The 71,562-nt window shown below is 48.1% G+C and overlaps 1 protein-coding gene and 1 long non-coding RNA gene across 4 annotated transcripts; one reads left to right on the forward strand and one right to left on the reverse strand.

Annotated features, from left to right (window-relative positions):
- Positions 1–19,789: 19,789 nt before the first annotated feature.
- On the reverse strand, positions 19,790–42,817 carry LOC122230135. Of its 3 annotated transcripts, XR_006207296.1 has the most exons (6): positions 42,766–42,798; positions 36,022–36,075; positions 22,654–23,105; positions 21,032–21,150; positions 20,073–20,190; positions 19,790–19,991 (listed from the first exon to the last, which is right to left on the reverse strand). It is a non-coding gene; the product is annotated as an uncharacterized LOC122230135 (long non-coding RNA). The 3 variants fall into 3 exon arrangements; XR_006207295.1 differs by lacking the exon at positions 36,022–36,075 and having other exon boundaries at positions 42,766–42,817; XR_006207297.1 differs by lacking the exons at positions 36,022–36,075; positions 42,766–42,798 and adding an exon at positions 24,239–24,330.
- A 3,500-nt stretch (positions 42,818–46,317) lies between these two features.
- On the forward strand, positions 46,318–48,021 carry MAGEF1 (MAGE family member F1). The gene has a single exon (XM_042955373.1). It carries the CDS (start codon positions 46,577–46,579, stop codon positions 47,528–47,530), a length of 954 nt encoding a protein of 317 aa, XP_042811307.1. The 5' UTR covers positions 46,318–46,576; the 3' UTR covers positions 47,531–48,021.
- Positions 48,022–71,562: the final 23,541 nt, after the last annotated feature.

Genomic DNA, 71,562 nt, shown 5'->3' on the forward strand with positions numbered 1-71,562 from the left:
AATCTGACTCTCAAAACTACACATCTACAAAATGGGGGGCAATAATCCCTACCCCTCAGAGCTATTGTGAGGGTTAAATGAGCTCATTGTTCACATGACATTTCCTCTCTAACATAGTGCCTGGAATATAGTGAATGATCCATATACACTTACTCACTTCCTTCCTCTCTCTATTCTTTCTTCCTCCAAGTGTGTTTATAAGTTTTATAATGAGTGTTCTCTCTCTCCTCTGAGGGAGACATCTGGCTCTCTGTTCATTGGTAGGGCAGAAGTGATTGACATATTCCACACCCAGTAAATGCCCAATCCCTTCTTTGTGTTCAGGTGTTCTGCATAGCTGTGCTCACCCCTCATACCAAAACATACACACACATGCACACACACACAACATTGTGGAATTCTGCAATCTTTGGAGTTTTACAAACATCCAAAGCTTTACACCATCACCACAGCACACACAATCCAAGAATTGCTTGTGTAGAGACGTATATAAACAAGTCAGACATCCCAGGAAGGAAAGATCATTTCCTGGTGGTGGAATCAAGGAGGTCCTCATGAAGGAAGTTGCATTTGTCATAGATTTTGAAGGATGAATAAAAATCCAGCAGGCAAAGAGGGTGGGAGTAGATTTCTAGGCCAAAGGAATGATATGGAGGTCAACTGTGGAGTTGGGAAAACACAAAGCATGCCCAGACAAGTCCTACAATCTTGGCTCAAGACAGGATTTTGCAGAGGAGGACGAGGGGAGGGGCCAAGCCTGGGAAGACAGTTTGGGACCTGATTGGGTGGGGCCCTGAATGTCAAGCTGAGGCTGGAAGTAATGGGGTTCCACTGACTATTTATGAGAGGTGAGAAGAGCTTTAGGAAAATCAGTCATGGAGAGAATTGAATGAGAATGACACCAGAGGTCAAGAAATCAGTGCAGAGGCTGTGCTAATAGACAGGGCAAGAGAGGACACCACTATCTGGCAGGGGCATTGCTGGGTCAGGAGAGCAGGAGTAAGAGGGTAAGAGTGCTGACTTCTTTTTCAGATCACCACTATTAAAACCTTCAGGGGCAACTGTGCAAATAACTCATCTCCTGATCTTGGGATGGGCAACAAGTGAGCTCGCTCCCCAACTATAGTTTGGGGAAATGAAAGAGGAAACCAGCCTCAACATAGTGTGCCTGACTCACTGTTTCTGAGTGACCTTGTACACAACTCTCTGAGCCTGCTGCCAGTCACCTCCTCTGTGCACACCTTACCTCATAGGAATGTAGACACCAAAAAGGAGTCCCATGCATGAAACACCTAGAGAAACTTCTCAAAATAGGACAGACCAAGCCTTATCCCTCACTTGGCCTTGGGCAAATCACTTAACACCTTTCTGGGCCTCAGTTTCCTCATCTATAAAATGAATAGTAACTATCACCATCCATTTGTGGGACTTTTATGAGATAAAATAGCCTAATAAACCTGAAGGTACTTAAAGCTCTTTGGAAGCAGGTGCTAAAGAAAGACAAGATGTAATTGTTGATGCTGTTGTGTAATTGGTATTACAATTGCCACCACCCCTGTAGCCTTGTCTTTCTTTTCCCTGAAGAGCCCAAATACCGTTCATGGTGTTCTGTTCTTCATGAATAATTCTCAAATGCCTCCTCTTGTTTAGATGTGGACGTATACCAGAAGGCTCCACAGATACTGCCTACCTGAAATGGACCTTGAGTCAGATCCTGTGAAAGCCAGGAGGAGGGCCTGGCTGAGAGTACCTTGGGGAGGTGGCAAAGGGAGATGAGTCACCACCGCTCAGCAGGGAGGCTGCTGGTGTGTTGGTCAGGGAAAGGCAGGTGACTCAAGGTGGGACTTTCTGGGCACAGAGGACCTATGATCACTCACCCCTCTAATTCTTCCATCTCCTTCCATCTACCTCGATCCAGAGGCCACCCCTAGCCCATGTGTGGTCCCACAGCCTAGAAATCTAACAGCGTAGTCAGTGTGACTCAGCAACCATGTGACCTAATTTTCCTCATCTGTAAAATGGGTCTGATCTTCTCTGAGCTATCTGCCTTACAGGGCTGATGTGAAGAGGGTCCCCTGGGCTGAGGATGCAAGAATGCTTGGTGACAATAACGTGTTGTACCAACGTAAAGGGCTATTTAAGTGGATTTTTCAAGGCTATGTTATAAGATTATCTGTTGCCGGGGGGGGTTGGTGGTGATTTTGGCTAGAGGCCATGAGGAAAGCTGTGGGGATCCCAGAGTGTCAGTTCCCTCCAGACTCAAAGTTCCACACTTGATCTTAGCCAAAAGGCCAAGAAGCGATCAGACTCAAAGTTCCAAAGCTGGGTAGAAGGTGTCTCTTGAAGGTGGTGCCCAAGAGAATCTCTCTTGGTGTTCTGATATAAAGCAACCCCCCCCCCCCAAAATCCCCAAAACCCAACCATAAGACCAGGACAGTATGGGAGTCATCACCTTCCATCAGCCCATGGCTTGGCTGTTCTCAAGTGTCTTTGAACTCTGTGCCCAGAGGCATAGAGCTGGCCGGGTACAGTGACATCCACCCACCCAGACCACAAAGGAGCACGGCTGGGAGATGGCAGTCTCCATTTAACTAGGGAGAAGTCAGAGCTGAGCTACCAAGAGGCTTTAAGTCCCTTTTCTGTGTTGGGGGGCCTGCCCTGAATGGAGAAAGGAAGATGTCCCCAGCAGCAAAGCACCCAGTCCTCCCAGGACAGCAAACATCCAGCAGGAACAAGGGCAAGGCCAAGGGCAGAGCCTGCTTGCTGTCTCTGGCTTGGATCCCCTCCTTACAGGTGGGCTGGGAAGGGAGAGGAAATAGGTTAGTGTTCTCTAGGAGAAGTAGCCTAGGAAGAACCCTTTGGGACCTCCTCATGGGGGTAGGACAGGGTTGATGGATTGGTGAACCCCCAAGTCCCTGAAACACAGACAAATTCTCCAATGCACAGAGAAGTTTTGGACTATAAAGACTCTGCCCCTGCCCCTGACTTCTAAGGATTCCCCAGTCTCAAATGATTCCCTAACCTATCAGACTGGGGTTTAAGTCTTTAATTTGATGGCTCCTATCCCTTAAACCAGATCTGATCATACTCCTAGACTGCCAGTCTGACCCTCCATGTTAAGGACCCTCCATAACCATGCTCTCCTTCCTTGGTGTAGTGGCCATGAGAATGGGCTTGGGAATCAGACTGTCTGGGTTCAAATCCCAGGTCTATCGCTAACCAGCTATGGGAACTTAGGCAGCTTATTTAACCTTTCTGGGCCACCACTAACTCATCAATATTTGGGGATAATAGTGGGACGCACCTCAAAGCTTTGTTATAAGAATTAAATGTATTAAATGGCTCAGCATAGGGCTTGCCACCCAGTAAGCACTCTTGTCTTGGCTCCTTTGGAAAATCACCTTCCATTGCCTTTTCAAGATGGGGCTTCTGATCTATCTTTTACAGGCCGTCTTTTCTCTCTGTCCAGCACCTTCCTCCACAGTGACACTGTCCCTTGTCATATTGGTTTTCTCCTGACTTCCTGGTCACATAGTAGCTTATGTAAGCTCATGGGACAAGCTAGCCACCATTCATCCTTCTTGGAAACCCTCAGTTCTTCACCTGCCTGGGCTTGAGATCCTTCTCTATGAATCTGTGTCCCTCTCATCTTTTATAAGCTCGAAATTCATGACTTTCATAAAACATGGCATAGTGTTTCAGAGAAGCATAACCTCTGGGCTGAGACAAACGAGCTTAACTTATTATCAGCTGTGTGACCTTGGGCAGGTTACCTAACCTTCCTTAGTCTCAGTTTCCTGATATGTTAGATGATATAGGTACCCCTCCGTCACAGGGTGAAGGAGAGAATAATGTAAAATAACACACCCCCACTCCGAGGCCTGGGGCAGTGCTGGGGGCCTTCTCTCCTCTCCACCCTGCTCTGATAGCACCTTCTCTTTGTCCTCCAGCCCTCAACAATCTTTCCAGCCAAGATTAGCTTACTCTGTGCATGTTCCTGGGGATTTATCATGTGGTGGTTACTCTTTCGTTCATTCAAAATTTATTGGGCATTTACTATTTGTCCTACACTGTGTAGGCTCTAGAGATGACTATGACCTAACTCCTGTCCTGGAGAACTCACGGAAAATTGAGAGGCTCAATATATGTGCAGCTAATCTTGTGGGAAGTATTACATGGGGGCCTGTATACAAGGTACTCTAGATCACAGCCTATGGAGTGACTAACACTGATTTCAGCAGTCAAGGGCTTAAACCCAATTCGGCAAGCATTGACTAAGCCCATGCTGTGTGCCAGGCACAGTACTAGTCACCAGGGATTCAGGATGAAGAAGACAATGTCTCTATCCTCAGGGAATATAGGGTCCAGTGGGAAAGTCGGACAAGAAGATGTAAGGATTATATCATATGAAAAGTACCTGTGTGCCCAGGGTGCTATTATGTAAGAGGGGGACAACTAAGTTATGTAGCAAGGAAGACTTCCTGGATGAGGTGACATCAAGATTTGAAGGACAAGTAGGAATCTGCTAAACAAAGGAAAGATAGGAAGGTCTGCCCAGAGGGAGGGAAACAGCCTATACAAAGTCCAGGAGGAGTGAGGCCAGGTAAAGGGTTCAGAAACTTCGAAAGTGTTCTGTAATTCTGGATGCATATGCATGAGGCTCTGAGCTTCTGGCAAGCTCTTCTTTCTCTTTCTCTCTCCAACATCCTATCTCTGGTCAAATCCTTAAACCCCAGCTCCAGCTCCACTGTTTCCCAGAGGCTTCAGCCCCTCTGGTGCCCTAGTTTGGAGTCATGCAATCCAGACTCCTAGAAAGCTGCCAAAGGAATAAGGGGGAGACCCATGGTGGGTGCTTAGGCTGAGCTGGAAAGGGAAAAACTTCCCACCCCCTGCTCCCTATGAAAGGACACTGACCAATGGCCAGGGTTAGCCTTGGGTTGTGGTCAGTCCATGGTAACAGCTGCTAGATAGCAGGAAAAAACCTGCTTCCTCAGTCTAAGCCTCCCCACCCCCAAGCCCTCGGCCTCCCTGCTCTATGTTTGGTCCCCTAGGGCTCCGCTCCTGCCAAATCATTTCCTGCTAATTTGGTCAAGGTGAAGGTCCCCTCACCTTCCTGGAGTTTTACCATGCAGCCAGCAGGCTGCAGAGACTCCCAGCATACCCCACACCTGCTGTTGGGGCACAGTCACCGCATACACACGCTCACATATGTGCACACACTCCTCTCCCACATGCAGACTCACAGAACTCACAGTCACACACAGCCTCTCACCCCCCTTAGCCATGCATCTGCTCATAGACACACACACACACACACACACACACACACACACACACACACACACTCGAGCACTAGGAGGGCACAGCTTGCCTCTGTTCTGTGAGTCCCCCCTGGGGAGGATCAGCCCCTCAGAAGGTTTTGGGCCTCCAGCCGAGGGACGGACATCAAGCCCTGCTCCAGAAAGCCCCAGGATCTCTCACTGAAAAGGTACCAAAGGGTTAAGAAAGAACATTTCCAGGGAGTTTGCCTCTTAATCAACACAGTTAATTCTTTTCCTTTTACAAACATAAATTCTTGGCAGTCACTAACCAAGAAAGAAAGGGGTAAGAAAAAAAACCTTAACCCAACATTAGTCAAATCTTTGCCTCTTCCCATTTTTTTTTTTTCAAGTTAAAACCCAGGGGAATTCAAAGCAATGAGAGAAATCCCAACCCAGATGGAATGTTTTTGCTAATATACGTCTGCAAGTTATTTAAATGTATGTTTAAGTGTGCATGCGTGGATGTGGGGGGGGAGGGTGTAGGGAATGTGAGAGCGAGCAAGTATGGCTGAGTGGGTGTGTGTGCATGCGCACGTGTGACTGGAGCAGACCCTGGCTGTCCTCCGGCCCCAGCTCTCCCGTCTAGACCTGAAGCGGGACAAGGCCATTGTCCAGGACTGTCCTTGTCCTGCCACCTAGGGTCTCCTGGGACCCCAGCCCCAGGATGGCCTGGGGGACATCTTCTGCCAACAGTAACCCAACCACCATACACTTTCTTGCCCTTCTTTCCTGCATAGTCAGAAGAGCTAGGGCGGGAAAGGGACATTTTAGAGGACCAAGCGCTCACCACAGAGCTGCCCCCACAGTGGCCCTGCTTGGACTGGAGGTCCGACTTGGGCTCTGTTCCTGACCTCTTGCTACCCCCTCTCAGAGCTCTCGTATGATCTTCAGACCCCTGTCATAGTCCTTGTCTACTTTTTCCCTCACCCCCTCGGAACCCCCCCAGATGACAGGCCTGACCCTCCCATACACCCCACCCCAGCAAGGGTCCCCACCTCCTCCCCAGAAGCCCCTCCCAGCTGGGCTGAGGGTGCAGGGGCTTCACGGACCACCCCCTCAGCCCCTACCTGCCCCAGGCGCCCTCTCTTCTACTCCCCCCCATGAGCCAACTTTAATTCTGTTAATCTTTTTTCTGAAATTGCTCCTCTGGCCCCCTAATCAGCTGTGTGGGTTCCAACTTCCTGATTTCCAGGGGAAGATTAAGCAGCTTTCTCCATCTAAAGGCTTTTTGGATGCCTGGGCCACCCCACAGGCTGGCTAGACCCCCTCGGTGAGAGGCCTGCCCTCACTCTTCTGAGCCTCGGCCCACCCTGAGTCCTGGGCCTTCCATGAGGAACTTCCCATGCCCCTACCCTGCCCTGGCCCCCCAGAGACTCCAGCCCTCCTGTCATTTCCCCTCCACACAAAGGCCTCTCAGCTCCTTCTGCCTGGGCCCAAGGCCTGGAGCCCACCACCTACTCTCACCAGCTCTTGGGAAAGGAGTACAGCAGCAGGGGTGGGGGGCAGTGCTCAGGGGCTGGAATTTGCAGAGACTCCTCACTCAGTAGCTCCCCTCCTCCACCCAGTTTCTCCTCTGGCTTCTCTGCTCTTCCCACCCACTCTTGCCCTCGGAGGCCCTTTTTCTGAGAACGTGGCCATCCATGGTCTCCTATGGCTGAGGAGGGGACACGATGTACCAGCTCTCAGCTCTGCACATGAGTCACCTACACTGCTCATCTCCTTGAGCCATGTCAGGATCTGGTGCTCATCTGAGTCCCGGCAAAACGGAGTCGGGATCACAGACTGAGTGAGGAAGGGCCATTGGGAGGGGAGATGGAGAGAGAGACAGAGTCCAAGGGAAAGTAGCAATGAGTTTTGGACTATGTGTCATCGGAGCTTGTCTGACATGTAGCTAGGGGATAGTGTAGCTTACATCTGACTTTTGACATGGAAGAAATAGTTGCCTGGAGAGGAATCTCTGAGACAGAAAGAGGAAAAGAAGACATTGGTAGAAAGTGTCCAAGAATGCCCCCTTATCAGGGCTACAGCTTCCTTCTGAAATGGGTGGGGTCTTAGGACCTCCACCCCTGGAACTGGCTTCCTAAGGCCTGAAGATGTCAGGACTCTTCAGCCAGTCTTCAGAGAGTCCATGAATCCCCTGACACCATGCAACATCTTTGTGAATATGGGCATTATTATAAGAACCTCCACGACCTTAACCATGTTCTCAAAAAGATTCCTCACTCCATGAGGCTAACAACCCATGAACTAGAGATTAACATGAAGGTGACACTTGAAGCTGGCCAGGGTGACCCAAAGAACTGGGCCAGAGTGGCTGAACCAAGTGGACTGGATCAGGCTCAGGCGGTAATGTGAGTCTGAGGAGCTGACCTTTGCTTCTAGGTGAGTGCCTGGGGACAGGGCTCAGGGGGTCCCCAGAGATGAGCTGGGATCGTGGAGACCGCATAAAAAAGCTGATCTCTGCCAGGTGAAATCCTGGGGTGCACGTGACGCGCTTTCCCTGGGCTGAGCTAGTTTTTGGCTTTGTCTACTGCAGCCCTAACAAGTATTGCTCGTACTAAAGCAAGCCCTTAGGTCTTCCTGGGGCTTCAGTGAAAAGTGCACAGGAGGGTCTGCACACAGAACTTTCACAACATGTACAAAGTTCATCTGTCTCAGAATAAAAGCAGCATCCACTCAGGGTGCCTGGGTGACTCAGTCGGTTAAGCGTCCGACTCTTGATTTTGGCTCAGGTCATGACCTCACCGTTGGTGAGTCTGAGGCCCGTGTCAGGCTCTGTGCTGACAGTGCAGAGCCTGCTTGGGATTCTCTCTCTCTGTCTCTCTCTCTCTCTCTCTCTCAAAATAAATAAAATAAACTTAAAACAAATAGTGTCCTGTCTTCCAAGAGCTGTGAGCACACGTGTTCAGCACTGATGTGGGTGAGTCAGAGCCATTACAGAAAAAGAGAGGGGAAGGTCATCAATACCAAGGGACTGTTTGGAGGAAATGATAGCTGCTTGGCAAAAGGCCCCTTGCCTACCTCTGCGCTGACCAAGCTGTAGGACCTTTCTGGGTCACAGCTCCCTCTCCCGGAAATGACGATGTGGGGCGGTTGGGTCTTTGAGCACACCTTCAGCGCTGCCATCTTGGAAATTTAAGTACCCTCTCCTGTCCCCTTACTGGAGCTCTTGTGTGGGGCAAGTGGAGATTATCTAAGAGCCACAGGGCGCCTTCCCAGCCTTCTCCCATGTGCCTCAAGACCACCCACCCAGGGTCCACACACAGCCCTCTTCTCTTACAAAGTCAATTTCCCTACAAAACGGGCTGTGGGAACAAGGTTTTCCTCTTTCTTTTTTGACCTGGCCACTCTTTTGCTTGCTTTCATACTCAGATTGAGCACATTCAAACAAAGGACAGAGCTGCGGAGCCAGGCTCAGACAGGTGCAGAAGGAGCATTCTGGCACCAGGGGTACTGGCCGCCACAGAGGACAGCTGGGAGGTGGGGGGCGTGAACTTTCCCCTGGCCCTCTGATGAAGCGATAACCTTCCTCTGTTCTAGGACTGTGTGCTGCTGTCCTAGATAACCTCCCAATCTGGCTGGAGCCTGATGGATCCAGAATGCACGCTAGCCCATGCGTGCCTGTGTGGTTTAGATCCGTATGTGTCTATAGCTATGTGTATAAATATAGATAGGTGGGTACAAACCAAGGGTTTACGAGGTGGCAGCGATGCTTTCTGCCAGGCTGCTGCCAGTGCCTCTAAGAGGGGAGCTCCGGTGTCTCTCCCCGCAGGTCTTTCCTGTCACTTCCGCCCGTGACTCCTTTCCCCATTTCCCCACCTCAAGCTGTCACACCACCATCTCCTCCCTCGCTTTTCCTCCCCAAAGCCAGGCTCCTGCTATATCTTCACTTTTTCCTCCACAGCAACTCCAAAATCTGTTCCTTTCTTGGTCTCCGCCCCCACCCCCCATTGGCATCCCCCTCCTTGTCTCTCCTGTCTCCCCTGCCTCCCCCATCTCTCCTCTCTTGTCTCTGCTTCTCCTTGGTTGTCACCCTCCCTGATTCTGTGCCACCTCTGTCTGCTCTTTGTCCATCTGTCTGTCCCTCTCTGTGCCTGTTTTACATGCAGCTCTGTCTCCCAGCCCCTCCGAGTCCCTGTCTGCCTCTCTCTGTTTTGTGCGTCTCTCCATCTCTCAACAAGGAACTCAGCCAGGAACTCCTCTGGGAAGCAGTGTTTCTAGCCTCCTCCTTCTAACCTCGCCGTCAAGCTGACTTTTCATCTGGCCTGGGCTGGGAGCAGAGCAGAGGCTGCCCAGAGTGGGATGGACCTCTTTGGCCTGTGAGAACCAGTGGGCCATGGGAAGAACAGCTGGGCTGGGGACCAGTGATGCAGGCCTGCCTGGTTACTAAAACAGTGGCAGCTCTGGCTCATTTGCATGTCAGGACTCTTTTACATAAATCTGCATGTCAAGCTAGAGGCCCTGGAGCCAGGTAATGCAAAATGATGCAAAATAAATTAATCAGTGTGCCCTGCTGCAGGTGTAAGCCAGCCCTGTCTTCCAACTGCCAGCGCAAATCCCTTTGGGCTGATTTCCTTACAGGGTAGGGGGTGGAGAGTGGGGCATGGGCAGGGTGCTGGCCCACAGTGGGCAGGCAGTGTTTCCCCAGGCTGTGGAAGGCCCCAGGGGCCGCCTGTTGTCCAGCCTGGTTCCAGAATGGCCCTGAGAGAGGATGGACCCTGACGGCTGGAGATGGCTGTGAAGCCAGCCAGCCTGGACCACGGCCTCATCCAGGCCCTGGATACTCAGACTCCAGAGCTGGGGAAAAGGTGGGTGCAGGCTATACCTCATCCAGGGGGAAAATTGAGGTGCAGGGAGTGGAGGAGGGATTATTCCAAGGCTGCCCGGCTCCTCTTGGTGGGTCTGGCTCAGAAGCTTGCACTTCAAGCCCTCAGTAAGCAGCCTCCCTGCTCCTCACCACTGGCCAGAAGTGGGTGAATTTTACTGCTCCATTTGAGGGCTCAGAGGTGACAGTCTGACCTTCTTCTCCAGCCCAGCCTTTGGGAGCACTGCCCTGTTCTAACCACCTCGGGAGACCCCTCAGGCCTCCCTGACCCAGACATGGAGTCCTGCTCCTCCTTTAGGAAGAGGCAGCACGTGAAAGAGATGGTGGCCATTCTCCCTCTGTGTTCTCCAGGCTCTGGGAAGCGTGACTTCTTGGCTCCCCTCTGGACTGGGAAATGACACAGAAGCCCCAAGGCTTCTGAGAGGAGACCCCTTCATATGAAAGGGGGATGAAGGGCAGGGTCACTAGCACCAGAGCCTGACCCATCCTCAGCTCTGTTTCTCCTCCAAAGGCCAAGGTGAACTAGCCTTGGGAGCCCCAACACTCCCAGAGACCTCGCACCCTCTCCAGACATAACCTGCAGGTTGGTCAAAGGAGAGCCACGGCAAATCATATTTGTACCAACTATGGCTGCTCTCCTTCTCCTCTGCTGCAGGAATCTGGCCAATAGGGCTCCATCCCACCATTGGAGAGTGCAGACCAACTGCGCCATGACGGCCACCTCAGGGGGCAGGGCATCCAGTGGTTAAAAGCAGGATCTTTGGAATGAGCCACATCTCTGTCTGTGTTCTGCTGCTACGATTACCAGCTGTGTGACCCAGGGCAAGGCACCTGGCCTTTCTGAGCCTAGTTTTCTCATCTGTAAAATACGGGTGGTTTTACTTCCTACCTCATAGGGTTATTAGGAGGCTTAAAGGAGACAAAGCGTGCACAGCACCTGGGGCAGAGTAAGCATCTATCTATAAATGCTGGCCATTACTACCACAGGCAAATACAAGCAGTCCAGTCTAGGGCAGAGGAAAGGGGAGGGGAAGCAGAAGAAAGTCCACCTGGAGCCCTTTGTCTGCCTTGGCTTTCCCTGTGCTCTCCCTTCAATTTATTCTCCACATTTGCACCAGAGGCAACATTCTGAGACACAAATGCTGTCATGCCACTTCCTGGCGTTAGACCTTTTCTGACTCCCTATTGCTTTTCGGATAGAGCCCAAGTTCCCTGACTTGGTTTTATAAGGCTTCTGCTTATCTCTGAGTCTCACATCTCACCTTCTTGTAACCTAAAGTCAGGCCTGTGGTTACTCAGACACACACATCTGTGCTCACCTTCAGGCCTCTGCACGGCTGGTCCTGACTCCAGCTACTCACCTCTTCTCTTAGCTTAGAAGTTGCCTTCTCCAGAACACTCCCACCCTCTGGCTAAGGTTGGAAAGAGGAATATAAGGGGCTCCTCGCCCCTGGGGGATTTCCCCTGAGAGGTCTAAGCAGTAAGGTTGTCCAAGATCATCTAGTGACTTCGCCTTTGGCAGAGGAGAAACTTGGGTTCCCAGAGGGAAGGGGCTTCCCACCCACCCCTCTGCATACTTGGGCAAATCAGTGACCCTCCAATCAGTGACTCCTCCTCTGACACCAAGGGCCTCTCATTCTAATTCATCTGCATTTAATCATTTAATCACTTCTACAAAGGGAGAATGAATAAACAGAAAAGACTTGGGGACCCAAGGGAATGAATTCCAAGCCCCAGTAGAGACCATGAGGGATTACGTATTTGGGGGCAACGGCTATTTTATAGCACCCCTCAAGTATCCCCATGGGGGCGTTCATCTCCTTTTACCTTTTCGTAGAATTCTGGTCTGCGTCATCTGCCCAGTGAGCAGGGCCTGTGACCAGATGAAACCCAGTCAAGGCCACCATGGGAGCATGAAAAGCACCCAGGATCAGGAATCAGAAGACTTGAGTTCAAGTTCCACCTGCTAGCTGTGCAAATGGGCAAATCACTTAACCTCTGCACCCCAGTCTCCTCAACTGTAAAAAGGGTAAGTAACAGGTCTCACCAGGCTGTGGTGAGGCTCATGTGAGGTGATGGATGTGAAAGTGCCTTCTAAACAGTTCGACATTCAACATGCTTTTTTAATGAGACGGGACAAGCCCAGGAAGGTTCTGATCAGAAACCAGGCTTTAATGTCCACAGTCGATTGCTAACCCACCCTGTGCTCCTGTTCACATTCTGTGCCTAATCTGTTAGGGACTGAAAGGTGCTGGGCTTATAAATATTTGTTCCTTATGGCCAGACTTTCCTGGGTTTTATCAGCCTGGCTGATAAGATAATCCTGCCCTGTGGGGTGAGCTCTGGCACCTGGCGTTCTGCATTGCAGGTGACCTCTCAGACCTAACTTTTTAATACCTAGCAAGGCAGTACATCGGCTCTCAAATTACAGGCTGGAGGTGGAGGGGCTGTCTAAAGGGGCCTCTGAAATTAATTCTCTTTGTTTCTGAATCTGATGTCTAGAGCTGACCAGAGACTCCAAATTAACACCTTTCATGCCAGATGGTGACTGGGTCTCCACTGGCTCCACTAAGCTCAGAACCAAAATGGTTTTGAAAAGACTTGAAGTGAGCACCCTTCTCCTTTAATTAAGTGCGAAATCTCCGTATCTGTTTCAGCCTTTGAAAAGTGAAACCCAGGAAGGCAGCTTCCCCAGGCAGAGAGGAGAGGTGTGCAGAATTAATATTCCATCTCGATTTTTCCTGTGTAATTTAATAAGTTGACTAAGCTTATCAGGGGGACCCGGGCTGCATTTAGCCACTGGGTGAACCAGACTCCTGCCGCCTCACTTTCCCAGTCAACAAAGCTCACATTAGAGCGGTTGACTGGTCAGGCGAGGTGAGTCAGAGTTAAGGTGAAGAGCTGGGACCAGGCTCACCTAGCTCAGTCACATGTTACCATTTGGCAACCCGTCCCTCCTCCCTCAAACATGCTAGCCGGATCCTTGATCCTCACGGAATCCTGGGTGCAGCCTGAACCACACCTGTCCTCCCAGGCGTTGTCCCTCCGGTCCCAGATGGGCCCACTGCCTTCCGCCACCCCAGCCTCAGGTGAGACTGATCGGAGCAAGGTATGGACTTGCTACGTATTAAAAAACAAACAAAAAAAGAACTACTTGGGGACTGCCCCAGCCCTGTACCTCCAGGAAGAAAGACAATTGCCTGGCCTAGCTGAGACTTGACCTCCAGCAGGCCCTGCTCCCCACCCTCCCTCCCACCCCCTTTCTCTCCCTCTTCTGCAGGGCTGGAGGGCAACCCCAGGGCTGCTTCTCTCTGGAGTTTCTCTCTCCCTCAAGGAATCTGATTCACAAAAGTAAAATTCTCACAGAAAACTCCAGAATCCCTAGAAAGAAATCCTTGGAACCCAGTGTGGGAAATATTACTCCCTCTGGGTATTTGTCTCTTTTTGAACACCTTCTGAGCGTCTGCTCATCTCCACAAGAAGTACATGGAGGTGGGAAGGGGGGAGATACCAATATAGCATGTTCTCCCCGTAATACTAGAACTCTAGAGCTAGAAGAGATTTCAGAGATCAACTAATGCAACCCCTCTTTTTTACAGGATAGTCTGAGGTTCAAGGAGGAAAACTGGTCTGTCCAGTGAGTTCTAATAACTAAGGCAGGGCTGGGGGGTATTTAGTTCTGGATGCCCCAGTAGGGTAGTCTATCACGTTCCAGGGGTTTAAAGCAGGGGCTCTGGACTTGGATGGACCTGAGTTCAAAGTCTGGCTCAGCTTGAGATTTGGCAAGTATTTAAAGCTTCTGTTGGCCTCAGTTTCATCATTTGTAGAATGGGGATAATAGTGATCACCTCACAGGATCAATACATGAGATAATGTGTGTCAGTGTCTGACATGCATTACATTAGCACATAAGCTCCCTGAAGGCAAAGGCTTGGTTTCACCTACTGCTGTAACCTCAGAGCCTAGAACATGCCCTGCCCAGAGCAGCAGTCAATAAATACCTATTGAGTGGATGAATGCCACATATGGTTCTTACATTATTGTCCAGAGTATTTTCTTATGCAGCTTCAATCCCCGTTTCTTCTCTTCTCCTGGACACCTTTCTCTGCCTACTCTTTGTAGCAGTGTGGATTGTACATGAACATTCCTGCACACACACCCACACCTGCACATCCCTGTGCCGCTCTGCTGCTGTCTGTCCTGTGTCTCTTCTCACCTGTAGGGGGAGAAGGGAACCATGAGGCTGAATCCAATCCTTACTTTCCTACCCAACACCCCCCGCCCCACCCCCACCACTGCCATCCCATTGGGTGATCACATTCTTGCCCCTATGTACCTGAAATCCTGCCCCCCCCCCCCCCATAATAACCTTGGTGTCGCCTAGCAAGCCAGGGGTGGTTTAAAAAAAAAATCACCACCAGTTTTTGCTTTCCAAGGAGGGCTGCCCACTTATTTTTGTTTTGTCTGATTCAAAACTGACTGACCCAATTCCCCTCTGCTCTGACAAATAGGGACCCTCACCAAAGAAGGAAACAGAGCCAGAGTGAGAAGAGAGCAGGTCGGAGGCTTTCTGGAGACTTCTATGGTTCCCATTAGAGCACAGACAGCTGGACAGTTCTCTCCTGGTTTCAGGCCTGGAGTTTCAGGAAAACACAAAGACTCAGAGACGTGCCTTCATTTGAGTCATTTGGGTGGAGTTGCTGTTTTTATCTGTGTTATCTTCCCCATTTCCCTCTGCTTCCGAGCTGGAAGCAGTGAGCAGAGAGTGGGAATACCTATCTGCTTTCTCCTGCCTTTGGAGTCTAGGACACTGAGGCAAGATATAGAGAAAACGCTACAGTTCCTCTCAAATCCTGCTTTGTCCCCTTTCCACCCCCTGCCCCCGCCCCCTGCATTTAGGGATTTCATTCATTTTGAATTAGTGATCATCTTGAGGAGGAAAATGCAGGAAACTGATAGATTATAATACAGTGTAAATAACTCAACCCTGCAAATTAACATAGGCCCACAAACCTGGACCTGAAAGAAGCAGACCACAAGCATGGAAGAATGTGTCTAATAGTAGCAAATAACCATAACAACAAATAAGGTCTATGGTCTGCCAGGGACTGGATTGGTGTGACCAAAAGACAAATGGTAAAGTCTGTAGGGGTTGGGTGTTTGTTTGTGCGCTCCCTTGATGTGTATGACCAAAGAACGGATTCCGTTTGCTTTCACCTTCTTTTTAATAACTGAACAAGGGTCTCCGTTTATTAAATTAATGGAAATGTTGGCTCTGTGCAGGTAAGTAGTTTCCATCCTTTTGAGGTTGGCCTCCCCCTGCTTGAACTTAGATCTTACTAGGCACAGTGCCTGATGCCAGTAAGTGTCCCGTACCCCTGCCACTGCCCACCAGCCAAGCAGAGAGGCCAGGCAGGGTGGTCCACCCAGTGGGGCTCCAGTGGGCTAAAGCAGGGGGCAAGGAACAACTCTTACCACAATTATGGGCGCTGGATGTACCTACCCCATTGAGAATGCGCCATGCACATCAAGTTCAACAAACTGATGCAGAGGTCTATTATGAACTAAATTCCATGCCCTGCCCACCCCTAATTTGTAGGTTGAAATCCAATCCCTAATATGATGGTATCAGGAGGTGGGGCCTTTGGAAGGTGAATGGGTCATGAGGATGGAGCCCTCATGAATGGGATTAGTGCCCTCAGAAAAAAGACCTTGGAGAGCTCTCTCACCCCTCTGCCACATGAAGACACAGGGAGAAGACAGCCATCTTCAAAACAGGAAATGGGACCTCACCAGACACTGAATCAGCTGGTCCTTTGGTTTTGGATTTCCCAGCCTCCAGAACTGTGAGAAGTAACGGTTGCTTAAGCTACCTAGTCTATGGTGGTGTTGTTAGAGCAGCTCCAATGGACTAAGACAGAGTCTCAGAGCATTACAGGAGCGAGAAAGAGTCTGAGGTGGTTGTGAGGGCTGGAGTGCGTAGCAGGGAGTCACAGAGCTGGGGAGGTTCTCCCCTAGCCTGGGACTTAACCCCAAGAAGCTTGCTTCTGCTTGGGCCACAGGAGCCACATAAAAACCCTGCTTGCTCATTAGTTCAGGGTCTACAGCTCGGTTCTGCCCCAGACATTGGTTCCCACTTGGTCCTGTTAGATATGAGCCCATCAGCCCACTCAAATGAGGGACGCGGAAACTCAGCACAGTGAAGCGAGGCTTTAATCAATGTGTTGCAAGAGCAGGTGTCTGATGGACAAGCACACTCAGGGCAGTTACAGCAGATAATTTATCTCCTACCATGAAAGTCCCTCCCCTGGTTCCTCATTGGCTGAGAACTACAGAGGTTACAGCCGTACCTGGAAGCCGTCTATGCCCATATAAGGCAAAAAGTAGTTTGATTGGAACAAGTGTACATTCCCTGAGGTGACCCAGGGATTTTCAGTCCCTCCTCCCTTTGTTCTTTTGCATACGCTCATTGCAAATCCTGCAAAAATAAGCCCACGAAATGGAGAGGGGAAGAAGAACCAGGAAGTGAAGTGTCTAAAGGTTGGGGGCTCCATTTTGGTGGTGGGGGGGAGTTGTACATTCTTCCAATAGGTTGTAAACCTACTGTTAACTAGACAGCACGGCTTCTATTTGGTATTTCTGAAAATGAATCATCTCCCTTACTTCTCACAGTCCCAGGCTGTCTCTCAGTTCAGCTTTCCAGGCTTGCCGTACCTGGGACTTGGCAGCCTGGTTCCATTTCTGCTTCATGACTGTCTTGGAAATCCCATAACCTCAGTCACCAACAATTACCCTCTAAGCACCAAAATCTACCTCAGACCCTACATCCAACTCAAGTGTCTGGGATGCCACAACATGCCAGACTCCTAGTGGGGGTAGGGAGGGGGCTTATGGGGAAGAAGGAGTGGATCAAGATGGGCAAGGAGGAGAATGGTTTGGGTGAATATTAGGAAGAGAGTTAAAAATACACTCCTGTGCCATGTGGCATGAGTGGGTTGGGTTCTTTAAAGGGCTACTGGAGTGAGATTGAAACATTAAATTGATTTCCAACACCCTTTGGCATAAGCAGAGAGTCCCTGCTGTGAACCCCAATGATGTGGCCTCCATCTGATTCTTTTGGCTTTTAGGTGTGACCTCCAAGGAATGACAGAAGGGAATGATTTTTGAGCTGAGAAGAATGTATTCAAACTCCATGCAGTGTTGCGAAAGGTCTTTTTTTGTTAGCTCTGTTTTTGCTCTGAGAAGGTCTTTTTTTTTTTTTTTCTTTTTACTTCTGGAGGTCTTGATGCTTACAGCAATCACCTGGCTTTTTCTGGTCTGGAAGTCGTATCTGTCTCCTCACCAAGGGCCTTGCTTCCACTTCATAACATCCTCCATTTCAACTCTCCATACTTGTCAGCAGAGGATACACACGTAGGAAACAATCAGATCTATGAACCAAGCTATCAATATTTGCCTTCCTGCCCCGTCATGGATCATAGGCTCTGATGCAGAAGTGATGCTGTAAGAGTCTGCCTGGTTACCCCACTCACCTCCCCAGAAAGTGCACGCTGGTCATTCATGTTGATCCAAACAGAAAACAGCCCTTTGACGTCACCCTAGCTTTGCCTCCTCTTTCTCCACAAGCCCAACCTTGGAAAATTTCCTATTCGGCTTTAAAAAAAAATGAATGATAACCTGAATGGAAACAGAGATAGCCTATTTATCAGAATTTCATACGATACAAAATGGAATCACTAAAAATAGGGTAAAGAAGTAAGGTTCCAAGTCAACCTCGACAGGAATCGACTTTAACAAGATGACATTTACTAGTGGTCAATGAAAAGTGCCCCCAAAATAGCACAGCTATATAATTTCAGAGTTTGAAAGATAGAACTAACAGAGCTACACATTGACCTGCAAGCTCAGTAGGAGTCAAGGGCACAACGTGACTCTCAAAAAACCTAAAGCAAGTTTAGGCTGCATCATCAGAAATGTCAAGAACAAGAGAAGGAGGTGATGATCCCGTTCTTCTCGGCTCTGCTGGGCCACACCTGACGTGTTGTGTTTCCCTTCTGACACCACTCCAGGATGAACACTGACAAAAACTATCTTGCATTAGAGGAGTGGAAACAGGAAGACAAAGAATCTGGAAACTATAACAAGCGAGGACCATGAAAGAACGAAGGAAGTTTAACGCCAAAGAGGAAAAAGATTTAAGGGGGCCTGAAAGCTGTTTTTCAAGTATGTTAACGACTAACCTGTACACAAGAGATAAAGCTTCCCTGTCCCCAACTCTAGAGGACAAAGTAGGTCCTCTGAATTGGGGAGCTAAATTTCAGTCTGGCCTGAAGAAGAATTTTCATTCCCAACTGTGAGAATTGTCCAAAGCTAGGATGGTCTGCCGGATGGGGTAATGATTCCCCATTACTTGAGGTATTCAGGCAAAAGCTGGAGGTTCACATATGAGGGATGCTAAAGAGAGAATTGTCGTATTCGTCCGAGGAGTAGTTCTGATCCTTTCAATTCACAGCCACTCTGACTCTAGGGATTGTTATTATAATTTATTATACTGTCCCCTACATGAAAGTATCAAATTCCCTTTGTTAATGCAATAAAGCTGATGAATTTCGGAAAGGTTTCCCAGTTCTTTTTAGACTCAGTTTTAAAATTTCAGACAAAGAGGGCGCCTGGGTGACTCAGTGGGTTAAGTGTCCAACTTTCGCTTGGGTCATGATCTCACGGTTCATGGGTTCGAGCCCAGCCATTGGTCTCTGTGCTGACAGCTCAGAGCCTGGACCCTGCTTTGGATTCTGTGTCTCCCTCTCTCTCTGTCCCTCCCCCACTCACACTCTGTCTCTCTCTCTCTCTCTCTCAAAAATAAATAAACATGAAAACATTTTTTAATAAAAAAATTAAAAAAATAAAATTTCAGATAAAGAGCACAGACTCTGGAGACGACTGCCTGGGTTCAAATCTGGCTCTGTTACTTATTAGCTGTGTGACCTTGGACAAGTCACTTAACTTCTCTGGGCCTCAATTTCATCATCTATGAAATAGGGATAATAATAGTACCTGCCCCAGAGGGACATGACAGGGATTAAATAAAGTAGTATTTGAAAAGCACTCAGAACACTGCCGGCATATAGTAAGGACTGTGTTTGTTTAAAAAAATAATGTAAAATGGCTGAAAACAAAGAACAGGAATGGTCTCAAATTTAACAAACAGTTCACGGATGTCTTCCTCCTTTACCGACCATCACTAGCAGCTCTAGCTGTAAAATAGCCAAGAGCCCAGAGGTGGCAAAAAAAAAAAAAAAAAAAAGAATAGAAAAATCACAGTCTCCCTAAGCTCTCAGGGGGGAAGCAAAAGCTTCCTGCTATTGGCTTAAGGTAACCTCTGAAAAGGCCTGTGTGTTTAATGACGCCAGCTTATCCCTACCTCCCCCACCCCTCCTCTCCCTTGGAGTTGCTAGGAGGCCAGGGGTGTGCTGCATTGTAATAAAGCAGTGCCTGGGGACGGCGGGGGCCAGAGCATGTTAGATATACAGGGTCTGTCCGCAGGAGCTTAATATCCTCTTACTGGAATAACTATTGTCCCAGCTTCTCGACAAATACCAACCATCATTAATAAAAGGACTAATAAAAGCATTTATTGCGCGCAGGCAATGGCCTTGCTTTTTCTAGCTCCAGGGCCTTGGCAGAGGCAGCTGTTGAGGATGAGGGCTGGAAAAGCGAGACTCCCACTGCACCCTTCCCAAGGGGTGGGCAGCCAGAACAGTGAGAGACTGGAACATGAAGATAATGCCTCATGAAGGCATCAGACTCCTGGGTCCTTTTTGGTGGCAAATATGGGGTGGTGATGCCTAAAGAAAAAATTCTTATTATGACATACTTTCAAGACGCTTAAAGCACACCATCTTGCAAGATTATTAACCCCATCTTACTGAGAGGAAAACGAGGTACAGAGGGATTTAGGGGCTCACACAGCCTCACGGTGTATGGCATCCTTGCCAGAACTAAAGCTGGGCTGCAATATTCTTGACTCCCAAATCCAGGACTGTTCTGAAATTGAAAGAGGGCGAGGCCATATCTATCTGTGTCCACCTCCGAAGGGGGATCAGTGAATGCTGGGCACATCATCACTGCTTCTCTAAATTATTATTGTTGTTATTATAATAACTAGTGGGTAGAGTTGAGTGGGTGGTGGATACCAGATAATTACCAAGACCCCAAAATTAAAGTGTGGAGTCTTTACTTTTCCACGGCTGCTCAAAGATGAAAATGAAAGCTGGCCTCCAGGGATCCCTGGGAAGAGACCTAATCTTGAGATAGAGTGAGTCCAGAAGAGGCAGGCAATGGAGAAAGGCCAGGCCCAAAGGCTTAGGAAGCCAGCCGTGGAGACCCTGGGATTATTGAGTGTGGTGGGCACAGTTGCACGGGAGGCCGAGGAGGCACAGTCAACAACCTGGGTTCAAATTCTGACCCTGCCACTCTTTTGCTGCTCGACCATGGGAGCTCTGTGAACTTCAGGTACCTCATCCTTAAAATGGAATAATAATCATCCCTCACCCTAGGGATGTTGTAAATAAGGATTAGAGGATAGAGTCTAGAACTACAAAAAGGAAGGGGAAGGTTCTTTCCCCTTCTGGGCCTAGAGCTTTGCCGGTGTCTTTTTCTCAGGTCTACCCTGGAGGACAACTCTGGCTTCAGTTTCCCCCTATTGGAGACAGGGCAATAAAACCCCTGCCCTCAGCTCCTCCCTGCCCCCCAGGGTTGTCAGATGGATGGAGGAGATACCACCCTGGGAGCAAAGGTGGGAGTTAATAATAGCACCCTGGATCTCTGTTATTATTGTCATTATTCGGGCTCTGTCCAGTAAGCAGCGGGGACCCGGGTGACTCACTGTCTGCACGCTGCAGCCCTCGTCAGCCTGTTGGGACTTGCCTGCCTGCCAGGATGCCTTCACCCAAGAGGCCTCCACCTCTTTCCCAGCTCCTGTTGGCAGTTCATGGTCTTCCATCGCTGGATGGGAAGGGAGCATGGGGGGGTGACCTTTGGGAATCGAGTACCCAGCTCCCGTCCCATTAGCTGCAGCGCTGCCTGACATCAACAGCCACAAGATGAGCCTAGGGTAGGGTGGGGTGGTAGGAGCAGGAGCGTCTAAATGTTACAAGGTTCAAACCATCAACTCCTGGAGAGATCTCCTGATTCCTGTGCAGTAGCCCTGAGGAGGGCAGGGACCAGGGAGAGAGGGGTTCAAGAGAGAGGGCGCCCAGGCCTCAGTCTGACCCTGTGACGGCCCTCCCAGGTGGGGTGGGGTGGAGACATGATATGAGGGGCAAGTCCCTGCCCACCTCCAGGGGACGTGCTCTGTGTGTGTGGCAAAGTTCTGGCATAAGGAGCTGCCTAGAAACTACGGGTCCATCAAGGATGGTTCTTAAATGCTGTAACCCAAATACCGGGGTTCTAAACTCTCAACAACTGCTGGAGTAGAGAAAGAGAACTGGGGTGCTTCTGACAGCTACACAACAACCCCCCACTTGCAAGCACTCTATAAATGTGAACTGAACATCTGTGACTCGCCCGCACACACCCCTGCAGTTTCGTGGCGAGGACACAGCTAATCATAGCTGGTGTTTGGGGGAGAAAGAGGGATTTTGCCACAAGCTCCATGACAGACTGTCTCCCTCCCTCTCCAGAATGTTAAAGAAAGTATGACTGGCTGGGAGGTGGATGAGAGGGAGTTTCTGTCTCCCTGAGGATTGGCGTTGCCTGGGAGAAGAACACACCTCCCAGAAGGCCATGAAGGTCAGGGCCGATCCCCTGGTTCCTGCTCAGCAATCACAGCAGGAAGACCAGAGCTGGAATCCCTATGCTCTATCAGTGATATGTGCTTTGGTTTCGTTTAGGTTTCTTTTAAAGCTGGAAGGGACCCAATTATAGGACATCTAGTTATATCCCTCACTCTTTACATGAGAAAACTGAAGTCTGGAAAGGCTGAAATGACTTGTCCGAAGTCGTTTGGGGTCTTAGACACACAGCTGTAGCCCTGACTCCACAGCCAGTATGCTTTCTATGGACTCCTCTAAATCCATGTTGAGTCCCTGGAAAACCACAGCAACAGCCACCCGTCAGTGAACGTCTAATATGTGCCAGCTACTAGATTAGCTGGTTTTGTGTATATAGTTCGAGTCAGAAAGTAGAGGGGTGAAGGGGAGGATGGAAAATGATGCTACACAGGTAATTCGAGGCCCGCCTGAGGAAGGTCTTACTGCCAGGCTAAGGAGGGCACCGCTCGAGAGTTTTAGCTTTGGATGTCTGCTTTGGAAGGACTCTGCGATTCTCATTCCTAGCTTATTGATACATATTCTACCTCTGATTTGGCCTGACTCCCCCACCCTCCCCCCAACTCTCCACATTGGCCTGGGCACCTGTGAATGTGTTTGTCCACCTGCAGTTCTAATTAGGCCCTCCGGGGAGTCTCACACCAACCACCAGCTGTGGTCACAACCTCCAGCTCTTCACCTCTGCACAGGAACTTTCTCGGCACTCCTCTGGTGTTCCCCTCGTTACTGGATGTTAATGGAGTCTTTACCCCTTGGCATTAGGCTTGGTCAGGCTTGGTCAGATGGCCCCTTCGGTGGGGCGTGTGTGGAATCCCCTGCTGGGCCGTGGAACCGCAACAACCCCTTTCCTGTCCCTGTTCCGGTCCCAGCTCTTGGCCCACCTCAGGCCAAGCTCTGCCCCCATCAAAACTAAAACTACCCAGCCCCAACTCCCACCCTAGGACGTTTTCAATCTTCCTTTTAGAGCAACATGCCTTCTCTGCTTTCTTCCTGGTTGGCTTTTCAGTTCACCCTACTCTGGGGGTGCCTGGAATACAGTGGCATGCTTAGTTCTTCCAAAGTTGAGAGGAGATCCTTGCCCCCATGTATATTTTCATTTTCAACTCAGATAATCATCCCCAAGGAAGCTTCCTGAAAGAAAAGACAGATGATTCATTTTGGAGCCTGACAGTTTTGAACACTGGCTGTGTGACCTTTGGCAAATTGTTTCCCTTCTCTGAGCTCCTGTTTCCTCATCTGTAAAATGGGGACACCAGCCCTCACTGCACAGGGATTAAAAGATGTAACACGCAAGACGCCAATCAAGGAATGGCTAAGTTCAGCTGAGAGCCTCAAGCAGGAAGGGACACATTCCTGTGCTTCCTCTTAGAACCGGTACCTTTAGCTTCTAGGACCTAGGGGGAAAAAACATAAACAAAATAGAATGCATTCGACCAGGGCTTTGAGCTGTTGCAAATGACTCAGTAGTGAAATGGGACGGAGCCCACCCTTTGAAAGGTTCCCCAGGCCTCTGCCACCCAGAGGAAGATGTGTCCTTCCTGCTCCAAAGGGAATGAAGAACTCCAGCCAAAAGCCAAAGCCATCCTCCACAGCCAGGCAGACAGGTGGCTCTCGGGCTGACCTTTGCCAGGCCCGGTAAGCAACATAGTTTCATTGTTCCACCCGGCTGCAGAGCTGGTTGGTGGAGTTGGCTTAGAGAAGGATATTTTGTATTTGGCTTTTGGAATGACTAATGAATGAGCTGTCTCCACTGCGGGAGAATTATGCCACTTAAGCAAAACCCAGCCCGGCTGGTCGGCTCAGAGATAGCTAATAGGAAATGCCTGTCAGAACACTGACGCTTCAAAGCCAAATATATTCTCACTGTGTTCTCTGTTTGCTAAGTTTACTTTATGCAAAATATAACTCAGCTGAAAATATGTCGATGGCAGAAAGCTTGCTCCTTCCCTCGGTAAGAAATTGTGACGACAAAGAGGAGAGCGGCTCCTTGTTAACCCTACTGGTCCTGTCAGGCTGAAGAATAGTCAGACTGTTGGCGTGGCCAAAAAGCACATACCTCCACTCGACAGAAAGTCTGCACCAGTAATGGGCCCATAGCAACGAGAGTCCTCAAAATAGAGGCAAGTGTCCTCCCACGAGGCTTCCAGACAACGAGAACAGAGGGAGTGTGGGCAACATGAGCACAAACCGCCATTTTGTCAAGCTGCAAGGGCCAAAAAGGACCCACAGGGCACATTTGAATTTTTGCCCTTAAGTGGTCTTACCTGCCAATGCCCACTCCCCAGAGGTGAGGTGCAAAGTCCTCCAACCAAGAAGCAACCGAGGAAAATCAACAAACTCCAGAACCCCAAACTGGGTGGCAGTGCTTTGGGAACGGAGTTGATGCTGAAGCAACCAATCTGTGGGAAGAGGATGGGATGGGGAGTCAAGGCGTTTCTACTTCTTCTCCCTATGTGACCTTGCAGGACACACTTCCTTTCTTCTGGCCTTGGCTTCACCATCTATACATGGAGAGACTGGACCAGCTCAGCAATTCCTAGGGTCACACTGACTTCACACTGTCTATGGTACAGGATAGAAGAGAGGCAGGAGGGGTGCCTGGGTGGCTCAGTTGGTTAAGCATTCAACTTCAGCTCAGGTCATGATCTCACGATTCGTGGGTTCGAGCCCCGCATCGGACTCTGTGCTGAAAGCTCAGAGCCTGGAGCCTGCTTCAGATTCTGTGTCCCCCTGTCTCTCTGACCCTCCGCCTCTCACACTCTGTCTCTCTCTGTCTCTCAAAAATGAATAAATATTAAAACAAACAAACACACAAAAAGACGAGAGGCAGGAGTGAGGTAACAGGACCCACTTCTCCATGCTCCAACCCTCTCCCTCTCTCAAGGATTGCCATGGGTTGCCATGAGGAATCGCGTATAAAGACAGGATCATCCTTATAGTTAGAGATAGCTAGGATTTCTCAACACCTGAAGTGGGAAAGATTCTTTGAAGCCACGACCAGAGACATTAGTATACGGAGAGGTCTTGCTGAGGAGGAGCAAAGACATAGGGGCTCCTACAGCCTCTGACCTGGAAACACCCTACTCCTAGAGGGCCACAGCCACCAAGCCACTCGGTGGCAGCTCGGTTTCCCTTCCCAAACATCCTCCCCAGATAAGAGGTCTGGCCCTGCCTCATGAAAGGCGTTGTATTTACTCCTTTGGGATCAAAGTGAGAACGGAGCCTAAGGAAATTTGGGCTTCCCAGAAGGACCTGGAGAAAGCATAGCATGGAGCACCTATAGCGTGCCAGGCAGTGGGGATGCGGATAGGAGTCAGACACAGCTTTGCTTTCAAACAGCTAGGTTTCAGGGCAAGATGGGTCTCCATTTGGGGAAACAAAGAATGCTGTGGGGTCAGTCACATGACTCAGACATCAAGCACATTAGAGGCTCAGAGAGGCAAAGCCCTTGGGCAAGCTGCTGAAAGTCTCTCTGCCTTGGTCCTCATCTGTAAAATGGGGACAATGGTGACCTACCTTAGAGGACCAGAGGCAATATAAATGCCTACCCTACCACCTGCCACATTTTAAACGCTCGATAAAAAGGAGTTACTATTTTTATTGCCACGGCTTAGAGGTGAGCTTCTCAACAGAATGGGTTCCAGGTGAGCAGGGACTCATCCATCCCTGTAGCCGCTGGAGCCAAGCCTGAGGTGTCTGGACCTCCCAGCTAGCTTTTCCTGGGCTGCCAGCCATTCCTCCATGTACCCCAATTTGCCACACAAACAGTGTCCTTTTCTTTGTGTGCAAAGAACCCTGGAAAGCCCTGCCTCATATCCTCAGAGAAAGCTCCAGAGCATATGAGGCCTTTGGTGAGGTGGGGAGAGGGGAGGGGGGTCTGCTGTAGTGGAATCCAGTAGAACAGCAAAAAACCTGGCACAAAGGGTACGTGGCAGTGAGTCTGGGAGCAGGAGGCAGCTGGAGGTCTCAGTGCCCCATACAATGTCTTGCATATGGGCCGCCGGCACAAATTATTAGTTGAGTGATTGATTCTGCTCTAAGTGGAGCAGAGTCCAAGTTGGAAGATGTTGAGAAAAAAAGGCTGGATAATGTCCCATCAAGGGCGGCAGGAGAAGTGACTGGACAGGGGTCATGAGGCAGGACCCAGGCCTGTGGGGACACGCTGAGGCTTTGGGGCATGTGCTCCTTGGGGACAGAGGGAGACAGGGGGCAGGAGTCAATGCACACAGACTCAGGCAGGCATCAAATGGCAGACAGGGCAGAATCAGCATTGAGCAGGTCAGCAGGGAGCTGGGACCCAGCAAGGAGCGTAAGCCAATGCCAAGAAAGCCCTGAGCCAGGCTCGGCCAAGAATAGGGACTGACCTGAGAATTTGGGGGTCCCAGGGCCACAGGGAAAGGTTGTCACTGGTGGATAGAAGCAGGGCAGCTATATGATGCCCAGGAAGCCAAGCAGAAGAGTTTGGACTCACTCGAGCCACCTTAGAAAGCCATGAAGTGCACAAGCAGGTTATCGTAGCCCATCAAGCTTGTGGGGAGATGGTGGGTGGTGAGAATCACACAGGGACCTCCACACACACAGGTGAGGGCAGAGTTTGGGCTATGGAGGAAGCTAGGCCAAAGCGACTGACATGACTTCCAGGTTGGCCAGCAGCACCAAGCACCGTGCCCAGAGGGGCAAGCGGACGTAGCTCACTTGGAGTTGAGCTGGTATGATGGTCCATTAGGCAGGTGGGGAAGACAGCATGAGTCCAGAGGCTGAAAGGCAGGGGCAAGCTGGTTTGGGGGCAGCTGGACCTCAGTGAGGAGAGGGAAGCAGTGTCAGCCAGCTCGTGCAAGAGCAGTGAAGCACATGCGCTCTGGGCTCAGACAACCCTGCTTTGCATCCCAGCTCCCTCACCTGAGTGGACATATGATCGGAGGCAGTATCCACATCTCTCAGGGTCCTTGTCTGCCCTTCACAGGCGTGAAGATCAAATAAGGTCATTTGTGGGGCTTCTGGCACGTGTAGATGCTCACAAACTTGTACCTGTTCTAACTATGATTATTCGCCCCTGAGGTTGTCAGCTTCCCAGGAAATGAAGAGGGATTTAGAGTTTTGATGGGTAGAATGTGGCATCAGCCCAGCCCCTGGGAGGAAGGGCAGCGAAGGGAAAATCACAAAGCCTCCAATCTCGGATGAACCCTGTTCAGATCCTCCCTCCCCCCAACTATCTGTGAATTCTGTAGCAAGTGATGTAATCTCTTCAAGCCTCAGTTTCCTCAAGTGTAACACAGATGTACTAATATCTGTCTTTTGAAGTTTTTATGACAATTAAATGTGATAATGTACGTGAAGCGCCTGACCCAGTGGGTGCTTAATAAATGGCTACCCTATCGATGAGGCTGATATGTGAGGGAGGTAAGAAAGGATGGGACCCCGGGGGCATATTGGAGCCCAGGACTCACCCCCTGCACCCTGGGGCTTGGATCTGTCACAGCAGAAAGATTTTTTTTCCTTGCAGATGCAGAAGCATCCAGAACTAGAGGGGAGCTCCACAGGAATGGACCCTGCCAATGCACTCTGATGCTCTGACAGGATTCCACCTGCCTGGACAGGATTGGCTCAGGAACCTGGGAAGCCATGTCTGACGGCGGAGGGTAGCGGTGGCTCCAGCTGGGAAGGACCCAAAAAAGAGAGAATAAGGGAGGGACTGGTAGAGGAAAGAGGTATTTTCTATTAGCATTCTGGGTCTTCAGTTCCCTTCTCTGTAAGATGAGAATAATCGTACCTGCCCCGCAGGGTCTGTGGTGACTCTTAAATTAGGTGACTGACACACAGAAATCCTGGCTGTCAGTAAATGTTCAATAAATGGGGCTGTTGTTAATAAGAACATTAATAACAAGGTGAATCTGGGAAATACTTTGCAGGAATAAATGACAAGACTTGGCGTCAGGGCGTGGGAAATAGCTTAGCTCACACGTGAACAAGTGTAATGTGATTGAGTATCTTCAGGGGTCAGAATTGGAATTCCCTGCTGGGAAAGAAGGCTTGGACTGGAGTGGGATGGGGCGTCCAGTCCCAGCAAAGGAGAATGCTGAAGTCACCTCAAGCCAGGATATACAGTGCCGTTTAGGAAAAAAGCACTTGAGTTCGTTCAGTCTCTGGGTTAAATGTTTCCACCTTTATTTTCTCCTAGATTCCCTCAGACAGCAGTTGGAAGGAATCCCCCAGGACCCCAGAGCCAGAGCCAGCATTGGACCCCAGGTAGTCCTTGGTCCCACACTCTGGGAGAAAGATCCTGGACCCAAAGAGTAGAACACAGCAGAATGGCTGCTCAGTGAACATCTTCCCTTTCCTATACTGAACAAAAACCTCAGTAGACACCTTACCTTTTCCCCTTTTAAGTGGCAGCCCATTGTAAGCAAGGGGCTGACAGGACACGACCCCAGATAGGAACAAAGGAAACCCTCCCACCAGCTCTCTTGCCAGGAATGAGCTGAAATTCTTGGAGAAGTCTCTGAGCCAAAATTCTCAGGGAGAAGACCCAGAAGACTGCCCATCAGGTGAGAAAACGTAGGCAAACTGTAATGTGCAAAATCACGAACCAGAAAATCATCCAGCAAGCCCGCATCCAGCTATGTCTTAATGAGGCAAACTCCAAAGAAGTTTTTCCTTTAATCTGGCATTTGAAACGAAATGCTGCTAAGAAGCCCCCACCTCACTCGCCCCACCCTTATATGTTGCCATGACTACCCAAGTTCTTAGAACATGAAAGAACTACCTCAGCATTTCCCTCCAAAACAAAAGAAAATTATTCCAGGTTTCTGGGCAGAGAACTCCAAGGAATGGGACCTGTTACTGGATAGCAGGTTCTTCAGAGTTGCCAGTGATGAAATATGAGCCTCCGGGGACGGGGCCTTCAGAAAAGCTGGGGAAGGAAACTGGGGATGACGGGACCCCAGCGTTCGCCCCTGCTTGCAAAGCTGTACTCTGCCGTCATTGCTGGCTCCCTCCCCTCAGCTGGGCCTCATTTGCCCCTGCAATGAAGCGCATTAAAAGAAAACACATCCTCTCTCCAGATGGGAAGGGCAGGAGTTTGGAGGGGAGCAGGTCCTGGCTCAGTAGACCCCAGGGTTGCAGCAAAAACTGCTCTCTCTGCCAGTTTGTTCCTGGAACAGGTGAAGTGAGGCCAACCTGTGGCATGATGAGGAAGCCCCTGCAAATCCCCCTTGAAAGCCTGAGGTCCTGCTAGTGAGGGCCAATCGAAGCCTTCCCGTGGATCCAGAAAGCCAAGCCAAGGAGGAGACAGCTGGACAGCCAAACTGCCCCCTCCCATGCCTGAGCTTCAGGTGAAAACCCAGGGCATTGTCCTGACACCTCCCTCTTTCTCAACCACGACATCCGATTCTTCATCACATTTTGAGTCTACTGCCTAAAAGTTTCTAAAATCCATCCACTTCTTTTTCTCCCCAGTGCCCCTGACTTGGTTCAGGCCTCACAGTCTCTAGTCCAAAGAGATGCCTTCAAATCATCTGCACACCAGAGTCAGAATGGCCATTTAAAAACGCAATTGTAATCACATCACCTCCCGCCCAAATTCTTCAGGGATCCCCTTGCCTTTGGGTTAAATTTCCAAACTCCTCAGAAGGGCACGGAAGGCCATTCGTGATGGCCCCCTTACTCCCTGCCCTAGCTTTAAAGAGTGTATTTTCCCAACTGGCGGTCTGCCCCCCTCCGGAACTTCACAAACAGTTCTCTACTTGGCGATGCCTTCCCTAACTCAGTACGGCCCCGTGTCTTCTGTTTGCTTCTCAGATGCACTCTCTGCCCCGCTCGGTGCCCCCAGAGACTGCCCTGCAGGATCACATCAACAAACCCCAGTGCCCTCTGGCTTCTGGTTGGGTTTGGCCAATAGGGAGCACCAGCAGAGATTCAAGGTTAGAAAAGAGTGAGGATAGGGCATTTAATGCCTCCCTGTAAGGTCGTATTAGGCTGGCTGGTCCCAGATGGAAGGTCACTCCTTCTTCCAAGGTGGCCTATACTACACTGCGTCTTCCCAGAGTACAGTAGGCCCCCTCCCCACTTCTTCTGGACTAAAGGTGGTGATAACTCTGCTGCTGCTCCCCCTGGGTTTCTGTGCTACCTGTGACGTTCCCCATCCCCTACCTACACCCTTGCAAATAACCCCTTTGTACACAAACCTTTCTCAAATTATCCCAACTAAGTGTGTTGGGATCCTAATATGGTCATCCTTTGTCTTTGCTAAATCATAACCTTTCCTCAGGACTAAACACAGTCAACACCTCCTCCGGGAAGGCTTCCCTCTTCTCCCCAGTCTGGGTCAGACCTGGGTTCCCAGAGCCTCTGTATAGTCCTTTGTCACAACTCTGTCCACACTTTATTGCAAAAGTCAGTCCTCTGTCCTAAATCTGAGCCTCTGGAGGGTGAGAACCATGTGTTGTTTGTTCATTCCTGCACCCCAGTAGCTGGCACAAAGCAAGAGCTCAGAAAATATTTGCTGAATGAAGAAATAAAGAAGCACAGAGTGAGACCCTGCCAAAGATCCATAAGAAACACAGAGCAGGGGCGCCTGGGTGGCTCAGTCGGTTAAGCAACCGACTTGCTCAGGTCAAGATCTCATGGTCCCTGAGTTTGAGCCCTGCATCAGGCTCCATGCTGACAGTGTAGAGCCTGCTTGGGATTCTCTCTCTCCCTCTCCCTCTGCCCCTCCCCCACTTGTGTGCACATTCCTTCTCTCTCTCTCTCTCAAAATAAATAAATAAACTTTAAAAAAAATGAAAAGAAACAGCATCCCTTTGCGGGTTGCCCATGCTGTAGGAGCTGGCATCCCTGAGCCAGAGTCAGATCACAGACCAAAGGGCCCAAAGAAAGGCTGTTATTTAAAAACACCCACTTCCAGGGCCTGGAGCCCATGTCAATGACTATGGGGAAAGAGTGGAAAGATGCGCTGGTTCCTATTTCAACAGCTGTGTTTCCTGGGCCGGGGGTGGGGGGGCGGTGGGGGGAGAGTGACCAGCCTTCCTCAGCCCTGGGGAGACAGTAGAAGTGTCCACCCTTGAGCTGTCTGTCCTTGAGTGCCAACCCCTGGATAACTCATATCAACTTACTGAAATAAGTTATTAAAAGTCCAGGGGCTGTTCCAAAGGACCCCGCATCACTCTCCCCAAAATACCACCAAATCACTCACTCATTCATTCCCTCAACAAAGTTCATTAGCGGTCTGCTCTATGCAAAACACCCTTTGATTTACTCTGTAGAGATTCTACCAAAAAGGGAAAAGACATTTTTTCTTCCAGTCTGTGTCCCAAGCCCTGTAAGAGGCTTGGCAGGGTCAGAGGATGGACTTCCAGGTAGAAAGGCCTCAGTCACCTGGACAAATCAAGGCGAACGGGGCAGACACAGTGGGTGGAAGGCAGAATAGTGAACTGGAATAGTGAGAGGGCTCTAGAATATGTGTAACCTTGGACAAGTTACCTCACGTCTCTGTGCCTCAGTTTCCTCCCGTGCAACATGGTGGTCATAACACGAACAAACTCATAGAACTATTGTGAAAGTTAGATAAAACAAAATACCCTCCAGGAGGCTGCCTAGAGCAGAGGGGCCCAATCCTAGCTGACCTGATGCTCCCTTTTATAGCAAATATTTTATAGCAAATAAGACCATCTTTACTATGTTGAAATGAAATTTAGAGATAATATAACCCACCTACACACATAGTTTTTAAAAGAATAAATATACTGCTATAACTATAGGATAAAGAATGAAAAGGAAATAATTCAGAATAAGATAATATGCATTTTAATCTGTAAATGTTTGAGTATAACTACACTAGAAGATATAAGACGATTATACCCACTTATAATGAATAAGTTTGAACTTAAGTAAAAAACATTGACTGGAACATTATGGGTACTTCTTTGTAATTGATGTTCTGAAACAAAACTAAATAAGTGCTATATATTCATGCAGATATGTATGAATACAGATATGTTATTTTGGCAACTCAAATACCATGAGCATTTTGCTACTGGTATTGTGGTTTCCTGACCTGGTGAACAACTCCTGGGCAGCATAAAACACAGCATTCTCTGGATTTATATGATGTTAGCATTTATGAAAAATTCAGTGTATATTAAAACTACAAAAAGTACTTTGTGTTTACATACAAAATGGAATGACATTCTAAGCTCAGACCAATGTAGAGATTTTCTACCTATATGAATATCTGGTGGAGCATTCAAAAGTCATATGAAGGGCAGGACAATCTTCATTGTACAAAACTGCCCCACCTAAGGCAAGAAGTCTGCTTCCCTCTGCCTTCCCCAAGACGTGCATGGTCAGCAAATGTTAACAAACATAAACACACCACACATGTATAAAGTGCCTCTAGGCGGCAGCACTGACTCCACTGAGGATCACTGGGCCAGAGTTTATGGGGTTATCCAAATGATAAGGACCAAAGAATGATAGCCACACAACTTCCAGGAACACAAATGAGACAGACAGCATTAGGTAGCCTATCAGAACATCACACTCTGACCCCAGTGTTTTGTTGTATCCCGCTACATTTGTGTTTCGTTGGGGCGGTAGGCTAACGCCTACCCAATGGGGGGTGAGGTCTCTCTTGAGTGTGAAGAAGAAATCAACACCAAAATAGGCAGAGCTCTGTCACCCATAAATACCAGGTAGACTGGTAGACTACCCGATAGAGAAAAAGTCTCAGCAAACTGCTAAGACACTTGTATTTTTCTCCCCCTACACAACTGTTGGAATCTCTTTGAAAAGTGTATCATCAGCACTCTATAAATAACCATTGGCGTGCTCACCTATGTCTCTATCGTGAATCAACACCACAGAGTATTTCACAATGTTGTGACATTATGCCTCTCGACTGAATGTATCTTAAGAAAGAAAAAAACAACAACAATATTGTCTTTGGTGGCTATAAACCACCCTCCTAGCAGTCAAGGCAGTTAGGTGAGTTGGTGTGTGCCCACTCCATTCCTTCCCGAGTGCAGCCTTGATGATCAGTAAAACCTTACTTAAATCCAAGGTCCCATTTCCCACAAAAAGAGGCAATCATGCCAATTCTCCCAGGAAGAGGCAGCTCCTCAGACAGGAAACTAAATTCAGACAGTGGCACCCGACAGAAGGGGAACTCTCATCTCCTTCTTGGCTTCATTCTTTTAGTGGATCCATCTGAACATTCAAGAGGGCAGCTGTCCAGGCTTCTGCCCCACAACCAGGGCTGCTGTGATGGTACTGACCACACAGGGGCATCCCTCTCACTAGGAGAAGGCAGGCCCTGAGCCCTCATGATCAAGTCCTGTCTTGTAAATGAGATTATATGAAGTCATGTTACTCTGTTTCTCTTTTGTTATCCCCAACTTGCAATAAAGGCTGGTCTGAAGGATCCAGTCTATGGATCCTATGTGTGTGTGTATGTGTAGTGGAGGGTGGGGACACTGACTAGTGTCCATGATGAGTGAGAAACCCCAGGGGAAAATTCCAGTCACCTCTCTCCACAGAGATTCTCCCTTCACGGCTAAGGTTGGAGGAGTTGGTTTTAATTCATTAGGAAAGGTGGTGACTCTTCCCCTTGGGCCTGGTGGAAGCAGGTGAGAGATCTAGAAGGGGACTCAAGCCCATAGGCTAAGCCCACAGTCAGGTTATCAAAACTGGAGAATGAGATGAAGACTGATCTTGTAGCAAAAAGACATGATGTTAGGATGTCCTGTGGGCTGTATTGAGCACACTTGTATCTATTTCACCAGGTAGCAAAGTAGGTCCACCAATAGTTGGTGGGGGTGAGTCTGCCTTTGGGAGAAAGTGGATTCATCCATGGATAGAATGGATCCACTGAGGGATGCCTGGGTGGCTTAGCCGGTTGAGCGTCTGACTCTTGATTTCAGCTCAGGTCATGGTCCCAGGGTCTTGGGATCAAGCCCTGAATTGGGCTCTGCACTGTGCATGGAGCCTGCTGAAGATTCTCTCTCTTCTCCTCTGCCATGCCCCCTGCTCACTCTTTCTCTCTCTCTCTCTCTCTAAAAAGAAAGAAAGAAGAAAGAAAGAAAGAAAGAAAGAAAAAGAAAGAACAGCAAAGAGAACGGATCCACTGAAGCTGGGAACCAAGCAGGCTTGACATGTATCACCTACATGTGTTTTGGACTGAGAAGGGCTCAAGAGGAAAAGAGAACACATAAGCAAATAAACAAAATAGAAATAAATCTACAGGTATTTTCTCAAAGTTTGTTTCTCATCACCTCCACTCTCCTCAGGAGTCAAAACCAGTGTGGTCCCAGGAAGCCCCTCGAAGCAGGAGGCATGAGGGAAGGGACTGGGATAGCTCTTTTTTTTTTTTTTTTGAAGAAAAATTGCCAACACCATTTCCAAACGTCCCAGAGGAATGTGACTTTCAGGGCTACAGAGACCTGAGAATTGGAGCTGCTCTACTCAGCCAGCAACAGCCTCTGGAACATCCTTGACATCTCCGCCATCTAGCCTTCTGCTCTATAGTGACCCCCAACCCCCAACTTTATGCACATTTTGGGGAAGAGCCAGAATGGAAGACCACTGAGTGTGAATACAGATCTCACAAAGCCAGTGCACTCAGCCAATGGTTCTCAGTCCTGCTCACAAGTTAGAATCACCTGCAGAGTTTCGTTTTTTTTTTTTTAAACACACCCAAGCCCGGGCCCCACCACCAGAGATGCTGATTTAATTGGTCTGGGGTAGAACCCAGGCGTGGATATGGTTTAAAAACTCTCCAGGTGATTCTAATGTGCAAGCAGACTTGTGAACCACTACATTATACAACAGGAGAGGCCCTCAGGCCCTCACTCAGATCCCAGTTACTCTTAATTTATATACACTTCTAATAATCCAGTTGTCTGGTTTCCTAGCTGGTATAAGATTAAAAGCAGCGTATTTAGAAGGGGAGAGAAAGGCTGTTAATGAAAAAACACTAAAAGCAGCAAGACATAACAAATGAGAGTCTGATCACAAGTGTAAAGATAGAAAACCTATAAAAAGCACACACAGCACTTAACCCCTCCCCTCTCCAGCATATCCTATTTACAGTAAGGGCTGCGGGAGATCATGAGACGGTTGCAGCGTGAAGGGCAAATGATGTATGTTGACCGTGATATGTAAGGCATATGTCGACTGTTGCTACAAACGTTACTTCATCTAATTCTCATCACGGCCCTGTAAGATAAGTATTATTACCCCATTTTACAGATGAAGAAACCAAGACTCAAGGAGGAGTATGAGCTTGCTCAAAGTTGCACAAGCATGGAGATGTGATGCTGGGATTTGAATGTCAAATGTTGGTTAGTTTGACTCAAAAGCCCACATATGTTGGTAAGTGCCATATCTGCCTGTTTAGTATGATAACTGATATTTCCAATGATGACCCAAAATCTAGAGCTGGACTACCCTCAGTATCCAGCTGTTCAAGATGTTCATTTTAGGAATAGTTACACACACACACACACACACACACACATATATGCCTTTTAACAGTGATGAAAGGACAGGGTATCCATTTGGGAAATAAATAAATAAAGAATATAAGTTATTTCCCAGCTCACACCATTTATCAAAATTAATACCAGATGGATAAAGATGGAAATGAAACCATAAAGGTACTAGAAGAAAATAATAAGTGAATATTTTATAATCTTAGGATGGGGAAGAACTTTCTAAATATGTCAACAAAAGCAGAAACCATAGAGGAAAAGATTGATAGATTTGACTACATAAAAAATTAAAAACTTCTGTACATCAAAAACTGCCATAAATTGAAAAAATATTCAACCTCACTAGCATTCAAAGAAAGCAAATTAAAACAGCAATGAGAGCCCTTTTTTTCCCTTTTTTGCTGATCAGATTGGCAATGATTAAAAAGAATGATAATACTGAGAGTTGGCATGGGTGAGGGGAAATCAACACTTGTACATCGTTGGAGGGAGTGTAAATTGGTACAATCTTTCTAGAAGGCATTTTGGCAACATGTATGAAAAAAGTCTAAGAAGGCACATACCTTTTGGCCAGTAATTCCATGTATAAAATTTATCCAAGGGAAAGGATTGATCCACTAAACACAAATGCACAAATTAAAACATTATTTTTTTAAATTACTAGAAAAACAATAGAACCCCTTTATAATCTTAGAGTAGTGAAGACCTTTTTAATTGATTAAAAATCCAGAAATCATGAAATAAAATACTGATTAATATAGCAATATAAAAATCTTAAAACTCCTGTATGATAAAAGCACCATAGTTAAAAAAAAAAAAAAAAAAAGTAAATGACTAACTGGAGGGAAAAAAATCACAACTCGTTCCACAAAGGGTCAATCACTATAATACATACTTTATTTCGTAAATCAAGGAGAGACCAACAACCCAACAGAAAAAATGTCTCCAGGAAAAAAACAAAAAACAAAAAACAGATGGCTTTTAAGCACATGAAAGAACATTCAACTTCATTAATAATAAGAAGAGTGCAAATTATAGTTGCAATGATATACCCATTTTTCATGTAGCATATCTGTTCATATCCAAAATACACTTGATTGGAGGAAGTTGTAGGAAAATAGGCCTTCTCGTACAATGTTGGTAGGAATACAAAATGGTATACCCCTATGTAGGCCAATTTGGCATTTTCTATTAATATTATTAATATATTTACCCCTTGACTCATCAATCTCACTTTGAGAATTTTTCCTGCAAATATATTAGCACACATACAGAAATTACTTTTGCATGTATTATAGCATTCTTCGTGATACTGAAAATTTGGGGATAGCCAAAATGCCCAATTATACGAAATTGCTTAGATATTATGGTCCATCTACACCATGATATACCAGGAAACTCTCTACGTACTGATAAGGAAAAGTCTATGTTACACACTATTAAGTTCTGTTTTAAGTAAGGAGTGTGCAACTTCTGTATAAGAAAGGGCATGGCATACATAATTACATTTGCTTGTATTTTCAAAAGGGAACATTGTAACTATTAAAAGCAATGACCTATGGGAGGGGAAATCAGAAAAACATGAAATAGGGGATGGGGATTAAGGAGTGCACTTGTCGTGATGAACACCGGGTGATGTATGGAATTGTTGAATCACTATATTGTACACCTGAAACTAATAAAACCCTGTGTTTTGTTTTTTTTTTTAAAAAAAGAAAGAAAGAAAACCAGGTGAAGTAAGACATGCATGGAAGCAAGAATTCTCAATGTTGTTTTTATGTTGTTTTTATTTTTATTTTTTTAGTTTATTATTTATTTTGAGAGAGAGAAAGAGAGCAGGGGAGGGTCAGAGAGAGAGAGAGAATTTCTGCTGACAGCACAGAGCCAGACTCTGGGCTCTAGCTCATGAACTGTGAGATCATGACCTGAGCCAAAACTGGATGCTTAATCAACTGAGCCACCCAGGCACCCTATATTACTTTGATTTTTGAACTATGTGAAGGTATTGTCTATTTTATTTTCTTATTTATAAAAGGTTTTTTTTTTTTTGTTAAGTAATCTCTATGCCCAAGGTGGGCCTCAAACTCAGCACCCTGAGATCAAGAGTCACATGCTTCTACTGACTGATATATATATATATAAACAGGAAAATCTAGAAAGATAGATTATAAGATATTAGCAGTGGTTACCTTCAGTTGGGGGATTTAGGATTATTTAGTTTTAATTTTTTTCTTTTTATCTACATTTTTAAATTTTTGTACAATGACCATGTTTTATTTCCATAATCACAAAATAAAAGGAAAAAGACTTGCCTTAGACAAGCCTCAAGGAAAAATAATAACCCAGGAAAAATTTGTAAAATGCCAAAAATTTTAATATCCTTAATATTTAAAGAATTCTCTCAAAAATATAATAAAAAAGAATACTCCAGAAAAAAATTCAAATAAAAAACAAAAGAACAAATACACACATATATATAATTATACAATGCATTATTGGAAAGCAATAAAATAATATTGAACACTGTTAAGTGGCAAGGATAATCATTATATGTTAAGAAGGAAAAGCAGGCTGGCAAATAGTGTTATTTTAATAAAAATATATTTATACCAGACTTACAGACTTTACTGGGTGCATATATTTGGGTACACATATAAATATATGCATAGAATAAAATCTGTAAGGACAGGCTCTGAAAGATAAATAGGTATGATGTCTGAATGGTAGGAATACAGGTGCTTACTTTTTTTCTTGTCTCAACTTCCATTTTTCTGCAGTGAAATGGTTATTTGTATAATATAAAATAAAATACAATGTGTGTTTTTTTATGTTTATTTTTGAGAGAGAGAGAGAGAAAGAGGGAGGAGCAGAGGGGGAGGGAGGAGCAGAGAGAGGGAGACAGGGATCTGAAGCAGGCTCCACACCATCAGCACAGAGCCCCATGCAGGTCTCGAACTCACAAATGGTGAGATCACGATCTGAGTCAAAGTCAGACGCTTAATCGACTGAGCCACCCAGGCGCCCCAGTAAATACTATTTGTAATATTGCCTTGTGAAAAGATTTAGCCACAAGTAAGTTCATCGCATTGTATTTAATAAAGAAAAACTGAAAACAACCTAAGTATGTAACAATAGGCTTTAAAGGCAACAGGGAGTCTGTGGACTCCACAAATAATTGTTCTAGAAAAATATTTATTAGTGTGAAAGATGCACAGTTTGTAAAGAAGTATGTATTATATGTACATATAGCAGTATATGCTATAACTCCATTAAAAAATGTATATGCTTAGAAAAATTGGGAGAGGATACACACCAAGGTATTTGTTAACTGTGGTTACCCCTGGGTGGCGGAATTATAAGTGTTTTTTGTTTTATTCTTTTGGATGTTCAGGGGTTTTTCAATGCTCTACAATAAACAAACACTTCTAAAATGAGAAAAAAATAAAGCACCAAGAAATGTTTGAATGCTTTAAAAAAAGAATTCTTTAAGAGACAAAGTCTAGGGGCACCTGGGTGGCTCAGTCGGTTAAGTGCCAGACTTCCGCTCAGGTCATGATCTCATGGTTTGTGGGTTCGAGCCCCGCGTCAGGCTCTGTGCTGACAGCTTGGAGCCTGGAGCCTGTTTCAGATTCTGTGTCCCATTCTCTCTCTGCCCCTCCCCCACTTGTGCTCTGTCTCTCTCTGTCTCTGAAAAATAAATTTAAAAAATAATAAAGAAAGAGACAAATTCTAAACTATCTAAAAAATGTCACCCCTCCAAAAGGAGAGACTGGCTAACTAAGGTGTGGGCTACCTCTAGCTACTGATGATAGGGAGAAGTAAAGCTTGGCCTTGGTCCTAAACCGAGATGCCATATTCTCTCCATCCTTCCTTTGAGTCTCTCTGGACCACTGGGTGTTGGCCACCACATTGGCAGAAAGGCCCTGCCCACCAGTAGAGGAGGCAGGACCTACCTGCCCCCACCCCTACCAGAAAATCATTGGTCCAACCACTTGCCTTCCGGCAGTGAAGTGGTAAACCTGCTGGGCTGGAAGGTGATTGGCAGGCAGTGTGCCAGTGAAGTGACCAGGACACGAAGGTCCTCTGTGCAGAATCATTCCTGGCCCAGGCCCTCCTTTGGCTGCTTCTGCTACCACCTCCCTGGCCATCCTAGAGTAATCACTCAAGAGGAAAGAGCGGCTTGTGGGGAGGTGTGTTGTAGGGGGTGGGCATTCCCCTCAGACGGTCCCCTCCAGAAAGGCCAACGCAAAGAGGTGGGCTCTGAGGCCCAGGTAGCCCCCTAGGCCCTTCATGCCTTCTCAGAGTTCATTACAACATTCTCTTCACTGGACTCCTGCCCTCAGTCCCTGCCCTGTCCGATCCATCTTCCAAGCCCCTGTCGCCCTTCTTAAAATACAGCTAATCATTTTATTGCTCGGATCAAAACATTTCATCCAAAGGCAGTACTTCTCAAACTCCCCTCCCCGCCCCGCTCCCCCCCCCCCAAGTGCACCAAGAGCAGACAAAAGAAATGCCTTCAGGTCCCCCAGGGGACCACGTAGCCTGAAGTTCCTGCCAGCACACCCAAGCGCTCTTTGAAGGCTTCTGTTTTCTCTTAAAAATTCATGAGAATTTTACATTCTATTCCATGATATATCTGAATTTCTCTTATTATAAAGATGTTTAAATTTATTCACCTCAAGGAAAGCCCATGCTCCTGAAAGAAATACTGTGTGTACCTGGAGGCTCAAGTATCCTCCCTGGAGAAGTACCTACAACCTAAAATCCAAATGCCCGAAGGGCGAGGCTCTTTACAATTTGGCCCTCACAAACCTCTCAGCCTCCTTCCCACTGCTCCTCCGCACACCCCCCAGTCACTGGGCCACCTGGACTGCTGTCATTTCCTCATATGCCAGGTCCCCCCCCCCACCTCTGTGTTCCTGCTCAGACTCCTCCTTCTGGAGTGCACCCCACTCTACCTACTGACAACCCACTCTCCTCAAAGGCCTCAAGGGGAATCAAACACCACCTTCCCCATGAAACTCCTCTGATGGCTCTTGACAGACGCAGCATGAGAGATCGCATGACGCCGCCCGTGAGAACAGCCTGGGTTTTGGAATCACAAGACAGGGGTTCAAATCTTGCCTCCAACTCTCGACACCAGGCAAACTGCCTGATCGCCTCTTAGATCCCGTTTGTACAATGGGGGATAATCACGCTTCTCTCGCAGGGCTGTTACAGGGATTGAAGCACATTCAAACAACAACGTAGTGCCCAGCACATGCTCCCTTCCCCTCCCGCCAACTCCTATAGCATGTTATTTACGCTACTCATGTGAAGAACGTAAGTTTACACATTCTTTTTTTTTTTTTTTTTTTTTTATAATGGCTTCTTTCCCCCAAACAGATCCGTGGCTCCCTATGACCCAAAGAAGCTTCTTGCATTACCCCCACGATCTCGTGGCTTGAAAGATTTTGGTTATTAAATCAAACACATTTATGCAATAGCAGCCTGCTTTTCGAAGTTCTCTATCCTATTAAGCTTTTTTGAAGACTGAGAGCGGTCCCAGCCTTTCCTCTCCCGCCTAACTTCAGGGACTGGGACTTGGGAGCCACCCATGGAGACCATAAACACCTTGAGACCACGGCTCCGTCTTCACACTTCTCATGGCACCTTGCTCCGAGCCTTGCACTTAGAACACACCTAGTAACTGCTTGTGGCATAAACAAGAAGTTTCATACAGATGACAGGGGGGAAAAGCCCTCTTGAAATTAGCCAGTTGGTGAGCAGAAAGGGGTCATTGTTATGGGAGGCAGAGCTGGAGACAAGCCCTTCTCCCCCCACCCACCCGCAGCAGCACCCCCAATTATACCAGCTGGCCTCCAACTTCAGCGTGTGAGCCGATTAAAAAGCGCCCTCTCTTCAGTGTCTGGAAACTCCTGCAAGGAAAGTTTGCTGCCCAAAGTTGGCTTTTGACTAGAGTCTTAATAAGAGGCCTCAGCAGGCTACGGCTAGAGAGACAATGTCACTTAGAGGAGCAGCTTGAAGCGGCAGTTAGGAGAAGAATTATTTTAATGAATACATTTCCTTTCAATTGTATGGGAATATCAAGATCCCATTAGAATAGGGAAGCAATTAGAACTAATAAAGACGAATGCACAGTGCTCCGTGCGTGCGGAATAACAAGCAGCCAACAAAGGGACTCCGGAGAGCCTGCTCTAATCCAAATGAACTGGCGGCCAGCGGAGGGGAAACGGCTCCGTTCAGCTGCTCAAAGCCCGTGGGTCCCGCGCATTCTGATCACGGCCAGCGAATGGCGCGAGTTGGACCTCGGAGGTGGGGGTTGAGGGCCCCCGCCTTGGTCCTGGCCTGGCCTCTCGGGGATAGAGATGGGCCGTTGGCAGCCCCTTGGCGACGGCCATTCAGACTGGGGCCCTGGCTCGCAGCCAGCCTCACGCCTGCCCCTCGCACTGGGCCTCATTGTGTCCAGGTGGCAAATGCCTTCTCGCCAACTCTCCTTCGAGGTTTAGAGAGGGGGTGGGACAGCGGAGGAGGGAGAAGGGGGCCCTGTGCCCCCCTCTCCTGCATGTCTCCCCTCCCCGGCTGGCCCGGGTCTGCTCCTCCTCTGGGGTGGGTGTTATGTTACAGATACTGGTGGGTCACAGGCAGCCTAACACAGAAGCACTGTTGCTTACACAATTGCTCTTCAAACAGTAACAAACAATTTTCATTACCCAAGTCAGATCGAATCATCCGCCTAGCCATCCTGCCTCAATCCCAGCCGCTCACACAGGACCCATGGCTCTGCCCATTCTGCTGGGACAAAACTGGGCTCCTTTCTCCCCCTGGCCCGGGGACAGAGGACAAAGCTCTTCCTCTGATCCCGTCTTTGAGCCGGATCAGCGGGACGGCTGTCAAAACTGTCAGGAGAAATAGTGAAGACACAAGCACCTGTGCAGACTGGGACTCACTCAAATCTGGGGTGACATGTTACTCAGCATCTCTGTGAAGAAGGCACTCAAGAGTTTGGAGGACTCTATTGCCAAGTTTAGAAGGAATCCAGAGAGATAACCCTGGCTGTCCACCAAAGCATTCACTGGCCTTAGAAGGAGTGTCAGGACTTGACATTTCTTTACTTAATCTTTTTTGGCCAGACAGTTTTTTCAACCAGGAATGTGTAAACTCGTTCCAAAATGTCTGCATGAGAGACGAGTCACACTCATTACAGAGATTTTTCTACCACTTCTCTTACAAAGAAAAAAAAAAAAGTCTGTAACATTTTTTAATGATAGAGCACTTTAAAAGTATGTTTACATTTATAATCTTACCCTCAAAATAACTCTGCGGACAGGCAAAGCATGGGTTGTCGGGCCTAAAGATGAGGAAACAGTAGCCCAGAGAGGTTAAGTGTCCTGTGCGTTGTCACAGACAGGCTACTGTTTCCTCATCTTTAGTGGGCTACATCTGGGCTACTGTTTCCTCATCTTTAGTGGTGTCAAGGGACACCAGAACTCAGGTCTTCTGATCTAGTTCAGCGCTTGGTTCTGGGACACACCTTTCCTACACCCACAGAGTGTTAGACATTTCCAGGGTAATTCATCCTGCAATTCTGCTTTTCCAGTGTAACTCCCTTATCCCTTTCCACATACTAAACAGTAGCCTAGACTACTCGAGGTTACAAAAGATCATCCCTCATGAAGGTTTCAAGGTAGTAGTCACCAAAGTATTTGTTTTGCTGTCCACCCCCCAACCAAATATGTATACATTTCCTCCCTTTTAATAGCTTAGGTAAGGATTGCTTTAAAAGTCTGCCTGTCCAATATAAGATAGGCACAATCAAAACTGTAAAAATGACTGCCTAGGTCCCTTCCAGTAGAACGTTGTAGCATCCAGGGATTGGCAAATGATTAAACAAAGCCATTCACTTTTTATACCGCTCCCCCCCCTCCACCTCTTATACCCAAAGGCCTATTTGTTTGGTATTTTAAAAATATTTTTAAAAATAATTTTGGGGTATAATTTATTTTTTGTGAGATGCAAAGAAATTAAGGGTACAGTTTGGTAAGTTTTGACAAATACACCCAAATCAAGACAGAACATTTCCATCACTCCCAGAAAGTTCCTGCATACCACTTTCCAGCCAACCCCACTCCAGACCTCCACTGTTCCAATTTCTATTGCCATAGATTAGGTTAACCTGTCTTGAACATCCAATTAACTGGAATCATATTGCATGTAATCTTTTGTCTCTTTCTTCTTTCACTCAACATAATGTCTGCCAGACTCATCCATGTTGCTTCAGTGGTTCCTCCTTTTTTTGATGGGTAGCATTACATTATTCACTCAGTTTTTAAAACCCAGTCATATTACTGCTAATTTGTCCTGCAAAATTCTTTCCATTCAGTGTAATTCCTGTATGCTCCTTTCCATGCATACATCTCCTGCCTATCTCCTTGGCAATTCTTGAATTGAAAGAAATATGGAAATGGCCTCTTGGATCTCTAGCACTGTCCTTCCAGGTGGGAGTGGTTCTCTCTACCTTCAGGAGAAACAGATAACCAGGCAGTCTAGCATGAGTACATGAAAACAGTCAGGAGTACAGTCTTCAGAATAGAGAGATCTAGGTGGTTGTGGCTGGTCCAGCTCTTCACAGACAGTTGGTTAGCACTATTTTCCCATTTGTAAAATGAGGATAATAATATCTTCTTAGTAGGGATTTGTGAGGACTAAATTATATTGTACACAAAATGTTTGGCACAATGGAAACTCATAAGAAACAGCCTCAAGCTAGGCTGTAATAAACATCCTTCTCTTCATTCACACACTGTCCATTTTTATCATATAGTATTAGTGGATATATATTTTCAGAAGTCTTTAAAACGAAGAGCTCATGATTATATCTAGAAAAACCAAACAGATATTTACTTAAAGTAAACGTTATTTCCTATGGAAACAAGTAAAGCCTTCTGTCACTTATTCAGTGACAATTACGTAGTGAATGCTGATTCTGAGGGGTTCTTCAAGGGTTAAAGACATAGCCCTAGCTTTTAGGATGTTTGGTTTTAAAGGGTAACAAGGTAAACACAAAAATAATAATAATACAAAGCACAGTATGGTCAACAATAATTAACATCGATTAATATGGTGGCTAAGAGCATGGTCTTTAGAGTCATACTCCATGGTTCAGATCTCAGTCATGGGATGTTGGGGAGTTACTTAACATCTTTGTGTGCTACTTCGTTCATAAAATGGGAATGATAATACCATTTCTGTGGCAGGGCTGTCATGACTAGATGAGTTAATACATGTGAATACTTAGCACAGTATCACACACTAAAATATGCAATAAGTAATAGCTAATAGTTCCACTTATGGAACACTCAATATGTGTAGAGCACTGCATTAAATATACGCATCACTTCACATCATCTCCATAATACCGTTACGGCTATTATATCCATTTTACTGGTAAGGTAACTGAGGGGCAGGGTGTTTAGGTAACTTGCCCAACATTACATAGGTAGTAAATAGCAAATGCCAGAGGAGAGACAGATCTATAAAATGGGGATGATGATAACAATAGTACTTACCTTAATAAGAATTAAACTAATATTTTAAAACTGGTTAGAATAGAGCCTAGTACATAATAAGGTCTATATAAGTGGATGTTAAATAAATGTAAATTGCTATGGTGATTGAGAGATGGCAGTAAATAACTTCCACACATGGAGATTAAGGAAGGCTTTGGAAAGGTGACATTTAAGCTGAGCCCTGAAATAGAAAGAAGGAAGGAAGGAACGAACGAACGAAGAAACGAAAGAAGGAAGGAAGGAAAAGTGAGAGAGAGGAGAAAGAACTGGGAGTATGTCAGGGCACCTGGGTGGCTCAGTTGGTTGAGTGTGGGACTCTTGATTTCAGCTCAGGTCATGACCTCAAGATTGTGGGGTCAGACTCCATGCTGAGTGTGGAACCTGCTTGGGATTCTCTCTCTCCCTCTCCAGCTCTGCACCACCCCCCCACCCTCCCATGCGTGCTCTTTCTGTTTCTCAAATAAAATTTGAAAAAGGAAAAAACTGGGGATAAAAAGAGAACAAGTAATGGGACTAGCTAAGTTTGATGAGGTCAAAGAATCTCCCCATTCCTCCAGTCAGTGGCTAATTCTGCCAGCTGTACTTCATTATATCTCTTATCATTTTTCTTTCATCCCTGTATAATATGCTATCCTCACTCTGTCATTATCCATTTTACAATATTTATGGAGAGCCTCTAGGTGCCGGGCACTGTTCTGGGCACTGGTAATACACCAGTGAACAAGACAGGCCAAGTCTCAGTTCCTATTCTGCACTATAATAATACTCCAAACTGGATTCTCAGCTTTCGGTGACCCTACTCCAATCCATCCTGCAAACTGCCACCGGGCAAACTGCAAAGATATAGATCTGGCCCCAACACTCCCTTGCTTAAACTCCCTGTAGTGTTTCCCATCGTGTTTAGAATACATTTCAATATCCCTAGTGTCCTCTTCAAAGTTCTTCACTAATTGGCCCCCACAGCCTCATCTCCCAGCCTTCACCTCCCTGCACTATGCACTTGAACCAGTAAAATCGCTGAAAATCCTTGATACACACACTTATAAATAAGCACTTGCTGAAAAGACGTGGTTAGTACTCCATCCCTATTTCAACCTTGTCCATGGAAACATTTCCCATTCTGCGTGCTTTGGACGAAAAAGCCCTAGTTAGCCCCTCCGGCTCTGGAGCCTAAAAGCGCAGAATGCACACTTCCCACCTCCCTTGCACGCAAATCCAAACCCAGAGGGAGCCGGAAGGGGAGGGGCTTCGCGCGGCCCCGCGGCCTCCATCTTGGCTGAGCTGGCCGGAAGTGGCCGGGCGAACGGGAGCGCGGGCGCGCATTGAGCCTGCGCCGGGGCCGCGCCGTAGGTGTTCTGTGCCGCGGCGTTGCGGCGACCGTCCCGAGTCCTCTGCTGTGCCACCCAGCAGCCCGAAAGCCCCCTCTGACCTTTCTCCTAGTCCTCCTCCCGCCGCCTCAGCCATTGTCCCACCCCTCCGCCGGGGTTTGCGCAGCGGCTTGCACACCCCTCGGCCCGTGTACGCGCTCTGCACCTGCATTCCCGAAAACATGTTGCAGAAACCCGAGAGCGGGGCTCTCCCCATCCCTCAGGCCGAGGGGAAGGATGGCGGCCGTGACGGTGAGACCCAGGCCCTGACCGCCTCTCAGGAGGAGGCCCCGAGTCCCCTCCTGCAGGAGAGCTCCAAGGAGGATCTTGGCGCCGGGAGGGAGGAGGGGGCTGCGGAGCCCGCCCTCACCCCAAAAGGCGCGAGGACCTTGGCAGCCAAAGCTTTGGCCCGGCGCAGGGCCTACCGCCGTCTGGATCGGACGGTGGCCGAGCTGGTGCAGTTTCTGCTGGTGAAGGACAAGAAGAAGAGTCCCATCACTCGCTTCGAGATGGTGAAATACGTTATCGGAGACTTGAAGGATCTGTTCCCTGAGATCATCGCAAGGGCCGCAGAACATCTGCGGTATGTCTTTGGTTTCGAGCTAAAACAGCTTGGCCGCAAGCACCACACTTACATCCTGATCAACAAACTAAAACCTCTGGAGGAGGAGGAGGAGGAGGATCTGGGAGGAGATGGCCCCAGATTGGGTCTCTTAATAATGATCTTGGGCCTTATCTACATGAAAGGTAATAGTGCCAGGGAGACACAGGTCTGGGAGATGCTGCGTCGGTTGGGGATGCGTCCGTCAAAGTATCACTTCCTCTTTGGGTACCCGAAGAGGCTTATTCTGGAAGATTTCGTGCAGCAGCGATACCTCAATTACAGGCAGGTGCCTCACACCAATCCGCCGGAATGTGAATTCTCTTGGGGTCCCCGGAGCAACCTGGAAATCAGCAAGATGAAAGTCCTGGGGTTCGTGGCCAAACTCCATAAGAAAGAACCCCACCACTGGCCAGTGCAGTACCGTGAGGCCCTGGCAGACGAAGCCGACAGGGCCAGGGCCAAGGCCAGAGCTGAGGCCAGTATGAGGGCTAGGGCTAGAGCCAATCAAAGGGCTGGTATCCACCCTTGGTGAGGGCTGGTGGATAGGTGGCCAGCAGGGTCCTCCTGGTTATGAAAGCTACTGTCTGAGTCATAAGTAGTATCATTGGGTGTAGGCCGTTAATTAGAAGTTGAATTTGTGTAACTAGGTTTTGTATCTTGCTATGTTTTGTTACATTTTACATACCGTTACACTGATGTTTATAAATGAGATTGTTCTACTTTTTCCTGTAGGATTTTGTTGTAGAGTTTTGCTGGTTTTGTAAAATGGATTGAAAACTTTACATCTTATTGCGTGATCTTGGACAAATTACACAGCATTGTAATGCTGTATGTTAATGATTTGAAGGAACTCAGCAGTATAGCTGATTGGTATCTAGCTTCCCGATGCTTTTTGTCTATATTGTATAAAGAAAAAAGACTAGCATGTACCTCTATTTGCTTAGCTATTATAGTACCTAGAGAAAAATGAAAATGCAGTAAATTAGAAGTCTGTCCTGGTACACTTAATAAATTAAACATTTGCTGAGCATCTGCTTCTGTGTGGTGTTTGGGGCATTTGGGGATAGCATGCTAAACAAGATAAAGGTCCTCCTTTTCAGAACTGGAAAGGAAGTAAATAAACCAGAAGTTACAGTGCAGTGAGTTGAAGGCTACAGAGGGACCCCTAACCCAGCTGGGTGATTGGGCTTGCCTGAAATTACCTGTAGTCAGACTTTAGGGGTACAGGAGAAAGATAGGGCATGTGGAGGGAAGGGAAAGGAAAAGAGGAAGAAGTTGGGAGTGGGAAATGGACTGCTTAAAAGAACTGAAAGTCACAGATATTCCTCAATAACATGGGAAGAAAACTTGATACGTAGCAGAGCTGAAGAACACCCTACCTTCCACAGTGCTCTTGTTCCAGGGCAACTCATTACAGTGCACAAACAGTGATGGTGACTATTAGCATTTTGGTCCTCTCCATCTCCCTTCTCTCAACCTCTACAAGGTCCCCTCTTCTACCAAAGCTGTCAGAGATCAAATACTGTAAAAATTCTAGAATAATATGTCATGTGGGTGGAGGGTTCATGTGATATCCCCTACTACCCCAAGAAGTTCCACTTCAAGATTTCTCCCCTGGCACTAGGAAGCCTAGGGCCCTCATCCCTGTTTCCACCTGCTGCTTTCCACCTGCCACCTCCCATTTGGAGGAGACTTGTAAAGCATTGCTCACATTCTTTTTTTTTTTTTTTTAATGTTTATTTTTGAGAGAGATAGAGCTCCAGTGCAAATGGGGGAGGAGGGAGCACAGAGAGAGGGAGACACCAGAATTGGAAGCAGGCTCCAGGCTCTGAGCTGTCAGCCCAGAGCCCTATAGGGTTCAAACTCATGAACCATGAGATCATGACCTGAGCCGAAATCAGAAGCTTAACTGCTTAACCGACTGAGCAGCCAGGCACCCCAGCATTGCTCACATTGTTAACTAGCCATGAAGGGTCATCTACATAAGCAGCTGGGGGCCTCTGCAATGCCTGCCACCTTCATTCTGGGGGTAAGTCCTGTAGAAAAGATACATAGAGTAACAGGGAGAGTAGAAACCAAACCAGAGATGGGTGTAGAGGGGACTGTGAAACCAGCCCCCCTGCAGCTGCCATAGAAGAGCTGCTTTTCTTCTCGTTACTGCCCGTTTTCCCTGCTTTCAGCTGTGTTCAGATAACATTTCTGAGTATGTTAAGGTCGGTGTGGAATACAAATAACTTTGGGACACAGGCCCAGAGATCCAGCAAACCAGATGGAGACCAAAAGCTCTAAGTTTATGGACAAAAAAAAGTGTACAAGTGAATAAAAAGATGACTTCTGGACAGTTCATAATTCATTAAACAGAACTATTGAGTGCCCACTGTATGCTGAGGACTTTGCCGGGTTACAAGATTCATTTGGGAAGACTGGCTTGGCCCTCAAGGAACAGTGACAGTGATAATTTCTCACATTTGCATTTTCTCACCAGCAGTGTGTGCACCTGAGGGTCAGATCACTTGCTGATTTGCCTCAGGTCTCTAGGTCAGCCAAAGGCAGCACCAAGACTAAAACCCCAAGCCCTCGGTCCCCCAATCTAGTGTGTTTCACTTTAGCACATTGTTCTCCATTCCTGGCTTCCAGTATGTTGTGCATGGTTTTAGTTATCACAATTCCAAAACACAAGCGGGGCCTGTATAATTATCTCCAGTCGCCATGGTAGTCTTTATGGCAGTGACCTAGCATAGGGACACTCCCCCATTTTACCTGTAGCAGATGTGACTGCCGAAACTCAGACATGTAACACCTAGCAAAGACAGTACTAATAACAGTACCATTTATTAAACATCTAATATAGGCTAAAGGCATTTCCCCCTTGCTTTTCACAACCATACTGCAAAGTAGGTATTACTAAATACCTCCATTTTATAGACGGTTAAGATGGTAATTCTTGCCATTTATCCTTGCCATTATTTACCTAAGAGAAGCCTGCTTTTTAATGCTTTTAACAATTAATGGCAACTTTACAGGGTAGATACCTGTTCCATTTTGCACGAAGCAAAGAGAGTTAGAGAAGCTAGAAAGTTCTCACAGTGTATAACAAGGATTGCCACTGAAGTCCGAGTCAAAAGCTTGCACTGTTCACTATTTTACATTTCCTTCTTTTTTGGGAGTCTTTCCAGGCTTGGGTCATCTGTCTCTGGACTCATGTTCTTTAAACACTGCTGTCTCTCTGGAGATACAAACAAGGATTATGTAGCCAGGCTAATTATGACAAGACACTGGCCTGCAGGAGGGTAGAAAGGAAGCTAAAATAAAGTTGAGGGATTACCTGTTAACACTGATTGTAGCTCTGCTCACTCTCTCCCCGGTGTGCTGAGCGTCGACTACGTGTAGAACGTGTCTCTGTGCTCAAACTCAGCATGTTTTGCCCTTTATAGGCCATGTTACCTCAGTCTTGTTTAGTCTGTTCTCTCCACTACACCTCAAATTAAGACATTCATGCCATGGAACAAGCAAGTAACCTTTGTGGACCTGCAAATATGATTCCCAGCATTGCTCCCACATGGTACAAAGGGCTGCCCGAACTCGTACCCTTGCCTCAGCGTGAAAGATCTCCCATGTCACAAATGTCATCATCAGCTTCTCAGAAGTACTGAAAGTATGGCCTCTGGGCGCATGTGTATAGGAGACATTGGCCATAGTGAGGGCAAGAGACGACGTCTCTTGTTGCTTACGGTCATTCACATGAAGGGGAAAAATGGTCTGGATCCCCCTCTCCCCCTTCAGGCACAAGCAGAACTAATGTTTGCTGGGCGAAACGGTGGCTGAAGAAGCAGGGCATTGCTGTGGGGGGAGTGGTGGCCATTGGATTATTCCAAACCATACGTATCACGCTGCAACTCGGAAGCAAAACCAGTGAAGGAAATTTCCTTGAAAACTGTGAATCATGTCTTGAACAATGGGAAGCTCTCAGTTCAACCACGGCCTCTGCAGAGATCCTAGCACTCGCCAGAGTGGGGACTTTTGACCCACTGGAACTTGGAGAATGGGTGTTTGGAAACAGGCTCAGGTTGATTATAGCCCCAACATGTAGGAGGCACATAGTGCCCCAGAGGTGGCAGGCAGCTCACCTAGAGCCCCTGTAAATCAGGCCTCAATTCACAGGCTCAATCACAGTTTCCACTTGAGATAATTATGCTCCTTGCCTTGGTCATGGTGGCAATTGCTGCTTGTACAAATTATTCCTCAAATTGTGCAGCCCAGCAGAGATGGTAACAATCATCTCCCAGCAGAAACAGAGTGTACTAAGGTTAGGTATTCTGAAAAGTGTCCTAATCAAGGCCTTTTAAAAATCATGACTATGTGCCTTTGAACAAGGAATTCCAAACTCAGAAGACTGAAACTCTAGGAAAAAGTTTAGTGGGTGATGGGAGTAGTGGTCAGCTACAATCGACACCCCACACCACATTCTACCAACTGAATGCAGACCCTGCCCAGTTCCCAAGCCAGTCGTGATCGACAATGATAACGGCCAGCATTTATTAAGCCTTATGGATCAGGCATGGTGCTAAGGATGAAAACTGCTTTGTCTCACGCATCTGCACAACAGCCTCAATATTACAATGCTATAAGGGAAACCACAAGGGAGGAATAATTCCTTCTATTCTGTCAATGCACAAGTTAAATGACTTGCCCAAGCTCATGACATCGCTAGTGAGCAGCAGATCTAGAACTTGAACTTAAACGTTCTGGGTTCTTGTGGGCATTCTACCCTTCTGGTCTTCGGAAGGCTCTTGGGGAGCAACGAACCCCCCTTTGGGAAAATGGAAAGAAAAGCTCTCATCCTGCTCAGTTATACCATAACCTAGAGCACGCAGGCTAGGGAGTAAAGTGATGAGGGAGAGGGGCAAGGGGACTTCTCTGGTTGTAGGGTTATGGGCCTTTGGTCACAAGAAGGGAGAGGAATTCTTGAGAAATGACCCCCCAAAGCACCAGTTCTGTGCTTCCCACAGTGGGGGAGTTAGTGCAAGGGAAGCAGCAGCCTCAGCCTGAAAGTATTCAGGAGCCCTCCTGGGTGTCGAGCACAGCGAGCGGTGGCCGCATCCCCGGGACCCATGGGGACAGAGGTGACCTGAGATGGAAAGCTCCCGGCCCCTGAAGCAGACGGACCTGCATTCCAGTCCCACTCTCTGCCACCTGAGCTACCTAACCTCTCTGAGTTTTGGCTTCCTACCTCAAAATCTCTGAAAACTGAATGAGGGAATTACCAAGCACCTGCCACAGTATCTGGCACATGGTAACAACTGTTATCATGAAAGGTATTGACTCATTCAACAAATATTTTGTGAGCATCTTCTCTACATGTTAGGCACGTTAGACACAGATGCTAAGGAGTGAGATTACAGCAAAGAACAAAAGGGACAAAAATCCTTGTGCTCACAGAGCTTACATACTAGTATTAGGAGACAGATAATAAGGTAAAGAAGTATAGCACACAGCATGTCAGATGGAGATCTATGTCCTAGGGAGAAATGAAATAGGACCAGGGAACAGGTACTAGAAGGGTGTGCAATTTCAAATTGCCTGGTTAGGGGCTCCTGGATGGCTCGGTCAATTAAGCAGCCCACTCGATTTCTACTCAGGTCATGATCTCACAGTTCATGGGATCAAGCCCCACATCGGGCTCTGCACTGACAGTGCAAAGTCTGCTTGGGACTCTCTCTCTCTCCCTCTCTCGCTCCCTCTGCCCATCCCCTGCTTGCGCTCTCTTTCTCTCTCCCAAAATAAATGAACTTTTTAAAAAATAAAAGAATAATTACAATAAAATAGCCTGACTAGGGAAAGCCTCTCTGGGAAATGATATCTGAGTCAAAACTGTAGGTGATAAGCAGGAAGCCCACAAGCTCTCTGGGGGGACTGTGGAATGGAGGTGCTGGCAGATGGCATAGCAAGTGTGAGGGCTCAGGTGGGAGCAGACCAGGCAGGTTCAGAGAAGCAGCTCCCAAAGCAGAGTGAGCCGAGAGGGAGGGGTCAAGTAGAAGGTCATGCGGGTTCCTTTGGCACAAGTGCCTGAAACAATGAATGAAGATGGATCTGTACCCAAGCGTCACCATAGAAGTTCACCAGGGGAAGAGATCACCGTGACCTTAGGCTGTGCCGAGGTGTCCTTTGGGCCCAGAAGGAGAAGGAAAGAGAAAATATTCTCCCTCCATAGCTTTTGTTTCTCTAATTACAAATGCTTATAGTTGAAAACTTGGAAAGTTCCATAAGAATATAAAGAAGAAAACACATTCTCAGGAATACTGGCACCCAGGGGGCACCTGTGGTTAATGGGGTGGCATGGTTTTATGTCCATCACCACGGTATTTGGTTTTCACCTGCCAAGGGTATAAATGATTTGTTGCTATTTTAACAATGAGTTACAATGACAGCACGCCTTACTCTTTGCAACATTTCCTTCAAATATTTTCGGGAGCTCCCAGTGTCTTCTCTGATGATGTCACAAATCATCTGTCCACAGCAGTCACCATGCCGGGCTCATGGAGGCTCATGAAAGGAGCCTCTGCTGGAGATGCTCCTTCTGGTGTCCCCCCCGCATCAATGGCTGCTGCCTCCTGTGATGCCCCCAGGATTCTGGAGAGCTGCTGCGTCTAGACAGAGGTGGACAGAGCATCTTTCTCCCCCACTCTTAGCTAAGGTGTGTCACCCAGGTCCCAAAGCAACAGTGCCAGGCCCTCTCCAACCTCCTCCGGAAGCCTGCTTGTCTCTGCCTGCGATCTCTTGCAAGTAACTCTCTAAACTTGAGCTGAAAATAGCCAAGTCACCTACACAGGGACCAGTCTAGGCTTCCCCCTCCTCCACAATTCCTCCCCTCAAACCTTAGGAGAAAAAGGAATGTAAAGGCGCTCCCTCTCTCCCTAGGGATGGCTATTTACATTGCTGAACCAGAACATTCAGGCTGATAATGACCACATGGTTTCAGGTTCACGCTGCTTTTCCCCAAAGAAAAGGCTACCCCAAAGGTAAACTAAATTCTCTACCTCTAGCAAACTGCTAACAACTCTAGCCCCCTCCTCCCCTCTTCTCCCACCTGCTCAGCATGTTTTCAAAACCAGGAGTGTTAAATGGTGTGAGAGATGGCTAGGGTTTAGGTAAAACTTTGGGATGGGGAAAGGATTCCAGGCACGGGAAACCATCCCAGCAAAGGTACGGTTGCAGGAGTGTGCACAGCGTCCTGGGAACTGAGAGGGGACCGGAAGGTTGGAGCAGAGTCTGTGGAAGAGAGGAGAGGGAGCTGTGGCTGAAGGGAGCAACAAAGAGGGGTGGGGGGTGCCTGAGGGGGGCAATGAGCACATGGCAGTACTCTAGGAAGGTGAACTGGCTGGTCAGGAGGGGGTAGCTGGAGGCAGAGAGGACAAAGGGGAGACCCTGGCAATAGTCCAAGTAGGAGCTGATAGCAGCCTGATTGGCTGGGGGACTAACTTGAAATGATTTGATAACTGATTAGCTGTGGGAAATGAAACAGAGGGACATGCGAGGCACGACTCAGCAATTTCAAGCTGGCGTGATTGGAAGAAACCGGAGTTGTTCACCAGAACAGCTGGATGCCCAGAGGGAGCTGGCCAGGGGTCAGGAGACAGATGTGGCTTCAGGTACATTGAGTCTCGATTGCTCAGCTGGACATCCAATGGACACTTAACGATGGAGCAGAGGAGGGACACTGAGGCTGCAGGTAGGCGCTCTGAGTCAGCCTCTCAGAGCACATAGCCCAAACCAGACTTTCTGCGTGGGGAAGTGTCTAGCCCAGAAACCTGACCCACCTCTCCCCCGGTCATGGGCGAGAAAGCGAGGATCTTGGAAGCCCCAACAGATCACACAGAAATGCAGTCCTGCCCCCACAGATGGCTTTGGGGCCTGCTTCTGGATCCATCTTCTAGATTCACTTCTACAAATGATCCGCGGGCTCAGATGAAGGTCTCCGCGTGGCCAGGAAGTCATGAAGCTGGGGAAAGAGAAGCTGCAGTTTCTCGTAGCTGGGTGTCAACGAAGGGGCGGCCACAATGCTTTGTGGACACTAGAAACAGAACTTCAAACAACAGAGTCACAGTGCAGCTGGAAAGACTCATGACAGACCCAAGCCAAGGCTTAAACAGCCAAAGCATTGGGACTCCAGACTTAGTGGCCTTTCTCTCCCTGCCTTATAGCAGGCCTTCTTGCTTAGAAAGGAACTTTCCAGGCAACACCGTCACCTTTAATCAGACCTGAGACATCTCCACAGCACAAGATATACTCTGAGGGACAGGGGTTCTCACTCAAGGAGAACCCACATGTTCAGACCTCACCCAGACACAAACATGAACTTGGCACACACATGTAAATATATCTCCTCCGACTCCATAGAAGAAATGAAGAAAAAATACCATTTGGCATCCGTCATATACCATGTACTTTGCCTAGAGCCCTCCAAGTATTTTTGCATTAAGTCTCACAATTATGAGACAGAGATTGTTTTCCCATTTTATAGAAGACTGAGGGTCAGAAAAATTAAGTATTTTGCCCAGGATCACATACTTGGAAAATGGCAGATGGGGGCGTCCGAGTGGCTCAGTCAGTTAAGCGGTTAAGCGTCCGACTTCGGCTCAGGTCATGATCTCACAGTCTGTGAGTTTGAGCCCCGCATCGGGCTCTGCACTGACAGCTCAGAGCCTGGAGCCTGCTTTGGATTCTGTGTCTCCCTCTCTCTCTGCCCCTGCCTGTTTGTGCTCTCTCTTTCTCTCAAAAATAAACATTTTTTTTTAATTGAAAAAAGAAGATGGCAGATGGTTCCTGACCCACGTCTGCCTGTCCACTCATGTGTTATTCTTCTTCCTTCTTCAGAGAGGTAGACACAGCAGGATCATACACACAAACACACCCACCCCCTCTACACTACAAAATCCCCATAGAATGTAAGCCCCTTGGAGGCAGGATCTTCATTCTGCTCACTGATATATCCCAGGCATCTGGGACCGTGTCTGGCACATAGTACACACTCAGGAAATATTTTGTGGCTGTTGTCAAATGAATTACATGAATATATGCATATATAACACTCACCTATGCACATCTACACACACACACACACACACACACACACACACACACACACACACACACACCTTCACATACACTTATAGACACATTAAATTCACCACCTGAAAGGAGATCCCAAGTAAGCGGGACCCAGCGCTCAGAGCTGCCTGGCAGGCCTGCTCCTGGAGGGGTGACCTCAGCCTCACGAGCCCACAGCTCATCTCCCCAGTCTCCTCCCCGGAGCAGGCAACTGGTGTTAGCACGGCCCACGTCCTTCTCTCCCTAGCTCAGTCAAAACAAAGAATTTTCCTAAAAGATCTCTACTAAGAGAGAAAGCAGAGAACAATAAATCAAGAAACTGCAAGGTCCTGAGTGGAGGAGTCGACAGAGCCAGATTCTTATCCTCAGCCATGCCCTCCAGTCTGGCCTCAGCCTGGCTCGGCTGCTAAGGCAGTCAGCTCGCGGAGCCTGGGCCCTGCTCGGATGCCAACGACTCAGATGCCCGGCCCGGGGGAGGAGGGAGTTGGCACAGATGCTCGATCTGGGGGATTCTCTCTTCCTCCAGATACTGCTTCTTCTGCTGTTGGGGCACAGACCCTTCTGCCACGCTGGCCCTGGGCGAACTGCAATTTTACACCCTCCTTGCCATCTGCTGTGCCCTGGGTTTGTAAACCAGGCTGGTCCAACCCAAGTTACTCGGTAGGCCTGTGTAAATCCCTTGATTAAAACCCGAACAACCTTAATTCCTTAGAGTCTCAGGGCTCTGCCTGGGAAGGCTCCTGACTACCTCTCGGCCTCATCCCACTCCACCCCTTCATCTGGTCTCCAGCAACATTTACAAAGCTGTTCTGATTGATGTACCAGAGCCCAAGATTCCAAGGATCGATTTATCCAGATACCTCAAATGACTCCAGATCAGACCTCAGACTAGTGCATCAGCATCACCAGGCCTCTGAATTAAAATGTGAATTCTGAGCCTGCCCAACACCAGCTGAATCAGAATCTCTGCAGGTGAGGCCCAGAATCCAGCACTTTGAACAAGCTCCCCAGGCAATTCTCACACTCCAGAGTCCAAGAAGCACCACTCCAAATCTCCTACATTCTGTACCTATCCTCACGTATATGTAATAATAGCTAACACATTTATTGAGCACCTACTATACGCCAGGAGGCATTTTCACATATCAACTCAGTTAACCTTCACAACAGTGCTGTGAGGGAAGTGCATCACCCTTCCCACTAACCTGCGCAAGGGCGCACAGCCATGGGTGGGAAAGCCAAGAATCGAGCCCCGGTCCCGTGACCTGGGTGCCTGCGCGTAACCGACACACTCTCTCCAGTACACGCAAGTTTACTCCCACACCCCCACCGACTCCCACACCGACCACACACAGGACCCTCACCCCTGAGAGCCGGCGGCAAGAGGAGACCGGGGCCAGGGTATTTTCAAAGGCTCCCGGTCTCTTTCCCACCCCAAGTCTGGCGTACACAGACCTGAGCCGAGACGGCCAGCAGCCACAGCCAGCAGGGCCAGGGCGTTGGCGAACCGCGGCTCCAGGGCTCTGGCAGCACCCACAGGCCCTGAGGCTCAGCCCCGCCTGCTGCAATGTGTGTGCCTACTACAGGCCTCAACTGCTGGGGCCCCGCACCCTGAGCGCCAGCCTCCACTGCCCAGAGTGTCCTGGCTCCCCGAGACCTGAGCCCCTGACAGGGCCCTCCTGGAATGCTGCAGCTAGAGAGCAGATGTGCTCACAGCTCTCTCCAAAAACTAGTCTTCCTAGGAATCCTGCCACGGGGGAAAGGCAGGGGGGTGGGGGAGGGATTGGAAAAACAACCGAAATACCATAACACAGAAAAGCGATCCAAATAAAAAGCAGCAACTGTGTATCTGGAAGGAATAAACTGAGGAGGAGAGGCGCAGAGTCGAGCAGCGTGGCCACGAGGCTGCCAACCTTGGAGGCCGGGCGGGAAGGGGGGGGTGGGGGTTGCTGGGGGCTGGGCGGCAGCCACCGACTGGCCACAGGGCTGCTCTGGCTGGGGACTGGGGTGCGGGAAGAACAGAGTCTGGGCTGACTCATGGGCATGAAGAGTGGATCTCAACCAGCATCCTCCTTCCCAGAGCTCCAGGCACTGTGTTCTTTAGTTCCCAAAGCCCCAGCATTCAAGACATATCTAGAGTGTTCTTCTCACTGTTCTCTGCTTAGGCCCACAGAAAGAGCCAGACCAGCCTCACTGGTATTCTGTGCAGGGGGAGAGAGGACTTTCTCAGAAGATGGCTGGGATGCTCTGACAGTGAAGGAAGCAAGGTGGGAGAGATTTAGTTTGAGGCCACAGAACACAGAACTAAAACACATCCCCACCCACTTGTCTCCCGATGAGTAGTGCAAACTTGGGCAACTCACTTATGTGCATGGAGCCCAAACTTCCTCACCGTAAAATGGGCTAATACAAGCTCTCTCTGCACAGCTCAGGATCAAACAAGACTGATGGGATGGACAGGGTATCAAGGCTTGTTTCGAGCACAGAAAGCAAGATGGTGGTTGGTCACCACATAGGGAGTCGGAGAATCACCTACTTACTAGCCAGGAGACCTTGGAGTAGACAGTTAAACCATCTGTGCTTAAGAGAACCAAAGCCTAGGTGAAAAGCTGTTGAAAAGCTTTTTTTTTTTTTTTTTTTTTTTTTTAATTTGAGAGAGAGAAAGCATGTGAAAGTCAGGGAGAGGGGGTGAGAGAGACAGAATCTTGTCTGCAAGACAGGCTCCATGCTCAGCATGGGCTCAATCCCATGACCCTGGGATCATGACAGGAGCTGAAATCAAGAGTCAGATGCTCAATTGAGTGAGCCACCCATGAGCCTAAAACGCTTTTATAAGCAGTAACTGCTACCAACTCTCACTCCTAAGCCATGTATCAGGTACAGAAATGAGCATTTTCACATACCTGTCCATATATTTCTGTGAGGTGTTATTCCCATTTTACCGATGGGAAAACAAGGCTCAGGAAAGTTAAGGAACTTCTGAAAGCTGGCAGATGCAGGACTTGAACTATATCTGTCTGTGGAACCCATGCCCTCTCTCCTACTGCAACTTAGTGGGCAGGGATGGGCAGTGTCACAGTTGGGAAGCTGAGAGAGGAGACTGAGTCCTGGCAGAAGAGACCACTGGGGACATCTGGCAGCAGCGGGCTGGGGCTCTGGGTTTGGCCACTGCAGGAGGCTTGGTGGAGGGAGGTACCCAGACCTGGAGGAACTAAAGCCCCCAGTGTCCCCATGACAACCTGAGGCCAGGCGCCCAAGGTTTCAAAACTGATATAAGCCACCATGAGGGAGATAGCCAGACAGGGCCTGGGGAACAAAGCGGGGAGCATGAGAGCTGCTAAGTAGGTCAGCAGAGCATCAAACTGTTGAGCGAGACAGGTGAGAATCTGGGAACAAGCTGGATTATTAACAGATAAAAGGAGGCCCACATAGGTCACCAGGATGGTGCAGAAATAAACTCCATAGCCACTGGAGAGGCCTCCACTTACATCGCTTGCTCTGTGAGACTATGAGGGCTTTCAGATGGACACTTTATTAAGGCCTAGCCTCCAGCACAGAAAGCAAGATGGCGGTGTGTCACAGGATATGAAGCCAAAGAATCAGGTTTGAGACCTACTTACTAGCTATGTGACCCTGGAGTAGCCCCTTTAACCTCTCTGTGCTTGAGAGAGCCAAAGACTAGAGAGGAGCAGAGCAAAGAGTTTCCCTCTGTGTCTGCTCTCCAGGCCCTCCTCCAAGCCCCTGCCCCTCACCCCCTCTGTAAAGCCTGCCATTCTGACAGTGATGAGCCACTCCCTCCCTGGTGCCTCGTAGCCCCTGCTCATGCCTCAGATGTGCCCACGGTTTTGACCATTCAACTCTAACGACCAGCGACCAGCATGTGTATCTGTCACCCACCAGGACTGTGGGCTTCTCAAGGGCAGCCCATCGTGTGTCTGAGAGAGGGGCTGGTTAAGTGTTTGAGAAATGAAGGAGGGACTAAGTGAACAAAAATTCACCAAGGGAGTTTCCTAAAGCAGGTAGCGGTCGATCTGGGTCTTAAAGAGAGTTGCTGTATTTGGATAGTACCTTTTCTTCAAAGAAATCAAAGCCAAGCTCTTCTTGGCTCTTTGTACCTGAGTTAGTCAGCCATACCAGTCCCCGAGTGCTAGAAGAACTCTTTTAACAATGATTATTTATTTGGTCCATAAGCACTTAATGAGCATATACTACATGGAAGATTGCAAAGCAAAAGCTAAAAATATATGGGCCTTGTCCTCAGAAGTGTAACTGTGAAGTGACTGGGAATGGGGTATAGATAAACACATGGATAATTATAATCTGTGACCACCTAGAGGATTCCATGGCAGCATATTAAAGAGATAACCAATCCATGTAGGAGGGAGCAAGGAAACATAAGACTGTCATGTGTGGCTGTTCAGGTTGTGCACTGCACTGTACAAGCCAGAGTGCTCCCTGGAGTTGAGCAATGCAGGGGCTCCATCCTTCTAGGCCAGCAGCATCTGAAGCCCTGCTGCCACCTTCAATCCCCAAATGCTAGTTCATCAATTTGGCCCCATTGGGTCTTTCTTCTCCTCCTCTGACTCCCCTCCTTTCTGAGAATTCCTTTCTCCAGTCTTCCAGAGAGGGTTTATTCGGGGAAACTCCCCCCAGGAGCCCCTGCTATCCCTTTTCTCCTATTAGCTCTATAAAGCAAGCTGACTCCTTTCAGAGAATTACATTTTTGGGAAGTGTGATTCATGGGGAAAGAACTCTTTCCACGGCTTTCTAACCTTTGATGTGACCCCAAAAAAACCTGTGGCTAATACAGAGCGATCTAAATCTCACAAAGCTCATAAACACAAGAGCTGCGCTGCATTGGGCCGTGAAAAAAGGCCTCTGGCTAGCCAGCTCCTGCCACCAGCTGGAGGAATTTTCCCCATTCTCACCCTTCACCAACAGCCCTCCCTACAAATCCTCCACTCTCCTGTCAGCTCCTGCAGGGGCAGTGTCCCAGGACCCCAGTGGCTGGGAGAGGGGCTTGCCAAGGCCCCCATGGTCCACCGGTCTGTAGCTGGACCCAGAACTTCCACCCCCCAGTTCTGATAGGATAGGCCTCAGTTGTTGAGCAAGGGGGAAAAGAAGAGGCCAGGGAAACATGTAATATACAGCCTCTTTGATGCGAAGAACAGGTGGGGCCAGAAGGGTGCCTGTGAATTGTAGATGACATATCTGCAGAGGTCGTACCCATTGTGGACACCAGCAGCCTGGCTGAGACTGAGGTTTCTGGAAGTTTCCTGAAAAGCGAAACAATATAAAGGAAGTCTATTTTTCCCATGAAAATAGGGACTAATAGATATAAAGACTAATCCACCAGCAACAAATTTAATGAACTAGAAACCGTATACCTGTTCCGTATATCGCATACCTCTTTTAAAGCAGGGTATCGCACAAACAGGACAAGGTGGTAACTAATGAGATAATATAAATGAAACGCCTTGTGGAGCGTCTGGCTTATGGTAGGTGATCAATAAACGGTAACTGTTATTATAATGCCTTATTTTATTATTGGAGAGGCACGAAGCAGAGCAGGGAGAGGGGCCATAAAGTTTCCAGGAACTAGTGAGAGGCCCTGCCTGCCTGCCGGCCCGGGAAGGGGCCCGGACCTCCGGGCTAGGGTTTCACATCAGGAAGCTGGCCGACTGCAGAGGACATTTGGGCTCCTGCTGCTCATGCTGAAAATAGTAGCACCACACAGCCGGCCACAAAGGCAGAGGACCGGGCAGTGGCCAAAGTGAAGTGACTGCTGGCCTCAGGACACTTCTCCCAGGTCTTCCTTTCCTCCCCGACACCCCCCCCCCCCCCCCCCAGTAGCACACAGCAATGTCGAAGTCCAGGGCTCTTAAGGCAAGTGTTTGTCACTGGGTTTGGGCCTCACAGGTGGTGGGATCCTAGGCCACCACTGTCTCTCTCTCTCTCTCTCTCTCTCTCTCTCTGCAGGCGGGGAATGGGGCCTGGCGAGCTGCCAGCAGCCATCTCCCGGGCCTTAGCGAATCTGCCCCCATCCCTCACCTTCTAGCTGGTCGGTGACATGGCCGCTGACCCAGGCGCAGGACAACTGGAAGAAGGGGATCATTTCCTACCCCTCTGAGCACTGTGGGGGTCTTGCCCTCTGGGAGGACTTTCCAGGGATTCTCGTCCCCCATGGCCAGGGGTGTACCAGAAAGGAGACTTTTGTTCTCTTCCAAGGATGTGGCTGCATTGTAGGAAGGACTTGGTCATGCGTGTCCTGGTGGGGCCACCTCAGGTGTGGAGCCAGCTAACCCCCCCCTTGAAACAACACCCATGGCAGGGAGGCATCTACCTTCTCAGCTTGTTAATTTCACACCCAGCACCTGGGGAAAATTACCTCCCCTCCCCCTCTGTTTTCCCCACCTCCACTTAAAACGGATTCACACTTTCTCTACTGAAGGGAGAACAGAAGGGATCTCCTTTCTGTGTGTGCAGGGAGTCAAAACAAAAGGAGAAACCCCAGGGACTTGTCACTTAACACTGCCCCCACCCCACCTCCAACCTCCATTTACCCTGTTTACTGTCCAGGATTTTTGGTCAGGAGACATCACTTTATCACTTGTGTATTCTCACTGTTTACTCCTTTTGAGCCTCAGGGGCTCATTGGTGAAATGAAGGTAACAATAGCACCCCACGAGGTTGTTTGAGAGGAGTAAGAGGAGGTATGAGAAAGTGCTTTGCAAACTGGAGTGCCACACGACAAATTGTTGTGATTAATATTACAGAACTGCAGGTACTATAAAAACAGCCACTGTCCCCCCCCCCACCCCCACAAAGCAGTACCCCCAAAGCCTGTGTATGTTTCTAGACTGGAGTGTCTGTGTCTTGCTGCCCAATCCCACAGTGGGGGGTGGCCAGGGTGAGCATGGGGGTGGTCAGGACGGGGCAGGGTGAGGACAGCCCTGCCACCATCATCATGCAACCTCCGGCAAGAGGACCGTGATTGTAACGCCCTAAAACTGAGGGAGGTTCTCTCCCCAGGGACTGCCTCACTCCTCCAGAGCCAAGTAGACATAAAGAAAGGGAGAAGCGGGGACTCAGGAACCAGCCTTAAGTCATGCAACTTCCCCAAAGCCAGCCCCAAAGGCAGGGCCCTAAGAGCAAACCATCAAAAGGGGCTGATCCCTAAAATCAAATCCAAGGTGCTCCCCAAACCCCAAGAGCTCAGCTTGGGAGGGGCCAAGGTGACAGAAACCCCAACAACAGCTGTTGTTTGTTAAGCCTGTGCTAAGTGCCTGGTGTCCATTTTCTCTCATTTGACCCTAATCATAGCCCCACCAGACAGGGTGCCATTCTTCAGATGAGGCTCTGATCACATGTAATTTGCCTGAGATTGCTCATTTAGTTAGTGGCGAAACTGGTCAAGGTTTGAACAAGGTCTAATTGGGTACAAAGCTCAGAATCACTGTACTCACTGCCTGCTTGCCTGTGGGCTGGCCCCAAATGGCAGGGTGGGCTGGGCTAGCTTCCGGGCGGGGTCCCCGGGCACACCAGGGAGGGTGGGAGCCTAAGTGGAAAGGAAGGTTGTTCACTCTCAGTAACTGCACTTCTGGACACCGACCCACCCTGCACGCACCGGGCTCAGACCACGGGGTGGCCCTGCCCTTGTGCCTGACTGGCTTAAGTGTCAAGGGTGGCCTGCTCCAGCACTTGACTCCAAACGTAGGGGAGGCACTGGCGGGTTCCAGAAGGAGGTCTTCCCACTTCCCTTCCTGCAGAACAACAGGAATTAGATTATGGAGGCCAAAGGACCCTGCTCTCCGAGAGGAGGACACAACCCTTCAGACTTCGACTCCCAGACAGGCTGTGGAAAAAAGTGCCCCAAGCCCTCATCCCAGGGAAGGTGCTGGCCAGCTCTCCAGGGTGCCCTGTTGAGTTCCCCCCAGCTCTGTTCTTGTCATCTCCCAGGAAGGGGTAGGGATGAGGTGGCCTGGGCTGAGCCAGAAGATGAAGGAATGCAGATCAAATCTTATGGTTTCTGTTGGGATGCGTCATCCCAAAGGAATTTTTCTTTCCATCTATTATAAAAGTCGTTTGGACATATTACAGAAAATTTGGCACATACAAGAACTATCTGTAATTTCACCACCACAACACAACCACTGGTAACATTTTCATGTGAGTCCTTCCCTGATCTCCCACTTCTTTTAAGACTTTTAATAATTGTAATTATGTCATTTCCAGAATGTGCATCTGGATTTTCCCACCACTTGTCACGATATTACAATCTTCTTTCCACGTCACCATGCAGGAGGCCTGCCCTCCTGTGCACGGCTGCCCGTGAGTCCATCGTGTGAGTGAAGACAAAGGCTTTCACCATCTGATTTAAGAGTGTTTGTATTTGCAGTCATACAAAAGTAGAGAACTTGAATCACATTTAGCCAAGCCTTTCAGAAACCACCTATTTTGAAAAGAATAAAATTATATGGACTCAGAGGTGGTCCAGAAAATCCAGGCAGCCCTTGATTGTGGCAGATTGGAGACGGGTCCTTCTAGTAGGGGAGGCACAGCTGGGGTGGGGTTGGGCCACTGCCAGCAACCCAGGAAGCACAAAAACCAGGCATCTGGGACTGCTGTCTTTTCCAGAGCCTTCCTGCACTCTTTCAGGGCCTGCCTGGGGTAGGTAGTCCTGAATGCTGTGGCCCACTGCTTGGAGCAGAGCACAGACCCCAGTCATCTCCAGGTGGGTCCCAGTCCACCAGTTTGCTCAGGGACACTCTCAAGCAGACACTTTGAGGGTTATTCAGTATTTATCAAGGGGTACTGAACGAATCATGAGTCCTGTTGCAAACAGGAAGAAACTATCCCTGCACCCAGAAGCTTATATTCTAGTTACTGAAGAATTTAAAATGAAGTCAGGGTACACAGGTGGCCAATGGCTCACAATCTGGAGTCAGACTTAGCTGGGTTGAGTGCATCCCCGTGGTTCCCCTCCACTTACTGAACAAGTAAGTTGCTTCAACCTTTCCAAGCCCCAGCTTCCTCATCTGCAGAATGGGGTTAATCTAATTTACCTCGCAGAGTTGTGGTAAGGATTAGAGACAATATATGTAAAGGGCCAGACATTTGGTGGGCTCCCGGAAATGTTGCTTATACTTAAAGTAGCACAAAACACATATAAGACGCTAAAAAGATGCCTCATAGACCAAGGGGGTCAGAGCATTGAAGGGTGATGAAGTGAAGAGTTCATCCAGGGCAGGGATCTTAACCTGGCTACACATAACAATCACCTGGGGGAGCTTTGAAATTATATAGAAGCCCAGCCAGGCCCCACTCAGACCAATAAAGCCTGAAATGAGGCCCAGGGCTGGGTATACTTTTTAAAAGCTGGCCAGGTGGATCTGTGTGCATCCGGAGTTGAGAACCACTGCTCCAGGGAGTGTTTGAAATGGGATTTGGAAAGGAAAGATAAGGTAACCGACATGCATGGAGTTAACTTGTATAAGCTAGGTGCTTGCACAGTTTGGCTAATTTAGGTTCTCCCAAGAATCATCTAAAGCAGGTCCCTTTTTTTTAAAGTTTATTTATCTATTTTTGAGAGACAGAGCACACATGCACACAAATGGGGGAGGGAGAGGAGAGAGAGAGAGAGAGAGAGAGAGAGAGAGAGAGAGAGAGAGAGAGAGAGAATCCAAAGCAGGCTCCAGGCTCTGAGCTGTCAGCACAGAGCCCGACACGGGGCTTGAACTCACAAACTGTCAGATCATGACCTGAGCCGAAGTCAGACGCTTAACCGACTGAGCCACCCAGGTGCCCCTGAAGCAGGTACTTTTAATCCCATTTGAAACAAAGGGAAGCAGAGGTTTAGAAAGGTCACCGAAATCTGCCCACTACCCAGCACACTTTTTATGCATAGTAGCCACATTTTTTAAAAAAATTAAAAAGAAACAGGAGAAATTTTAATGATTTTTTTTTTACTTAATTCAGTATATCCAAAATATTACTTCAACATGTAACCAAAATAAAAATTATTAAGGAGATATTTTACATTACTTTTTTAAGACTGAGTCTTCACAACCTGGTGTATATTTTACACTTCTAGCACATCTCAATCTGGATTAGCCACAAGTGTTCAACTTACCACATGTGGCTAGTGGCTACAGTATTGGACTGGTTAAAGGGACAGTTGACCTGGAATCCCCCTGGGCAGATAGTAAGAGGCAGTGGGAAAGACCTATGGGTGGGGGCTGAGGACTTTCGGGATTAGCCAAGAGGTTCTTAAGCAAGAGTGTGTCCTGGGACCTGGTGACTGAGATGACACTTGATGGCTGGGGAGTTTGGAGACGACCCACAAGCCAGAACAAGAAGTCCCACCAGACAGCCACATGCAAAAGAATAAAATGGGACCTTTATGTTACATCATACACAAAAATCAACTCAGAATGGATTAAAGACTTAACCATAAGACCTGAATCTATAAAATTCCAGGAAGAAAACCTAAAGGAAAAGCTCCTTGACATTGGTCTTGGCAATTAGTTTTTGGATCGGACACCAACCTTGCAGGCAACAAAAGCAAAAACAAACAAATGAGATGACATCAAACTAAAAAGTTTCTGTACAGCAAAGGAAACAATGAATAAAATGAAAAGGCAACCTACAGAATGGGACAAAATATTTGAAAGTCCTACATCCAGAAAGGAGTCATATATATGCATACACACACACACACACACACACACACACACACACACACACACACATATTTGTCTCACAAATCAATAGCAAAAAAAAAAAGAGTAACCCAATTAAAAATTGGGCAAAGGAGAGGCTCCTGGTGGCTCAGTCGGTTGAGCATCTGACTTAAGCTCAGGTCATGATCTCACAGTTCATGAGTTCCAGCCCTGCATTAGGCTCTGTGCTGACAGCTCAGAGCCTGGATCCTGCTTCAGATTCTGTCTCCCTCTCTCTGCCCCTCCCTCCCTCCCTCTCTCTCTCTCTCTCTCAAAAATAAATAAATATTAGAAAAAAATTTTAATTGGGCAAAGGACTTGGATATTTTTCCAAAGACATACAAATAACCAACAGTTATATGAAAATGTATTCAACCTCACTAAACATCCAAGAGACGTAAATCAAAACTGCAATGTGATACCATCTCACAACCGCTAGGGTTGTCTATTGTCCAAGACAAGAGATAACAGGTGTTGTCAGGATGTGGCGAAAAGGGAATCCTTGTAGACTGTTGGTGGGAATGCACAACCCACATTGGTACAACCATCATGGAAAACAGTATGGATGTTCCCCCCAAAGTTAAAAACAGAACTACCATTTGATCCAGCAATCCCACTTCTGGGTATATATCTAAAGGCAATGAAATTACTACATCAAAGAGATCTCCACTTCCATGTTCACTGCCACATCATTCACAGTAGCCAAGGTATGGAAACAACCAAAGTGTCCATTGACAGATGAACGGATAAAGAACATGTGACACACACATATGTATACACACATACACAATGGAATATTATTCAGCCATTAAAAAAGAAGGAAATTATTTGCAACAACATGAATGAAAGTATACGGCATTATACTAGGAGGAATAAGTCAAAGACAAATACTGAATGGTATCACTTATAGGTGGACTCTAAAAACAAAGTCAACCTCCTAGAAATAGTAGAATGATGGTTGCCAGGAGCTAGAAGGTAGAAGAAATAAGGAAGTGTTGATCAAAGGGTACAAACGTTTAGTTACGAGTACATCCTGGGGATCTAACGTCCCAGGAATTTGCTAAGAAAGTAAATCTTAGCCCTTCTTACCCCACAAAAGGTGGGAAACTACGTGAGGTGATGGTTGTATTGTTGATTAACTTGATTGTAGTAATCATTTCACAACGTATACAGATATCAGATCCTCATATTGTACATTTTAAATACACACAATTTTATTTGTGAATCACACCTCAATAAAGCTGTGCTGAGGGAAAAGTCCAAAGAAGAAGGAAACCCCAGCAGGCGGCTAGCCCCATAAATAGGACTGGGAACCTTGGCCCCTGCCCTCAAGGGCCTGGAGGAGACCCCAGGCAGGAGCTGCAAGTGTGAATTTACCGCTGTTTTACAGTTCTTTTGGTTTGGTTCCCCACTCACGGAAGCAGACTTACACCAGATCCTCCCCTCCTCCCCCGCAGCCCTGCAGCCCATAAAGGGTAATGGAGCTGAAGTTAAAATAGTTACATGAAACCCACCTCATTTGAAAGGGCACCTGCTTTAAAGGCCAAATTTCCTGAGCCCAGGTTTATACATTAAGCTACAGAAAGACCTAATTAATTCAGACCCCACTGACTCTGAATTTGGGATAAAGTCGGCCTCAGGCCGGTCTGAAGACTTTCGTCTTGCACTATCTATGAAGAAATGGTTTGCTAAGCAAATAAATAGTGCAGGCCAGATTACAGAGACAAGTCTGGTTTACTTAAAAGTGTTTTTAAGGACTGTAAGAATTGCTTTAGCAGCCTCATTCACAGAACGTTAATGAGATCATTACAGCTGGTCCTCATCTATTTATTTCAACATTTCAGTTTTCCAAGCACCTTCATACACATTATTTGATGTGACCCCTTGGGTGGAAATCCTGTTACTTTTCAGTCTCCAGGAACTGACTTAAGGGTTGGCACACAGTAGGCGCTTAATGGTTGCTAGGTGAATGGAGGCAAATAGTAGCAGTCCCATATTACAGGTGAGAAAAATGAGGCTCCATTTTTTTTATAATGTGTCTTGGGGTGTAAGTTACATTGTAGCACGGTTAGTAAATAAAACAGCGGTTTAAGCCATTCCTTGCTTTCTGGATCTTTCCACTCTATTATACAGTAGTCTGCAGAGGTTCCACTTCAAGATCCCCATGGATGTCTGAAACTGCAGATAGAACCAAAGTCTATAGATACTGTGTTTTTCCTGTATGTACATATTTATGATAAAGTTTAACTTCTAAATCAAGCACAACATTAATTTAGAGACATTAACAGCATTAGCTAATAATGAAACAGAACAATTATACTGTAAAAGTTATGTGAATGTGGTCTCTCTCTCTAAATATCTTAGTAGGCTGTACTCACCCTTCTTCCTGTGATGGTATGAGATGATAAAATGCCTACACAGTGAGATTAAGCAAGATGAACGGCATTTAGGCATTGTAGGCATTGTGACATAGTGTCAGGCTACGACTCACTTTCCGATGACAGTCAGGAGGGTCATCTGCTCTCAGACCAGGCACGCTGACCTCAGGCAACCGAAACTGCAGAGAGCAAAACCGTGAATAAGGGGTAGTCCCTGTACTGTCATCAGGATTATGACTTGACAGCAAAGTTTGAGGAGGAGTCTGTTTTTAGGAACAACAACAAAAAGCCCAATTTTTCTTGTATAAATAGACTTTTCTCCAGGTAAGGGGAACAGTGAGTTCTGGAACCAGTGGCTCTCCACTACCCACCCCCAGTCCCCTTCTGTCTCGAGCATGGGAGGCCTTTCTGAGCAGGCCTGACTGGAACACAGGTCATCTACCAAGAGTGGCTGTTGGGATGTCAGGACCAGGGTAGGTGAGTTTCCTCCCTGTGGGGGGAAGAGCTGGAAGAAATGGGAACTGCTCCAAACGGATCCGGGCCAGGCTGCTCCAGGCATCACTTCCCAAGGCTCCAACCTCCCCGGAAAGGATGGTCTCTGTCCTCTGGGTCTCCCTTGCCCCAGAGCCAGGAAACAGCCTCTGTCCACTGGGTCTCCCCTGCCTCCGGACTGGGGGAAGGAGGTTGGTGAAGCGGGGAAGATGGTTGCTGTCTCTCCCTGCCCTTTGTGCTGGAGGCTCTGCTGGCTTGGAACACTGCACAGAGAAAATTCCCTGACCGTGAGATCTACAGGCTGCAGGGTCCCGGGGGAAGGCTGGGCCTGGGGCTCTTTCTTGCTGCAGCTGGAAAGAGGGGTTGGGTTTCAGTGAGCCGGGCTGGGGGAAGGCAGCCTGCCTTCCAGGCGGTGAGGGAGCTGGCCCTGCGAGTCAGTGGTGCCGACAGCTTCCTGTTGAGTGCTGGGGGTCCACGTGACTGCTCCCCACTCTGTGGATTAGGGGGTGAAAGGCCCAAGGGGAGGGAGAACAGGAGGGGCACCCAGGCGCTCTCCGGCCTGGCTGGAGGAGTGAGGCAAAGCCTCAAATCCTTTTTCCCCTAAATGAATTCTGCTGCCTCCTTGTCACATGGTCCAGCCAGCCACCTCTGTCTGGGGAGGGGGGAGGGGTGCAGTGAGCCTTGGCACTGATTGGAGCCGTGGGCTTCCCCCCAACACCTGGCCACACACACATCCACACCGTGCTCAACAGGGAGGGAATGTAGTAGCCTCAGACCTACTCAGTGAAGAGGAGACAGGCTTTGACTGTGACAGGGGACAGACGGGTGACTGGGCTGAGGGCAGTGCACAGGGCTCCGACCTCCCTGGCCTCTCAGCCAACTGCTCCCTCCAGGCCAAGATCCCATGAATCAGGCCTGGTCTAGAGATGCCCTTGTTCTGTTCAACAAGCATTTACTGAGCACCTACTGTGTATGGCAGTGAGCACAGAGACAAGTCAAATACAGACTTGCCTTAAGGAGAAAGACTTGAGATGATAAGGTGTGAGTGTGACAGGGTGCAGTGGGGCACAGAAGAGGGCACCCAGCTGGGCCTTGGGGCTCAGAGTGAGCTTCTGGAATAGATGGTGACTCTGAGGAGGGAGAGAGAGGCTATCGGAGAGGAGGACAGTTCAGAAGGAGTCCCCTGAGGACCCAGCTTGGTGGTGGATTTCCAGGGGCAGCATCAGACCCACCTGTGCGCAATCACCTTTCCCTCTCCATCCCTGTTCTGGCCACTGCCACTGCTCAAGAGATGGCCTAGAACCAGGGATCCGGGCAGCACCTGACAGCTTCCCCGCTGGCCCGGGGTTGGCCAGGGTTTCTGGGTCAACTAAGTTCACTTCTCTTCCCCTGCCCACATCTTTGTGAAGGATGCATTGGAGGGCAGGGCGAGAGAAGGGGCCGCCACTCGGGCCACCAGGCCTCCACCACCCTTCCTCCGCATGCCCGGGGCAAAAGCCCACACCACCGGGCACCACACCGACGTCTGAGTGTGTGTGCTGGTAAATGCTACCGCGGAACCTTGGAGCCTCTGCCGCCTCCGCTTTGGGATTTCTGGTGTGGCTCTGTCTGCCCTGTGGGTAATTTTCGCTCCAAGTTCCAGGTGTGTTGTTCACACAGCTCAGCCTTCCATGGAGTTAGGACAACAGGCTTTCCTTCCCACCAAAGGCGCTATGAAAAACACCCAGTCTGAGGGGAGAGGCGGGTGGTTGGAAAGGCCACGTGTGCTGTCGGGCACCTCATTCTGATGGTGCAGAATACCTGTCTGTGATACCTTCCTCAGAGCTGGCTCAGCCCCAGTGCTGGGATTTCCATTTCCTGGAAGT

The sequence above is a fragment of the Panthera leo genome, chromosome C2 (genome assembly GCF_018350215.1).
Source record: "Panthera leo isolate Ple1 chromosome C2, P.leo_Ple1_pat1.1, whole genome shotgun sequence".
In the NCBI taxonomy this organism is placed as follows: domain Eukaryota; kingdom Metazoa; phylum Chordata; class Mammalia; order Carnivora; family Felidae; genus Panthera; species Panthera leo.

Coding starts and splice junctions, on each gene's coding strand:
- MAGEF1 (XM_042955373.1), top strand. CDS start 46,577: ATGTTGCAGAAACCCGAGAGCGGGGCTCTCCCCATCCCTCAGGCCGAG.